The sequence below is a fragment of the Heptranchias perlo genome, chromosome 14, assembly GCF_035084215.1.
Source record: "Heptranchias perlo isolate sHepPer1 chromosome 14, sHepPer1.hap1, whole genome shotgun sequence".
In the NCBI taxonomy this organism is placed as follows: Eukaryota; Metazoa; Chordata; class Chondrichthyes; order Hexanchiformes; family Hexanchidae; genus Heptranchias; species Heptranchias perlo.
Genome location: NC_090338.1, coordinates 11,782,197 through 11,854,285, shown reverse-complemented (window position 1 = coordinate 11,854,285; position 72,089 = coordinate 11,782,197).

The following is a 72,089-nucleotide window of genomic DNA, read 5'->3' as shown; positions in this document are numbered from 1 at the left end:
TTATGGTAATGATTTGTAGCATCTCCTAAAGGCTGCCTTGATGTTTTGGATAAGCTGATCGTTGGCTATCATCTAGTAGAGCAGATATAAATGACACAAGTTATTGCAGTGCGTTAATTTAATAAAAACATAATTAATCAAACGGTCATGAGCAGCATTTCAATATTAAATGCAACACTGTTGCTTTTTTTTCATTTATTCATTCTCAGGATGTGGGCATCGCTGGCAAGACCGGCAATGATTGCCCATTCCTTGTTACCCTGGGAAGGTGGGCTTATTTGCTGGGTCTCTTTAGAGGGCAGTTAAGGGTCAAGCACATGGTAATGGAACTTAATGGAATTCGACCTTACCATGTGTGCCAAACATCAACAGCTAGTTTCAAACCTATTTACACTCATGGTCGACTCTCAGGAGATGAAATGCACCCTTCCTCTACGCTTCAAACTACCACCCTCCGCAGAATCTAATTGGACTTGAGGATTTAACATTTCCTCCATTTCGTCTTTGTTGGCCGACCTGTGCAGCAGGCTCCCCTAGTGGCTGAGAATGGTGATTGCGATTGCCCGCCCCAGCACCGACAACTTGCATTTAGTCCCAGTCTACTGTTTAGGTGCTAAATTTTTCATTTAAAGCGGAGGACAATGTCTGATTTCCACCCCCCCCCTCAGTAATTAACTGTTCATTAAGGAAACCAAGGAAACAATCAGCTTTGGACGCTGTCAATTTATGAAAACGTGATTTCATTAGCGGCCCATTATTTACAGAGAAGAACTGAATTTCTCACCTTTTCTTAAAAGAGGGAGTTCGCATCCTTAGGATTCCTTTGCTTAACAAGAGCACAAAAGCACTTGTTTTCAAACTGCAAGTCTCCAGATGTACTGTTAAACCTGTCTGGGTACAACTTGGATGTATGCAAATCCCAGCTTTAAAAAGACAAACTCGCATAGCTCCTTGTCAATAGTTTCAAATGTAAGGACTTGCACAACACCAGGTTATAGTCCAACAGTTTTATTTTAAATCACAAACTTTCGGAGCTTACCTCCTTCGTCAGGTGAGTGAAGGGTTCTAAAAACGCATAGCATATATAGTCAGAGAACAATGCCTGGTGATTACAGATAATCTTTCCAACTGCCCCCTATCACGTCTCAGCTGGGAGACGATCACAGCAATCAAAGGTGTCGTTGGTGTTCAGACAGGTTAGCCACGGAAAACATTACACCCCAGTATACTGAATACACAATGGGTCAGATTACAAAGACAGAGAGAGAAAGAGACCTGAAAGGCAGAGAGAGAGAGAGAATGTCCAGTTGTATTAAAAACAGATAACTTTTTTTGGCTGGTGGGGTTACATGTAGCTTGACATGAACCAAACCTCACCTGACGAAGGAGGTAAGCTCCGAAAGCTTGTGATTTAAAATAAAACTGTTGGACTATAACCTGGTGTTGTGCAAGTCCTTACATTTGTCCACCCCAGTCCATCACCGGCATCTCCACATCATCAATAGATTCAGTATCACCTCATTAACACACTGGGCCAGATTTTGCTCTGAGCGGTGAACGAACGGTGCCGGCCATTCATTGGACTTGCACTTGCCCACAGACTCGTCATGGGTTTTTTTGCACTGCTGGTTCCTCTCATTGGGACCTCAATCCAGTGCGGCTCCCTCTAGAGGGCATCTGGGACCTGTGTGAACGGGGCAAGCAGCCGGGTATCCCCATAACCAGTCAGATTGAAGCATCGTTAATAAGCCGCGCAGAGTCAGAATCAGGAAATGTAAGTTAGAATAGTGAATTCAATGTCAAATCAGCTACAGAAAGCAAAATAAAGAGAGGGTAAGAAATATTGAATCAAGAGACAAAGATAAAAGAGACTGAAAGACAAAGTAAAAAAATAAAATATTTAAAACATTTTTTTTTACTTTTTAAATGTCCAACAACAATTTAAATCTGAAAGAATGAGACACCACACTTGTAAAAGTAAATTTTCGGTGCCAGAGAGGTTGTTTGGCAGTAATTAAGACTTACCACGCTCTTAAAAGGTGCTTAGACTGGAATGAGATTAGTTTTTATCCATCAGGTCAATGCAGGAACTTCATGCCGTTTCATTCATTTGAACGGGGAGCCAGCTGGCGAGATGTGGTTTTCAAGGAGCTTTCAGAGGAGCAGGGCATCAGGTACAGCAACTTCTGGATTTCTGCGTTTAACTGCACATGTGCAATCGCCAAAAATTGCTGTCCGATTTGCACAGAAACAACGATGAGTCCTGTGAGCCCAGGAATATGGTGGAAGAAGACGGGTCGACCCCAGGGGTGCGGACCATCCCACCAGCTGTGTACCGATAGGGGATCACCACCCCAAGCACCAGTCCACACCGCCTCCACGCCCAATGGCTCTGCTGCAGCCACCCTCGATTACCAGCACCTGCTGTCCGAGAGAAAATGGGTGGTTGAGGTCTAAAGTTGCTGAACTCAATGCGAAGCCTGGAAGGCTGTAAAGTGCCTGGCAGAAAGATGAGGTGCTGTTCTTCGAGCTTGCGTTGACCTGCTGAGCGTTTCAAACATTTTCTGCTTTTATTTCAGATTTCCAGCATCTGCGGTATTTTGCTTCTGTCTCAGTTTCTCACTGCGCTGGTTTGGTTGCAGTGCACAAGTGCAGTGAGCTCAGCAGCATTTAAACAGCAAAATCAATTAGCAGGCACTATAGTAGTGTGAAATAAAAACAGAAAATGCTGGCAAACACTCTGCAGGTCAGGCAGCATTTGTGGAGAGAGAAACAGAGTTAGTGTTGCAGGTCGATGACCTTTCGTCAGAACTGGAAGATGTTAGAGATGAACAGCTTTTAAGCAAGTGCAGAGCCAGGGGCAAGAGGGTAGGAGAAGAATGAAGGGGAGAGGTCTGCCATAGGGTGGAGGGCAGGAGTGATTAAATTGACAAAAGTGATGATGATGCAAGGCAAAAGGAAGTGATAATGAGACAAGTATAGAAACAAAAGATGGGTCCAGAGGTGATGTAAATGGTTGCAGCAGAAAAGGAGAGGTAATGCGATCTGCTCAGGAAGAAATCAGTAATTCAGTGATTATCAATATGCTCTACGTTGATCACTTAATATCAGTTAAAATATCTGATAAAAACAGAAAATGCTGGTAACTAGTCTCCATGGTAAATACAGAGGCAAATTAACTATTCAATATTTCTGCCATTTCACTGTCATTACCTGTGAGTTTATCTTGTGCATCCCTTAGTGACCCTATCTCTATTCTGATTTTTCTTTTGTTATTTATGTGTCTGTAGAATACTTCACTATTTTTTTTATATTCCTCGATAATTTAATCTCGTAGTTCCTCTTTGCTTTCCTAATTGTTTTTTTGACTTCTTTCCTAACCTCTTTGTATTCCCTTTTGTTATCATCTCCTTTACTGTCTATGTATTTAGAGTATGCCTTTTTTTTTCAGATTCAATTTTACCCTTATCTCTTTATTCATCCACGATGTTTCATTATTGGTTAGTTTGTTCTTGAGAAATACACTTCTAAAAAAAATCTTTTAAAAATTGTGCATTTGGAAGACCTGCTACATCTGTTTTGAGATATTCTCCCAGAAGGCTGGGCTCATTTAACCTATTAAGAATTCCATCACTATTTTCATGATTTGAGAATTATATTCTGTGAAAGCACAATACTTAATACGACAAAACCCAATGTACGGCAAAGTAATGACCACAGGGAATGCCGTTATTTAGCACACACTCCAAAGAAAATGGAAAGTTGTAATGGATTATTTTATAGCTGCGATGCAAAGATGCAGTTGGAGTCTTAAAAGATTTGAAGCACGGCTCAGATCTAATCAAGAATCCTCCCTTGTGAATAGCCATCCTCTGATAGATTATTGTTGGCCCTGGGTTGAACATTAATTTCTTCTGAAACTTAGTCGCTTTTGAAGATAATGTAGATACTTCATTCTGGTGCCATAGTGGATTGATGAATCACATATTTTTAGAAAGAAAGACTTGTGTTTATATAGCGCCTTTCACGACCTCAGGACGTCCCGAAGCGCTTCACAGCCAATTAAGTACTTTTCAAGTGTAGGCACTGTTGTAATGTTGGAAACACGGCAGACAATGTGCACACAGCAAGGTCCCACAAACAGCAATGTGACAATGACCAGATAATCTGTTTTAGAGATGTTGGTTTAGGGATAATTATTGGTCGGGGTACTGGGGAGAACTCCTCTGCTCTCCTTCGAAATAGCAGCTTGAGATCCTTTATGTCCACCTGACAGGGTAAATGGGGCCTCGGTTTAATGCCTCATCTGAAAGACGGCTCCTCCGACAGTGCAGCACTCCCTCAGTACTGCATTGCAGTGTCAGCCTGGATCATATACTCATGTTTTTGGAGTGGGACTTGAACCCATGACCTTCTGACTCAGAGGTGAGCCATTAGCTGGAGGGACATGATCTGGGTTACCCCTCTTTTATGGTGGCATTAGTGAGATTGGCCGACCCTGAGGTATTTAGGACTGATGATGTCATCCTGATCTAATCATCGTTTACATGAGTGCACTTTAGCTAGGGTAGATGCATCTTCCACTCTCCCTCACTTCCAATGGATTTGAGGACAGTACGTAAAATTGGCATAAAACTGCTTTTTTCCCTCTAAGTCCCAAATTCTGACTCCCCCAGTTAGACCTATTGGGTCTGCACCCTACCAAACCATTGTAATTTTGGGCCCAATGTATTTGAAGCTAGTTTTATAAGGGCTCTTCACAATTGTCAGCTTGGCCCAGTGGTAGCACTCTACCTTCAATCTCATAGGTCTTGGGTTCAAACCCCACTCCAGAGACTTAAGCACATAATCCCGACTGACACTTCAGTTCAGTACAGAGGGGGTGCTGCACTGTCAAAGATGCTGAATTTCAGATGTGATGTTAAATTGCCGCCATGTTCACGTAAAAGGTCCTGAGACACTGTTCAGAGAACATCAGGGACATTCTCCTGGTATCCTGGCCAACATATATCGTTCAACAAAATCAGGTTAATGAGGCATTTATCTCATTGCTTGTATCGTGCTCTGGAATTCTCTACCTCTCTCTCCTCCTTTAAGACGCTCCTTAAAGCCTTCCGCTTTTATTCTAATATCTTCTTAAGTGGCTCGGTGTCAAAGTTTGTTTGATAACGCTCCTGTGAAGTGCCTTGGGATATTTTATTAATTTAAAGGTGTTATATAAATGCAAGTAGTTGTTGTCGCTATGCACAAATTTGCTGCTGTGTTTAACTACATTACAAAAGTGACTACATTTCAAAAGTAATTCATTGGCTGTGAAGTGCTTGAGGACGTGAAAGGCACTTAATAAATGCAAATTCTTCCTTTGTCATTTTTGAACAAAAGGCCAGAGTACATTCTGACATGCCCCCTCTCTAAAGCATTCTGTGAAAAATGACTATTGATCAATATTTCTCTATATGTAGCAAGTTGCACAGAAAATATACTTTCCCAAGTACCCTTTGACCTTGAAATTATGCTCCAAGGTGTTAGTGCACGAGTGCCTAACTAGTTCATATCAAATTTGCTTGCTGACTATTTCAACGCCTCCACTAAAGTAACAAAGGAATTTCATTTCAAGGGGTAATTTTATGAGGCTCCAGTCCTAGCTAAATGGACGCATGGCTCGCAGAATCAGCCTTAAACTTTTATAGCCCATTTCCGACCCATGCTCCCATCTAGCAAGGCTTCGCTCCAACGCCAGAGGCGAGCAAAATTATGCTTTAATTCTTCACATGCTAATATCTCACAGTGCAATTTAAAGGCCTTTCCATTGAGGGAATGATAAATTTTATGGAGCCCTCTTCCATTTTGTTTGGTCATTTGTAGTTGTTTTTGAGAACTCTAGATGAAAGGACATAATTGTCCACATTACGTACCAGAGGTAAAACCTACCTCTTTGACCAAGCTTTTGGTCACCTGTCCTAATGTCTCCTTCTTTGACTCGGTGTCAATTTTTTATTTCCGATTGTGCTCCTGTGAAACGTCTTGGGATGTTTTACTACGTTAAAGGCGCTATATAAATGCAAGTTGTTGTTGTAAAGATAAAGAAAAGGAGAGAGGATGAGATAAGTCAGAAAGTAAGGGTTTAGGTGACACCAAGCTCGGGTTTTAAAAGCCTGCAGATCTCAGGAGGAAGAGAAGACTGAGGGAGATAAGTTTTTCTGTAATCTTGAGGGTCCAAGATTAAGTCAGATTGGGAGATGAGTGTGGATTTAAATACAGTGAGGATGCAGGGAGGAGTTAAACTGTTTGGGATGGCATATTTGGAGCTTCGGAGGAAAACAGGAAAGTTCAGAGGAGCAATGTCAACATCAACAACTTGCATCTATATAGCGCCTTTAACATAGTAAAATGTCCCAAGGTACTTCATAGGAGCGATTATGAAACAAAATTTGACACCAAGCCACATAAGGAGATATTAGGACAGGTGACCAATAGCTTTGCTAAAGAGGTAGCTTTTAAGATGCGTCTTAAAGGAGGAGAGAGTGGTAGAGAACTGGAGAGGTTTAGGGAGGGAATTCCAGAGTTTAGGGCCTAGGTAGCTGAAGGCACGGCAGCCAATGGTGGAGCGATGACAATCGGGGATACGCAAGAGGCCAGAATTGGAGCAGCCCAGAGATCTCAGAGCATTGTAGGGCTGGAGGAGGTTACAGAGATAGGGAGGGGCGAGGCCATGGAGGGATTTGAAAACAAGGATGAGAATTTTAAAATCGAGGCTTTGCTGGACCAGGAGCCAATGTAGATCAGGGAACACAGGGGTGATGGGTGAATGAAACTTAGTGCAAGTTGGGATACGGACAGCAGAGTTTTGGATGAGCTCAGGTTTACGGAGAGTGGAAGGTGGGCGGGCCGGTCAGGAGCGCGTAGTAGAACTGACAAAACAGAGAATGTTTGGGGAAGAAAAGAAAGGGTTTGGACCCTAGAAGCGAAAGAAGGGTCATCTATCAAAGAGCAACAAGCTTCTTATATCTTAATTAAAACTGCGAGAGATGCCTAGGAAGCTTCCTCAGATAGGGGAGCAGGATTGATCTTTTGGTTAGACTTGGCTTGATCAGGACCTAAGATTTATTGAATGGAAAGGGAAGGGTTGGGACAAAAGAGGCAACAGAGCTTCCTTTCAATTTTAGCAATGGAGGTGATGCGGGCGCACCATTCAAGATTGGAGTTCATCAAAATATTGGTAAATATTATGATTGACTGCATAGCTTGTCTTTATTCCTTCACCCTACACCTGCCACTGACTATTATGTCCAATTTAGAGGAATGATTCATTAAATCACAGGGTTTTTTTGTTTTCGATAAATTTTCAAAAAGCATCTGCAGAATATCTGCTACCACACATTCTACCAGCAGCTAATTATTGTTCCTCCTGGCTACTGATAATATATATGAGTTTGATAGCATTTCATGCTATTATATTAACACATTCACAAATTTGAAAGTAAAGCTAAAAAACGTTTCTGCTTCATGCAGAATCCCTCTCTTTTCTTCCCAAACATTCTCTGTTTTGTCAGTTCTACTACGCACTCCTGACCTGACTTGAGCTCATCCAAAACTCTGCTGTATCCCAACTTGCACTAAGTTTCCTTCACCCATCACCCCTGTGTTCTCTGATCTACATTGGCTTCTGGTCCGGCAAAGCCTCGATTTTAAAATTCTCATCCTTGTTTTCGAATCCCTCCGTGGCCTCACCCCTCCCTATCTCTGTAACCTCCTCCAGCCCGACAACGCTCCGAGATCTCTGGGCTCCTCCAATTCTGGCCTCTTGTGCATTCCCGATTTTCTGCAATAAGAGCACAGATGTGGTACTTATACCAGTTTGAGGCCAACAGCGACATGGGACTGGCAGAACCAAGTTATACTGTCAGCTGCGCCTCACGCACTGGATAGGGAAATGGAGGCCTTCAAGTCCATTCATCGGTATCCGAACGTCAGTAGATATCATTGTTAATGGCATTTTAATTCACCATCCTACTCGCACACTGACCTCTCTGCCCTCGGCCTCTTGCACTGTCCCAACGGAGCTCAGCGCAAGCTCGAGGAACAGCTCCTCATCTTTCAATCAGGCACTTTATAGCCTTCCAGCCTCAGCAATGAGTTTAGCAACTTCAGATCATAACTACCGCTCCCATTTTCTCGGACAGGAGGTGCTGGTAATGATTCTGCTGTTATCATTTACATCTCCTCTGAACCGATCTCATGTTTCTTTTCTTGTCCCATTACCACCCCCCTTTGCTTTGCACCATTATCACTTTTGTTATATAATCACCCCTGCCCTCCACCCATCATAGACCTTCCCTTTTTGTTCTTTCCTCCCCCTTCCCCTTTCCCTGGCTCTGTATTTGCTTAAAAACTATTAAATCTCCAACTTCTTCCAGTTCTGATGAAAGGTCATCGACCAGAAACGTTAACCCTCTTTCTCTCTCCATTGATGCTGCCTGACCTTTTGAGCGTTTTTCAGCATTTTCTGTTTTTATTATTGTTAATGCAGAGTTGGCTCCCTTCTAACATCAAAAAGGTCAAACTTCCATTTTAAAAGGTTCCCTGGCATAGTTGACCATAAGACCATAGGAGATAAGAACAGGAGTAGGCCATTCGGCCCCTTGAGCCTGCTCCGCCATTTAATAAGATCATGGCTGATCTGATTTTTACCTCAACTCCACTTTCCCGCCTTTTCCCCATATCCTTTGACTCCCTTGCTGATCAAAAATTTGTCTAACTCAGCCTTGAATGTATTCAATGACTCAGCCTCCATAGCTTTTTGGAGTAAAGAATTCCAAAGTTTCACGACCCTCTGGGAGAAGAAATTCCTCCTCATTTCCATCTTAAACGGCGACCCCTTATTCTGAGACTATGCCCCCTAGTTTTAGATTCCCCCATGAAGGGTAACATCCTCTCAGCATCTATCCTATCGAGTCCCCTCAGAATCTTGTATGTTTCAATAAGATCTCCTCTCATTCTTCTAAACTCCAATGAGTATAGACCCAACCTGTTCAATCTTTCCTCATAAGACAACCCTTCCATACCCGGAAATCAACCTGGTGAACCTTCTCTGAACTGCCTCCAATGCAAGTATGTCCTTCCTTAAATAAGAGCACCAGAGCATCCATTGCAGTTATAACATAGAATTGCATATAATTTACAGCACAGAAACAGGCCATTCGGCCCAACAATGCCAGTATTTATGCTCCATGTGAGTTTCCTCCCACCCTACAATTGCAGTCAGTGTACAGCTTCTTTTCCTGCTCTCTGCCCACCTACCTCCTCATCATTTGTTATGTCAGGACCGATGTATAAATGCCGATTGTAGTAACTGTTCAATTTATCTCCTCACCTAAATCTGATTGGGTTGATTTTTGCACAGGAGTTATGCTGCACATTTTACAGCAATGCGAAGCACAATATAACCGTCCAATAAAATGCACAAAAAGTTGCCCGCTCTCATCGTTTACCATGCCTGGAACTCTTGTAAAAGAACTGATAAAAATGTTTATGTCTGTAAACTCTTTTCTCCCAAATAGCAAGAATAAAGCCAGGAATCAATGACCAGCTTTTAACTCACTTATGGCAGAAGTTTCAGCACAGGAGTCAGACAGCCGTCTCCCTCTCCCCGTGCTGCTACGGGCTCGATATTGGAGACTACTCCCAAATCCCTACGCAGCTTTTGTACTCTTTAATATTCTTCTACAGCTATTTAACTGATTCCTTCTTAAATGCTGTGATTGATACAGCTGCAGTAGCCAATTGTAGGAACAGTCCCTATCCGAATAACCCTTTACATGAGAAAACATTTCCTCAAAACCTTTTATAATCGTAGAATCTTACAGCACAGAAAGAGGCCATTCGGCCCTGCGGGCCTGTGCCAGCTCTTTGACGAGCTATCCAATTAGTCCTACTCCCCTACTCTTTCCCCATAGCCCTGAACATTTTTCCTTTTCATGTTTATATCCAATTCCCTTTTGAAAGTTATTATTGAATCTGCTTCCACCACCCTTTCAGGCAGCGCATTACAGATCGTAACAACTCGCTGTGTAAAAAGAATTCTCCTCATCTCCCCCCTAGTTCTTTTGCCATTTATCCTAAATCTGTGTCCTCTGGTTACCGACCCTCTGCCACTGGAAACAGTTTCTCCTTATTCATTCTATCGAGGTCCTTCAGAATTTCAAACACCTCTATCAAATCTCCCCGTAACCTTTTTTGTTCTAAAGAGTGAAATCCCAGCTTCTCTCGTCTTTCCTTATAACTGAAGTTCCTCATCCCTGGTGCCATTCTTCTGTTCTAGTGATAATCCTGAATTGATAGCCCCCATGTTGGAGCGAATCTCTGAGTCAGAAGGTGCAGTCCTGGCTGGTAGAGACCGGAGCCTCGGCTCTGAATTCTGGGCTGGCGTCCAGTGGGAAACTCCTGTCCGGTGGGGGTGGGTGGTCCTCGCCAACCGTGCCCCCCCCTGCCCCGCCCCTGCACCCTGCCCTCCCTCCTCATGGGTTGTGGGAGCCCTTAAAACCCACCCGCCGTATTGGACCAACCACCCTATCGGCCAGTACAACGATAGTTATGGCCTTCGAAGGAGCATTCATATCATGGCCCGTCAGGCTGTTTAACCAGCCTGCGATTCCTGCCACTGCTTCACACTATTCTCCAAGGGAAGAGTGTGAAGATATGAAGAACAACAAGCACCCCCTTGTTACCGATTCATCAACCAGTTGAAATAATCTTTTATTATTTACCTTCTTAAACTGGTCATAATTTTGATCGCTTCCATTAGATTCCTCCTAACCTTCTCCGCTCCAGTGAATACAACCCTAATTTTAGTAAACTAGATTAGGAAAGTAAAGAGATGGTTAACAATTTATTGTGATATAAGCTATTGACCGCAATGATGTGATTTATGATGAGAACTGTACTGCACTGCAGGAGGGAGCAGTAATGCTCGGGTAGTAAGTTCAGCATTAAATTCTGAAATCAATAATGAATTTCTAGGACCTGCAGTCATATTTAGGCCATATATAAAGCACAGCACATAATAGAGGTGATGGTTGGCTATCAGCAGATGCACAAGTGCAGCATGATTAAATAGCATAGAGTTATTACCTGTTAGAGTATCTGGCATAAATTTTGTTATGCATTGTAAGCTACTTTTATTCAGATTAAAATGGCAAAGATCTCAAACTGCTGCCGTTATTTGAGACTGCATGAAGACGAGGGGCCTGGAAATGCTCAGGGCTGTGATCTCGGCTGTTCCTCTGAGGTCGTGCCCACTGATGCCTCCCCCCCCGTCTCCAGAGTTGGCAGGCTCTCTTGGTGGGGGTGTGGGGGGCGCATTTTCATGGCGCCCGCAACATTATGGGGTAGAAATTTGTCTTGGCCGGTGGGGAATCGGCAGCCTGATTTGCAATACACCCTGTGATCTTTGAGAAAATCTGGCGCAGTGTAAAACTGGCTGCCGATTCGCTATCGCCTGTTGCCCGTTACCGCCCGAGATTAATTTCTATCCCTCTGCTCCATGCCGACGGAAACGCTGGGGGGTGGTGGTTCGAGGGCTCTTGGAGCCCTAAATGGGTTGGTACCAATCTCCAGCCTTACACTGAGCCACAGCACGGAGATTCTCTCCCCCCGGGTCCTTCCCCCTCCACGTAAATCGCCCTGTCAGGTGTAGCTGGGAGGCTCCACCACTTACAAGGCCGAGCGGGAATTTTTAAAAAAAGGAATTCTTCGGATGTGGGCATCACTGGCGAGGCCGGCATTTATTGCCCATCCCTAGTTGTCCCTTGAGAAGGTGATGGTGAGCCGCCATCTTGAACTGCTGCAATCCGTGTGGTGAAGGTGCTCCCACAGTGCTGTTAGGCAAGGATGTTCCAGGATTTTGACCCAGCGACGATGAAGGAACAGCCGATTTGGGTTGGTGTGTGACTGGTGTTCCCATGCATCTGCTGCCCTCTTCCTTCTAGGTGGTGGAGGTCGCAGGATTCCCAATGATTGGGATCTACTACGTCTAGGTCCTGGCTTTTTTTCTTAGCCATTCCAACAGACTCCCGCCAGAGTTACCGCAGTGGACAGCAGACTATCCGAGGGAATTTGAGTACAGGAGCAGGGATGTCTTACTGCAGTTTTACAGGGCCTTGGTGAGACCACATCTGGAGTATTGTGTGCAGTTTTGGTCTCCTTATCTGAGGAAGGATGTCCTTGCCTTGGAGGGAGTGCAACGAAGGTTTACCAGACTAATTCCTGGGATGGCAGGACTGACGTATGAGGAGAGATTGGGTCGACTAGGCCTATATTCACTAGAGTTTAGAAGAATGAGAGGTGATCTCACTGAAACATAAAATTCTAACAGGACTAGACAGACTAGATGCAGGGAGGATGTTCCCGATGGCTGGGGAGTCCAGAACCAGGGGGTCACAGTCTCAGGATACGGGGTATGCCATTTAGAACCGAGATGAGGAGAAATTTCTTCACTCAGAGGATGGTGAACCTGTGGAATTCTCTACCACAGAAGGCTGTGGAGGCCAAGTCATTAGATGTATTCAAGAAGGAGATAGATATATTTCTTAATGCTAAAGGGATCAATGGATATGGGGAAAAAGCGGGAACAGGGTATTGAGTTAGACTATCAGCCATGATCATTTTGAATGGCGGAGCAGGCCTGAAGGGCCAAATGGCTCCTATTTTCTATGTTTCTATGTTTCTATGGAATTTGGCCCCATCGTTTTTGCCTCCAACAGCAATATGAATACTGCTGCCAGGGGTGCAGACAGTCATCATTTATGATCGTGAGCGGCCTGATTGGTTGACTCATCCTGTGTAGGCCAGTAAACCAATGTTGAGGTTGCTGGCTTTTATGCACTTTCGCAGCTGTTGGCAGCCAGAATAGCATTGGATGACCAGACCGTTTGCAACTTTGGTGTCCAATCTGATCCTGAGATGAGATTCCAACCACATATCCATTCCATCACTAAGATCGCCTACTTCCACCTCAATAACATTACCCATCTCTGTTCCTGCCTCAGCTCATCTGCTGCTGAAACCCTCATCCATGCCTTTGTTACCTCTATTCCAATAATCTCCTGGACGGCCTCCCAATTTCCATCCTCCATAAACTTGAGCTCATCCAAAACTCTGCTGGCCGTATCCTAACTCACACCAAGTCCCATTCACCCCTGTGCTCCCATCACCCCTGTGCTCACTGACCTACATTGGTTCCCGGTCCGGAACACCTCGATTTTAAAGTTCCCACCCTCGTTTTCAAATCCCTACCTGGCTTCGCCCCTCCCTATTTATGTAACCTCCTCCAGCCCTACAACCCTTTGAGGTCTCTGCGCTCCTCCAATTCCTGCCTCTTGTGCATCCCCGATTCTAATTGCTCCACCATTGGCGGCCGTGCCTTCTGCTGCCGAGGCCCTAAGTTATGGAATTCCCTCCCTAAACCTCTTTGCCTCTCCATATCTCTCTCCTCCTTTAAGATGCTCCTTAAAACCCACCTCTTTGAACCAAGCTTTTGGTCACCTGTCCTAATATCTTCTTATGTGACTCGGTGTCAAATTTCTTTTGATAACGCCCCTGTGAAGCGCCTTGGGACATTTTACCATGTTAAAGGCGCTCTATAAATGCAAGTTGTAGTTGTTGGTGTTTCAGCTGTTGTGGAATCTATCCTAAGTCATCAAAGTGGTGGATTTGACACCATCAGGACCCTCGTACAATGTTTCACATCTTGAACCATACAGTTTATTTTTGCTCCAGTTCAATTGAGTGCGGATCTCACCCAGTCGATGAAAACCCCGAATTGTAAATGTATTGGCCTCCACACAACATAGGCAGCAGAGATTCACTTTTCCAAGTGTCTCCGGATCAGTCGTCATAATTACGATCTCCTTAATTAGCCTCGTAAAAGCGCCAACTCAGTTCAATGTGTCAATGAGCTTGAATCATGATGTAACATAGTTTCATCATTAGGGAGAAACTGTTTCCACTGACAGGAGGGTCGGTAACCAGAGGACACAGATTTAAGATTATAGGCAAAAGGACTAGAGAGGAGATGAGGAGACAAATTTCTTTTACGTGCGAGTTAGAATCATAGAATTATAGAAAGGTTATAGCACGAAAGGAGGCCATTCGGCCCATTGAGTCCGCGTCGGCTCTATGCAAGAGTAATCCAGCTAGTCCCACTCCCCGGCCCTTTCCCTGTAGCTGTGCAAATTTTTTACTTTCAAGTACTTATCCAATTCCCCTTTTGAAGGCCATGATTGAATCTGCCTCCACCACCTCCTCGGGCAGTGCATTCCAGATCCTAATCGCTCGCTGTGTAAAAAAGTTTTTCCTCATATCACCTTTGGTTCTTTTGCCAATCACCTAAAATCTATGTCCTTTGGTCTTTGACCCTTCCGCCAATGGGAACAGTTTCTCTCCATCTACTCTGTCTAAACCCTTCATGATTTTGAATACCTCTATCAAATCTCCTCGCAACTGTCTCTGTTCCAAGGAGAACAACCCCGGCTTCTTCAGTCTATCCACGTAACTAAAGTCCCTCATCCCTGGAATCATTCTAGTAAATCTCTTCTGCACCCTCTCTAAGGCTTTCACATCTTTCCTGATGTGTGGTGCCCAGAACTGAACACGATGCTCCAGTTGTGGCCAAACCAGGGTTTTATAAAGGTTCATCATGACTTCTCATCATGGCTCCCATTTGCATCGAGGGCAGAATCCATGGACAGTTGTAACGACCTGGACTGCACTGCCTGAAAGGGCGGTGGAAGCAGACGAAATAGTAACTTTCAAAAGGGAATTGGATAAATACTTGAAAAGCAAAAATTTGCCAGGGCTATGGGGAAAGAGCAGGAGGAGTTGGACTAATTGGATCACTGTTTCAAAGAGACGGCAGAGGCACGGTGGGCCGAATGGCCTCCTTCTGTGCTGTATGATTCAATGTGAAGTTGCTGGTCCATGGGACTGGCTTAATGCCAGATTCCCTGACAGGTCCACCTGTTGATTGCCTGTGCAAGGATAATGTCTCAGCGCCAGCACACAGCAACTATGCACAGACAGAATAGTAAGTCTCCCATTTTAGTGTCAACTTGCATGGAGGGCAAAATCCATGGACAGTGTATGCGGGGGAGAGTGATCTATGTAGGTCGATTTTGGTATCACCCTCCCAAGATCTGAATTTGGACAAAGGTGGAAGTATCTTCAGAAACCTACATTAAAGGCCATAGTGCAAGAAAGCACCAATAGGAAGAGGTAAGACAGGATAAATTAACAAGTAGCGATTAGGAGTTGTCTGTCTTGGGATGTCTGCTGCCTGTATTCTAAGTGACTACCCTTCAAAAGTAATCCATCGGATGTGAAGTGTTCCGCCGGTCTCCGCATCTGCTTCAACATGTCTGTTGCTGAAACCCTTTGTTACCTCTAGACTCGATTATTCCAATGCTCTCCTGGCCGGCCTCCCACCTTGCACCATCCATAAACTTCAGCTTATCCAAAACTCTGTTGCCCGTATCCTAACTTGCACCAAGTCCCATTCACCCATCACCCCTGGGCTCACTGACCTATATTGGCTCCCTGTGCGGCAACTCCTCATTTTAAAATTCTCATCCTTGAGTTCAATTCCCTCCATGGCCTCGCCCCTCCCTATCTCTGTAATCTCCTCCAGCCCTACAACGCTCCGAGATCTCTGCGACCCTCCAATTCTGGCCTCCTGTGCATCCTCGATTTCCTTCGATCCACCATTGGCGGCCGTGCCTTCAGCTGCCTAGACCCTAAGCTGTGGAATTCCCTCCCTAAACCTCTCCGCCTCACTACCTCTCTCTCCTTCATCAAGATGCTCCTTAAAACCTGTCTCTTTGACCAAGCTTTTGGTCACCTGTCATAATATCTCTTTACGTGACTCAGTGTCAAATATTGTTTGATTACGCTCCTGTAAAGTGCTTTGGGATGTTTTACTAGGCGCTATATAAATGTAAGTTGGTGTTGTTGTTCTTGTAAACAGACCCCACAGTCTTACGATCAGGATGGTACTTTTACTGCCCCCATCTAGTATTACTATAACGTAACTCAAGAGTAGTATCAATGATAACCTCTTGTAATGTGAATCAGATACTGTAATCTCGCACATGCCCTCATGTCTCCTTTTATAAGAAAGAAATAACTTGCATTTATATAGTGTCTTTCTTGACCTCAGGACGTCCCAAAGTGCTTTACAGCTAACGAAGTACTTCTGAAATGGAGTCACTGTTGTAATGTAGTTACCTTCCATAAGGGGGTCTGATGAGCACTTTCATGAAACAACCCCAATTGTAGGCTGATTTATTTTACAAGTAATGTGCGAACAAACAGAGTGACGTTCACAGTGATATTTAAAGTATTTCATGACACTCCTTGCAACAGAGAAAATAGCAAAGAGCGCCACTATGTGCCTGTTAGTGGGCTAAAAGTACTTTACTGACCAGTTATTTCTCTGAAACTGGTCACAATGAAGCTTAAGGAGAGAATTTTCTCTCTCTAGATTTGACTTCTTTACCAGCTCTCACCGACCAACTCCCATTCTGACAGTGTTTGGCAATGAGTTTCCTCGGGGCTCCTTCAGGGGAAACCCCATTTATGCATGAAATTATGGCGGCAGAGTGGGAGAAGATCCGGGGAAATGCACCCCTTCTGTTTCTTTTCCTTCTCTTAGCCAGACAGGAAGGCCGAGGCTTGACCTCTGACCCTCCCCCCCCCAGCTCTCCTTGTCTGAAGATTGGCCAGTTTGTGTGAAGAAGTGCTTTCTGGCATCACCCCCGAACGGCCTAGCTCCAATTTTAAGGTTCTGGACACCTCTACCAGAGGAAATAGTTTCTCTCTATCTACCCTATCAAATCCTTTCATCATCTTATACACCTCAATTAGATCACCCCTTAATCTCCTATATTCGAGTGTAAGGAATCTTACAACACCAGGTTATAGTTCAACAGTTTTATTTGAAAATCACAAGCTTTCGGAGGCTTTCTCCTTCGTCAGGTGAAGTGTGGGATTCCATGAAGGTTACCGCATATATAGTCAGAGAACAATGCCTGGTGATTAAAGATAATCTTTCCAACTGCCCGTTGTCAAGGCAATCAAAGTGTTCAGACAGAGAGACATTACATACAGGACTACTGAATATACAAACGGTCAGAACAAAAGACCGTTTGTTCTGATCGTTTGTATATTCGGTAGTCCTGTATGTAATGTCTCACCTGATGAAGGAGAAAGCCTCCAAAAGCTTGTGATTTTCAAATAAAACTGTTGGACTATAACCTGGTGTTGTAAGATTCCTTACATTTGTCCACCCAAGTCCATCAACGGCATCTCCACATCATCCTATATTCGAGGGAATACAAGCCTAGTCTTTGCAACCTGTCCTCATAATTGAACTGCTAATCAAATTAGCGACTGCCCTCCTTGGAGCGGGTTCCTGTATGAATGCAGCCCCTCTGCCAGCTTGCCATGTATGAATGCTTACTGAATGTCTCGGAGTGCGTTAACTCACCACGTATTGGCTCGAACTGATAAGAATAATAGTTTAGACACCAAGTTCACCTTCTTTCAAGGGAGCTCATTAACATACCTATTCCCCCTTTATCCCAGTGGCTCCAGCACTTTCATCGCCGATCAACATTTTTTTTTAAAGGAGCTGAACCTTCGAGAATGAAACCACAGAATTCTGAATCTGAATTCAGATCATATTATAGCTTAAAGCACAAATCCCTTTCAGACCGAACAGTTGAAAACCTTAAAACATGACAGGTTTCCTTAGATTGCTGAAAAGTTCTAAAAAATACAAACGCTGTTGCTATTGTGTGTACGTTATCTGCTTTTACAGCATTAAGGAGTGATAGCAGTGCTGATGTTTACCCAATTGAATTTAAACTACAGGGGCTCATTTCAATTTTTTAAAAGGTCACTGGCAATCAGGGGCTGTGATTCATGCATTTTCTTTTATTTGTTACATAGAAACATAGAAAATAGGAGCAAGAGTAGGCCATTCGGCCCTTCGGGCCTGCTCCGCCATTCAAAATGATCATGGCTGATCGTCTAACTCAGTACCCTGTTCCCGTTTTTTCCCCCATATCCCTTGATCCCTTCAGCATTAAGAAATATATCTATCTCCTTCTTGAATACATCTAATGACTTGGCCTCCACTGCCTTCTGTGGTAGAGAATTCCACAGGTTCACCACCCTCTGAGTGAAGAAATTTCTCCTCATCTCGGTTCTAAATGGCATACCCCGTATCCTGAGACTGTGACCCCTGGTTCTAGACTCCCCAGCCATCGGGAACATCCTCCCTGCATCTAGTCTGTCTAGTGCTGTTAGAATTTTATATGTTTCGATGAGATCACCTCTCATTCTTCTAAACTCTAGTGAATATAGGCCTGGTCGACCCAATCTCTCCTCATACATCAGTCCTGCCATCCCAGGAATCAGTTCTTGGATTGCGGGCAACACTGGCAAGGCCGTATTTATTGCCCACCTCTAGTTACCCTGAGGGCATTAAGAGTCAACTGTGCAGTGTGGGACTGGAGTCATGAGTAGACCAGAGCAGGTAGGGAGGGCAGGCCCTTTTCCTGAAGGGCGTTAGTGAGCCAGTTGGGTTTTTAACAATAAAACATCAGCTTTCTGCTACCAGCCAACAAATTATTAGATGGCATTGAACTCAATTTCCTAACTTGCATACGAAAAGACTGCCAGGAAAAGACTAGCAGGCCCATCAGGCCTGTACCAAACAGTCCTGACGCAACTTAGCATCTGACTCCCAGTGTACCCTCCCACTTGTAGTCATGTAATCTCCTGAGAGAAGGAAAGAAAGAGAGAATTGCATTTATATAATCGCCTTTCACAACCTCAAGACTTCCCAAAGTTAATGCAATGGTTAGCTCCAGGCAAGAGAAAATCCTTTGCTGACAAGCATGCCTCAGAAAGAAAAAGTAGCAACATCGAAGTACTTTTGAAGTGTAGTCACCGTTGGCTGCTGCGTTTCCCTACATTACGACAGTGACTACACTTCAAAAAGTACTTCATTGGCTGTGAAGCGCTTTGGGACGTCCTGAGGTCGTGAAAGGCGCGTTACATAATGCAAGCTCTTCCTCTTTCTTTAAAAGCCGCATTCAGCCATTAAATATGCTGCCTCGGGACTCCCGATCCCGCCGCTGGTGCGATTGGCCGGCCAGCCCGTTAGCCGTGTTATATTGAGGCCTGGCCGTTAACATCGATGAGGTTGTTTGGAATCACCGCCCTCCTCGCTGCCCCCCGCCCCCCCATCCCACGCACTGATCCCGTTCTCCGTTAAAATCGACCCGCTTTTAGTCAGTTTCAGAAAGAGGGATTTCATCTTTCTACAAAGTTGTCCCTCCTAAGCCTGTAAGTATCTTATTTAGACATCTCGTTGGATAATTCAGTGTGGCATTTTGTTCATTATTATGCAACAGATAACGCAATGGGACTGTGAAAGAAGCTAGCATTATATATTCAGCTTGATTGAGTTAAAGTTAATGCAATGGTTAGCTCCAGGCAAGAGAAAATCCTTTGCTGACAAGCACGCCTCAGAAAGAAAAAGTAGCAACATCGTAATGACTTTTGGAAGTTTCCTTGCACAAGGTAGGAGGAGAAGGCCATTAGGAAAGCAAATTGCGCTGTACCGCATAATTCGCAGCCCAACACACGAGACAATCTCTTTCAATTTACTATTGTTGGCTGGATTCAGAGCTGATAAATCTCGCAAAAAAAAAAATCAACTTTTTTTTAATTCACTGCCTCTTTACAAGCAAGAAAGAGCTTGCAGCATCGAGTAATTGTTGAATACACAGCTCCAATGGTCTGAACATTGACTTCGAAGAAGATGAAACAATTCAATAATGGAATGTGACGGTTAACATATAGGTGCTTACCCCTTTGCTTCCTGTCTGCAACCAGTGACATCATACCAGGGAAAATATAAAAGAATGAAGATGTCCTTCAACTGGTAAATGTCGCCCTTAATTAACATTGGTGGGCACACTTCAAACAGGAAAGGAGTTTGGTTTAAAAGGAAATGACAGGGCTATCTGAGCTGAATTTCACTTGGCTCTAGACTCTCAGATAGTTTTCCAACCTCTTTAAAAAAAAATACCATTCCTTATCTTGACTTACCTCCCCTTGTTCGGTAACATCTGGATGGCCACAGTTGGTGCTTTTAGCTTCAAAAGCACTGAATTAAAGAACTGCAAACATTCTTGAAAAAAAACATTCCTATGAAACGCAAACCCATAGTGCAGGATACCACCAAGTCTTGGAAAGGGTGGGAGAGAAGGCAAATTAGATTAGAAAGCAGTGGTTTTGGTGACACCAAGGATGGCCTTTAAGAGCTTGTAGATTGCAGCAGGAAGGGGAGGCAGAAGGAGATAAGGACTTCTTCTATTTTGAGGTCCTAAGTAAGAAAGAAAAAGATTTGTACTCACATAAAAAGAAAGAAAATCTTGCATTTATAAAGCATCGTTCATAATCTCAGGACGTCCCAAAGCTGATTACAGCCAATGAAGTACTTTCTGAAGTGTAGTCACTGTTGTAATGTAGGAAACGCGGCAGCCAATTTGGACACAGCAAGCTCCCACAAACAGCAACGTGATAATGACCAGATAATCTGTTTTAATGGTTTTGGTTGAGGGATAAATGTTGGCCAGGACACCGGGGATAACTTCCCTGCTCTTCTTCAAAATAGTGCCACGTGAACTTTTGCGTCCACCTGAGGGGGCAAACAGGGCATTGGTTAAATGTCTCATCCGAAAGGCGACACCTCCGACAGTGCAGCACTTCTTCAGTACTGCACTGGAGTGTCAGCCTGGATTTTGTGGTCAAGTTTTTGGAGTGGGACTTAAACCCACAATGTTCTAACTCAGAAGCGAGAGTGCTACCAACTGAGCCAAGGCTGACACATAGAACGACATCAAATCTCTCAGAAATGTTTCGCATATACTGATTTATTTTGAAATGCATTTTTATCGTAGAATCATGGAGTCATGGAATGATACAGAATGCAAAGCAGCCATTCAGCCCATCCTGCCTGTGCCGGCTCTTTGAAAGTCCCACTCCCCTGCTCTTTCCCCATAGCCCTGTAAATTTTTCCCCTTCAAATATTTATCCAATTCCCTTTTGAAAGTTGTCATTGAATCTGCTTCCACCACCCTTGCAGGCAATGCATTCCAGATCATAACAACTCGCTACGTAAAAATTGATTTCCTCATGTCGCCTCTGGTTCTTTTGCCAATTACGTTAAATCTACGTCCTCCGGTTACCGGCCCTGCTATCACTGGAAACAACTTTTCCTTATTTACCCTATCAAAACCCTTCATGATTTTGAATACCTCTATCAAGTCTACCCTTAACCTTGTCTGCTCTAAGCTGAACAACCCCAGCATCTCTAGTCTCTCCACATAACTGAAGTCTTTCATCCCTGGTACCATTCTAGTAAATCTCCTCTGCACCCTCCCTAAGGCCTTGACATCCTTCCTAAAGTGTGCTGCCCAGATATAGCCACAGTACTCCAGCTGGGGCCTAACCAGTGTTTTATAAAGGTTTAGCACAACTTCCTTGCTTTTGTACTCTTACGTCTCTATTTATAAAGCCATGGATCCCATATGCCTTTTTAACAGTCTTCTCAACTTGTCCTGCCACCTTCAAAGATTTGTGTGCATACACTCCCAGGTCTCTCTGTTCCTGCACTCCCTTTAAAATTGTACCATTTAGTTTATATTGCCTCTCCTCATTCTTCCTACCAAAATGCATCACTTCACACTTCTCTGCGTTAAATTTCATCTGCCATGTGCCTGCCCATTTCACCAGTCTGCCTATGTCCTCCTGAAGTCTGTTGCTATCCTCCTTACTGCTAACTACATTCTGAGTTTTGTGCCCTCTTCAAACTTTGAAATTATTCCCTATTTACCCAAGTCCAGGTCAGTAATATATAACAAAAAGAGCAGTGGTCCCCACGCCGACCCTTGGGGGACACCATTGCGCACTTCCCTCCAGTCTAAAAAACAATCGTTCACCGCTATTCTCTGCTTTCTGTCCCTTAGCCAATTTTCAAATCCATGCAACCACTGTCCCTTTACTCCCATGGGCTTCATTTTTGTTAACAAGTCCATTATGTGGTACTTTATCAAATGCCTTTTGAAAGTCCATATTCACAACATCAACCACACTACCCTCATCAACCCTCTCCATACTTCATCAAGTAACTCAATCAAGTTAGTCAATCACAATTTTCCTTTAATGTAGGTACTGCTCCATTCATTTGGTGCATGAGGTCCCACATCAACAATGAGGTGAATGATCAATTCATTTGCTTTTGGTGGTGTTGGCTGATGGATGAAAGTTGGCCAAGATACCAGCATAGAGTAGGAGACGTAACAATCAGTTTTGATTTCAACACAGTGTGAAGGGAGTGCAGGTGAGGAATGTGAAGGACTGTATATTTTAAGTTTACATAGAATGAAAGAAGGCTGTTGGGAGGAGTCGTACTAATAGGCATAAGGGTAAATTCACCAGTCCTGTGCTCCCAGTGGGAAGTCATGCTCGAAATTCAGAGATAGGGCTCCACGACTGTAATGCTGACTCTTTGATTTGCATTCCCTATGCACATGGCTCCTCAGTGGGAACAGAGGATCGGTGAATTTACCCTATAGAGACAAAAAAAGATGTCAATGGTGAAAGAGAGTTCTTGGAGGCTGGAGGTGAGAGAGGGATTGACTTTCAGATGGTAAGGCTTGACTTGTACCCTGTCCAGAAGCACATGATAGCAGTTAGAAAGTCTTCCTCTGACACGGAGCGCCATTAAAATCCTGAAATCTCAACTAGATTTGAGGGTGGATAAATTTTCAACATGTCTTTCTTTCCCCATTGCAACCTTTCTTGTCCCTGTAGGGTAAATTCACTGAGGAGCCTTATGCATGGGGTGTGCAAATAAAAGAGTCAGCATTACGGTGTTTGAGCCCTATCTCTGAATTTCAATCATGCCTACCCATTGGGAGCGCAGGTTGGGTGAATTTACCCTTATGTCTTTAATATTAGAATACTACTCCTCCCAATGTTCATCTTTTATTCCTTGTAAATAATTGCAACATAGAATATCCATGTGGGACTAACTAGCGGAAAGTAGAAATGCCTCCCCCATGCCAATTAGGAATTATATTTGTCTGTTTCCAGTCTGTTGGAACATCCCTACTATTTATTGACTCTCTCAGGATGACATGTGGGATCTTGCTGTGAACTGTAGGTGTGGCTGTTGGAGATGTAATGAAGTGTTACATCAACATAAAATTTTCAAGCTTGCTTTTCCCTTGGGGGTTTCTCACTCGCTCAGCTGCCGTTTTTCAGAGGTTTACGATGCACTTTCGTCAAAGTTACGGAGGATGAGCAGGAAAATCTCCACAGACATTCACCCCCTCCCCGATCCCGCTCTCTTTTCAACTTTAGTGGTGTCCTGGATAGCAGATCTTAAGTATTCATCAAGGCTCCTCAATAAATAAAGATACACATGAGTGAAAACAGAGCAAGGAAAGTGAACAGAGCAAGGAAATTGTTAAGCTACTTTAGTCGTAGGTCAACATAATTATAAACGTAAGGAATCTTACAACACCAGGTTATAGTCCAACAGATTTATTTTAAAATCACAAGCTTTCGGAGATTATCCCCTGACGAAGGGGATAATCTCCGAAAGCTTGTGATTTTAAAATAAATTTGTTGGACTATAACCTGGTGTTGTAAGATTCCTGACATTTGTCCACCCCAGTCCATCACCGGCATCTCCACATCATGAACATAATTATAATTTACTGTTACATTAACGCTCCTTACAAGTTTTCCCAAAATGAGTAAAATTATTCCTGACAAGGCAATGTTACCATACAGAACAAAAAATGTTGGACCGAAATTATTTATAACCTCCATTGGGTTGCATATTGGTTTTAATATCCTCACATAACTTTCAATATCCAAGTAGAATAATATTTAACAAGACTCATCTGCTTGCTTCAAAAGCAGATTAGAATGCATTATTGATACAGGAGAGGACTAAATACATGGCACTGATTCAACTGTTAATACTGAATTACCAACTGTTTACACATTCAGAATGATTATGTTTAAACTATGAACAGGCCCTAAATGGAACTTTCACATCTCCTCCATTGTTAAAGGCGCCTCCTTCATGAAAAGCACTTTGTTTCCCTTCAACAACTCAGCACTCTAGAAACCCCGGGGAACATTTTTAATTTACCATCCGACCGTGAAACTGACGTTGCGGTTAGACTACTCATTCTCGAGACCAAGTGAAATCAGTCAGTTTCCACAATGGGCAAGCGCTCCACGACACAGGTTTAAGATTACAATTATTTTATTATCTATCGTTTACAATTATTTTATTATCCGTTTTTTTAATACAATGGTACATCTCTCTCTTTCCCTCTCTCTTTCTATCAATGGGACCTCTACAATCAGGTACAGGAGTCTGCCACGTGTTATGCTGGAACTGTATAAGACACTAGTTGGGCCACAGCTCCAGTTCTGCATACAGTTCTGGTCACCACATTACAGGACGGACGCGATTGCACTAGAGAGGGCGCAGAGGAGATTAACGAGGATGTTGCCAGGACTGGAGAATTTTAGCTATGAGGAAAGATTGGATAGGTTGGGGGTTGTTTTCTTTGGAACAGAGGAGGCTGAGGGGGTGATTTAGTTGAGGTGTACAAAATTATCAAGGACCTAGATAGAGTGGATAGGAAGGACTTATTTCCCTTAGCAGAGAGATCAATAACCAGGGGGCATAGATTTAAAGTGATTGGTAGAAGGATTAGAGGGGAGCTGAGCAGAATTTTTTTCCCCCAGAGGGCGGTAAGGGTCTGGAACTCACTGCCTGAAAGGGTGGTAGAGGCAGAAACCCTCATCACATTTAAAAAATACTTGGATATGCACTTGAAGTGCTGGAAAGTGAGATTAGGCTGGGTGGTTCATTTTCGGCCGGCACAGACACAATGGGCTGAATGGCCTACTTCTGTGCTGTAAATTTTCTATGATTCTATGATTGAGGCCAAGTCAACAACAAAACAACAACAGCAACAACTCACATTTATATAGTGATTTTAACGTAGTAAAACATCCCAAGGCACTTCACAGGAACAATTATCAAACACAATTTCACACCAAGCCACATATGGAGATATTCGGACAGCTGAGGTAGATTTTAAGGAGCGTCTTAAAGGAAGAGAGAGAGGTAGAGAGGTTTAGGGAGAGAATTCCAGAGCTTAGATCCTAGGTAGCTGAAGGAACAGCCATCAATGGTGGAGCAATTAAAATCAAGGCCGCGAAGGAGGCAAGAATTGGAGGAACTTAGAGATCTCGGAGGGTTGTAGGGCTGGAGGAGGTCACAGAGATAGGGAGGGGTGAGGCCACGGAGGGATTTGAAAAAAAGGATGTGAATTTTAAAATCAAGGCATTACTGGACCAGGAGCCAATGTAGGGGTCAGCGAGCACAGGGGTGAAGGGAGAACGGGACTTGGTGCGAGTTAGGAAACGGGCAGCAGAGTTTTGGATGAGCTCAAGTTTATGGAAGATTCCAGGCCAGCCAGGAGAGCATTGGAATAGCCAAGTCTAGAGGTAATAAAAGTATGGAGGATGGTTTCAGCAGCAGATGAGCAGGGGCGGAGATGGGTGATATTACGGAGGTGGAAATAGGCGGTCCTATTGATGCAGTGGATATGTGGTCGGAAGTTCATCTCAGGGTCAAATAGGACACCAAGGTTGCAAACGGTCTGGTTCAGCCTCAGACAGATGCCAGGGAGAGGGATGGAGTCGGTGGCTAGGGAACGGAGTTTGCGGCGGAGACCGAAGACAATGGCTTAGGTCTTCCTGATATTTAGTTGGAGGAAATTTTTGCTCATCCAGTACTGGATGTCGGACAAGCAGTGTGACAAATCAGAGATTGTGTCGGGGTCGAGGGAGGTGGTGGTGAGGTAGAGCTGGATGTCGTCAATGTACATGTGGAACCTGACGTGTTTTCAGATGTTGCCGCTGAGGGGCAGCATGTAAATGAGAAATAGGAGGGGGCCAAGGATAGATTCTTGGGGGACTGCAGAGGTAACGGTGCGGGAGTGGGAAGAGAAGTCATTATAGATGATTCTCTGGCTACGACTGGATAGATAAGAGTGGAACCCGGCGAGTGCAGTTCCACCCAGCTGGACGACAGAGGAGAGGCGCTGGAGGAGGATGGTGTGGTCAACCGTGTCAAAGGCTGCAGACAGGTCGAGAAGGATGAGGAGGGATTGTTTACCTCGGTCACAGTCACACAGGATGTCATTTGTGACTTTGATAAGGGCCGTTTCAGTACTGTGGCAGGGGCGGAAACCCGATTAGAGGGATTCAAACATGGAGCTGCAGGAAAAATGGGCACAGATTTGGAGGGTGACAACACGTTCGAGGGCTTTGGAGAGGAAAGGGAGATTGGAGATGGGGCAGAGTGGTCAAGGGTGGATTTTTTGAGGAGGGGGGAGATGATGGCAGATTTGAAAGGGGGGGGCAGTACCTGAGGAGAGGGAACAGTTAACACTATCAGCTAACACAGAGGCCAAGAAGGGAAGTTGGGTGGTCAGCAGTTTGGTGGGAATAGGGAGGTGGGTCTCATGGTTAAGATGAGGTCAGAGAGGGCATATGGGGAGATAGGAGAGAAACTAGAGAAATATGTGAGTTCAGGGCTAGGGCAGGGGGATCCGTAGGGGAAGTTTGGCTTGGTGGGCTAGGGGAAGGGAGGGAAGTGGCAAAGGCAGCTGAACGGATGGTCTCAATCTTAGTGACAAAGAAGTCCATGAGCTCTTCGCAGAGGTAAGAGTGGAGGAGGCCGGGGAGAGGGGTTTAAGAAGACAGTATGTAGTGGAGAAGAGAAGCAGAGGGTTATCTTTGCATTATGTGGTCTAGCCAAATCTGTTGATGAATGGCTAAATCAGTTGTCTGCCATAAACGTTCAAGTCTGCATTCCTTGGACTTAAGGGAGTGAAGATGAAGGCTGTACCAGGGCGAATGACCGGGGTGAGAGAGCGGTAATGGTTTTAAAGTGGACAAGGGCATCAAAGGTAGAGGTGAGGGTGTGATTGAGCTGATCAGTAGCTGCAGAAATGTCATGGTGAATGGAGGGCCAAAGGATAGACAGTTGGGAATTTTAAGTGACTTGGGGGAGAGTTTTTCCAGGAGCGAACACAGAAGGAAGTGGGTTTTGGGAGGGGAAAGGGGGGTGTGGGTGAAGAGGGATACAAGGAAGTGATCAGAGATGGTGTCATCCGTGATTGACATGATGTGATTAGAGAGGCCACGTGAGAATTAAATAGAATGTACAGCAGAGAAACAGGCCATTCGGCCCAACTGGTTCGTGCCAGTGTTTATGCTCCCCACGAGCCTTCTCCCACTCCTCTTCATCTCACCCTATCATCATATTCTCCTATTCCTTTCTCCCTCATGTGTTTATCTAGATTCCCCTTAAATGAATCTGTGCTCTTTGCCTCAGCTACTCTTTGTGGAAGCAAGTTCCAGATTCTAGCCGCTCTCTGGGTAAAGAAGTTTCTCCTGAACCCCCTATTGGATTTATTAATGACCATGTTACATTTATGGCCCCTAGTTTTGGTCTCCCCCACAAGTGGAAACATCTTCTCTATGTCTACCCTATCAAACCCTTTCATAATCTTTATGATCTCTATCAGGTCACCTCTCAATCTTCTCTTTTATAGAGAAAACAGCCCCAGTCTGAACAATCTTTCCTGATAGGTATAACCTCTCCGGCCTGGTATCATCCTTGTAAATCTTTTTTGTACCTTCTCCAGTGTCTGTATATCATTTTTATAATATGGAGGTCAGAACTGACATCAAATAATCTGCTCTATATTTCCTCCTATGCTTCCTGCATAGATAAAAGTAGAAAATGTAAATGTCCTGCACAAAAATAATGAAAATTGTGATACTGTTGAAAACTTAATAGAGAGGAAGATTATATTCAGCAGGTATCAAATAAAAGGACTGTTCCATCATTCTGGAGTGCGGGATTTTATAAGAATTATCAAAAGCCCCAAATTTAAGAAAGGATGAAACAAACTTGCATCTATCCTTCCTTACCAAACATCTCTGTAAAATTACTTACTGTCACCAAAGAACTCCCTCTTAAAATCATGTTGAATTTCAGGATTTCACTCACAGATGACCCCCCAAATTGACAGGGGAGCCATTTGGTGTAGTGTACTTACACTTCCAAGAGACTTTTGATAACATAACACATGGGACACTCTTTTGGAAGCTAAAGTGAGTGGGTATCAAGAGTAGAATATGGACATGAATTAATGATTAGCTAAAAGGGAGAAAGCAGAGGGTAGTTATATTGAATGGGCTGCCCAGGGGACTGAGCTGAAGCCCTAGACTGTTGCTCATCTATTTAAATGAGCTGGAATGAAAGTCTCAGGGCAAGGGTAGTTAAAAATAAAGAAAATATTTGCATTTATATAGCACCTAGCAAAGAGGCACTGAACAACAACAACAATTTGCATTTATATAGACCCTTTAATGTAGTAAAACGTCCCAAGGCACTTCACAGCAGTGATTATCAAACAAAAGTTGACAGCAAGACACATAAGGAGATATTAGGGCAGGCGGCCAAAAGCTTGGTCAAAGAGGTAAGTTTTAAGGAGCATCTTAAAGGAGGAGAGAGATGTAGAGAGGCGGAGAGGTTTAGGGAGGGAATTCCAGAGCCCAGAGCCGAGGCAACTGTAGGCACTGCCGCCAATGGTGGAGCAAAGAAAATCGGGGATACGCAAGAGGCCAGAATTGGAGGAGCGCAGAGATCTTGAAGGGTTGTAAGGCTCAAGGGGGTTACCGAATAGGGAGAGGCGAGGACACGGAGGGATTTGAAAACAAGGATGAGAATTTGAAAGTGTTGTTGGGAAGGATGGTTTAGGCGAGAATGCTGGACTCATTTGTGAAAGAGCTAGATCCTGTAATGGGAAGGTGATGGGGTTGGTGTTTTGAGAAGGATGAGATAAAATGAGCTTAAGGGCCTTCTTCATCCAAACCTATTTCAAGGCATTAACTGGTAAATGAACTGATGTACCTAACTACATTAAGTTCCACAGACACTAACTCCAATTTGCTTGACTTGCTGTATAACCATTGCTCACAGATAAGCATCTTTTCCTGGGTTTCTGCCGCCCAAGTGGCTCCATTGAATCACATCATTCAGGCAAATGGTTACTTAACCTGTCCATTTCTGTTAATTTAAAGCCTACACCGCAGAGACAGTTTAAACTTTTCCAAGCCAATATTCTAGACATTGAAACCTTACCTTATTTTCAACGTAATGATTTTTTTTGAAGCGCTAGAAATTTCCAATAATAATTTGGACAGTTCTGCAAAAACATATTGGAAGCACTATAAATATAATACATTATCCTGCTTTCATACTGAAAACAGCAGGAGAAAAACATAACAACAGTAACTTTTTTTCATTGTATTACTCCAGAGAATTCCATTGTTGCGGTGTCACAGATTGTAGTTCTAAATACATTTTTAACACCAGATGCAATTCAGTTACAATAAAACCCATTGCTTCTCATCAGGGCCATTGGCTTATTTATGCCGACTGAATAGGTTACATTCCATTCTTATTCTGTGAGACCACGGGATTTTCTTTTTAACCAGTGTTTTGGGGAATATATTCTGCAATTGTGTCCATTTTTAAGTGTCAGATGTCAGGCTCAGTGGGTAGCACTCTCAGTGCCGCATCAGGAGATTGTGGGTTCAAGTCCCACTCTAGAGACTTGAGTACAAAATCCAGGCTGATACTCTAGTGTAGTACTGAGGGACTGTTGGAGGTGCTGTCTTTTGGATGAGACATTAAACTGAGGCCCTGTCTGCCCTCTCAGATGAACGTGAAAGATCCCATGGCACTGGCCAATGTTTATCCCTCGACCAACACCTAAAAACATATTATCTGGTCATTATGACATTGCTGTTGGTGGGACCTTGCGATGTGCAAGTTGGCTGCTCTGTTTCTTACATTACATTGTGATCATACTTTGAAAAGAAATGCTTCATTGGCTGTAAAATGCTTTGGGACGTCCAGAGGTTATGAAAAATGCTATATAAATGAAAGTCTTTCTTTTATGTGAAAACTGCTAATGAGTGACCTTGTTTCTCATTCATTTCTGGTGTATAAGAACATTCCCAGTTCAGATGTCTGTCCATTATTCTTTGTGAAAGTACGCACTGCACTTATTTCAACAATCCCGAGTTTCCATCCCGATCACAGCTACCATATAATCAGATGAGCTTTGCCTGTTCTTGGCAGAGCCACTAGAGGGAGCACTGTATGGAAGCCAGAAACCCTTCTTGGGGAAGAGAAGACCGAGAGAGCCATTTCCGTTCCAAAGAGCAGCACTTCCTATTAGTGCTTTCTGCGACCAGTGGGCACCGCAGGGACTGGAGTGCATCCTGGATTGATGTAATAAAATTATTATTTGAAATTTATTTCGGGTTTATTGGTTTACTGCACATGAACACACCCTAACCCCCCTTTCTTATAAAAGGGGGGCCTAAACACTAAAACAATGATAAAAATAAAGAAAAAAAACTTCCTGTTGGTCAATTATTGAGTGGAATTCAGCATAGCCATGAGTTGCTGCCAAATCCTTAAAACTTTTCTGTGATTGAATCATAGTCATTGTTAATGACTAACAACAGCTCTAGAAATAGGGCCGTATCCATATACAGCTCAGTGTATATGGACAACAACAAAGACAACAACAACAACAAGTTGCATTTAACTAGCGCCTTTAACATAATATGTCCCAAAGCGCTTCACAAGAGCGATTATCAAGCAACATTTGACACATAAGAAGATATTAAGACAGGTGACCAAAAGCTTGGTCAAAGAGGTAGGTTTTAAGGAGTATCTTAAAGGAGGAGAGAGAAGTAGAGAGGCGGAGAGGTTTAGGGAGGGAATTCCGGAGCTTAGGGCCTTGGCGGCTGAAAGCGTAGCAGCCAATTTTGGAGCAAAAGAAATCGGGGATGCGCAAGAGGCCAGAATTGGAGGAGCGCAGAGATCTCGGAGGATTGTAGGGCTGGAGGAGGTTACAGATATAGGGATTAAAAGCAGTCCTCCAAATGCCCAGAGACAGCAGTAATGAAAAATGTGCACATGGATGATGCTCAAAAAAAGGCAATTGAAAATCATTACCAGGTCTAATATAGTCTGTTCTGCCAATTCATTTTTAGTGATTTTTTTTTTTTGTCTGGCCGATAATGCTTAACAACTATAACTAATTCACACAAGTTCGGACTTACCATTAATAATGCCTAGAGTAAATGTAATGTCTCCCTAAATAAGTTTGTGCTGCGTATGATCAGTGATAGTACACTCACACAAAGGTCAATTTCCCCTTTAAATTTTTAATGTTTCATTTATACAAAAAAACAATGGGTTAAGATAATGGCAAAAGCCACAAAACTAACCTCAAGTGATTTATAGGCACAATCTCATGCCCAACATTTGCATTACTAGCTTTTACCTTTTCCTTGCTTTCTATTATTTATTGTGCATCTATTACATTTTTTATGTAGTCAGGCTGAAAATGATTCTGAATTATTGGTCTATGACACAGAGCTGCGAGGGGGGAAAGGGTGAGATAAGTTTGCACAGATTACCAAGAACAAATGGGGTGAAATTCATCTTGTAAGAAAGAAACAGAACTTGCATTTGTGTAGCATCTGATCACAAAGCACTTTACAACCAGTCAATCACTCTTGTTATGAGAACAGAAAGATGGCAGAATGCTTCTTTTCTCTCGAATTAGAAATTGATCAACAAAATAGCTGTCAAGGGTGCAGGGCTATGGGGGAAAGAGCAGGGGAGTGGGACTAATTGGGTAGCTCGTTCAAAGAGTTGGCACAGACACGATGGGCTGAATGGCCTCGTTCTGTGCTGTATCATTCTGTGAATGCAATTTCATTGGTGGGCCATATTTTGTGATTTTTTTTTATTCGTTCACGGGATGTGGGCGTCACTGGCGAGGCCGGCATTTATTGCCCGTCCCTAATTGCCCTCGAGAAGGTGGTGGTGAGCCGCCTTCTTGAACCGCTGCAGTCCGTGTGGTGACGGTTCTCCCACAGTGCTGTTAGGAAGGGAGTTCCAGGATTTTGACCCAGCGACAATGAAGGAACGGCGATATATTTCCAAGTCGGGATAGTGTGTGACTTGGAGGGGAACGTGCAGGTGGTGTTGTTCCCATGCGCCTGCTGCCCTTGTCCTTCTAGGTGGTAGAGGTCGCGGGTTTGGGAGGTGCTGTCGAAGAAGCCTTGGCGAGTTGCTGCAGTGCATCCTGTGGATGGTGCACACTGCAGCCACAGTGCGCCAGTGGTGAAGGGAGTGAATGTTTAGGTTGGTGGATGGGGTAGCAATCAAGCGGGCTGCTTTATCTTGGATGGTGTCGAGCTTCTTGAGGGGGCAAAATATACGCAAGTTGTTGGTCTTCTTTTAATAGATGTGGAAGCCTATAGCCCATTACCTGAATGCTACGCTTTGTTCATGACAGTGCTGGTTGGCATATTGTTGGTATCAATCACAGGAACGTATGAACAGGAGTAGGTCATTCAGTCTCTCGAGTCCGCTTTGCCATTCAATTAGATCATGGCGAATCTGTACCTCAACTCCATTTACCTGCCTTAGCTCCAAATCCCTTGATATCCTTACCGTACAAAAATCTATCACACTCAGTCTTGAAAGCTCCAATTTTCCCCCAGCATCCACAGCCTTTTGGGGGAGAGAACCTGATTTCCACTACCCTGTGTGTGAAAAAATGCCTTCCTGATTTCCCTCCTGAATGACCTGGCTCTAATTTTAAGATTATGCCCCATTGTTCTGGATACCCTCACCAGAGGAATTCATTTCTCTGCATCTACCCTATTGAATCCCTTTATCATTTTAAACAACTCGATCAGATCACTCCTCAGTCTTCCATACAAACATACAAAGCCATGCAATCTCCAGGGAGAGGTAAACAAACAGAGAAGTAAACCCAGGGCCAATAAGGGAAAGTAATACTCTGGAAAGTTCCTCTCCTCCCCTCGGGCGATTGAAACCAGTCCAGGAGATCACACGGACCAAGTATTATCTACAAAGGCACTTACCTTCTGTGCTCACAGGTGATGCATTCACACAAAAAAAAAACAGGAACTTTCTGTCGAAAGATGAATTCCAGCCTCAATCTCACATGTCAGACACCAACATTGAGGTTATCCCTCGTATTGAGAACGACTGAGACCTCAGAAGATTCTTAGGTCCTGCTGACCCCTATAAGTCTTCTCACATGGTCACAGTGTAAGATTTTCTCGTTGGGGGTCACTTGATTCCTGAAGCTGTTATGTGATTTTGTGGCGGTCTCGTTTTCTGCTCAACTTGCTTATTTTCCAAGTCAGACACCGGCAAGTGTGGCAGTGTTCCATTACCGACTATCCAGTGCCGCATCCTCCTGATCACCAAAGGGAACAGCATGTACCTTGAGGTTGCTTTTCGAGGTATCATTCTAACACTTCTTTTGCCTGTTCATTTGCCATTTTTTTTAGTGCTTGCTTTGGAAGCCAACCTTCCATTATGGAAACATAGAACGTTTTAGCTCAGGAGCTGGCCATTTGGCCCTTCTTGCCTGTGCTGTATTTGGGCCCCTTATCTGAGTGATGTGGCCGACACAGTGAAGCTGTCCATTTGTTGAGCATCACTTTAGTGCTGGTTGTACTTGACAGGCTCTTGACAGGACTTCTGTACTGGGGATTTTGTATCGCTTCCTGTGTGGTATCAATCGCAGACAGCTCATGCGGAATGTGTCAACTTCCTTCACCTGGACTAAGACTAGTCAGCCTGAATTTTTTTTTTCATGAGGGTGAAGACTTAGCCAAATGCCAAGAGCTTGGAAACATAAGCTGTAGACAAACTGGCCAGGGATCAGAGACTCCTTTCGAGCACCAGATGCTTCCAGGTATCAGAAAGGCTTCCTTATTTATTGGTTTTGATACCAGAAAACTAAGTAATGAGACAAGTATTTAGATATTAAGAGTCACGAATGATTGTTTTTCTGAGAAAAAAAGGATTTCACCTGAAATAACAATGAATTGGAAGGCCTGAATCTGTAGCGTGTCCATGCCTTGTAGCCATACAAAAGAGTTAGAAGGACAATTGCATTATAGACCTTCAGTCTGGACCTCATGATATTACTATGTTGTCTCACTGGGTGCTTCTGTAGATGTACATAAGAAGACCTTGTCTTCTTGATCTGTTTTTTGTACTTTCTAATCAATGAGCACCTTGTGAGAGACCACGCTTCCCAGATAGTTGACCTGGGTCATAGTGGTCAGCCTCATGTCTATGACGAAGACTGAGGATGGAGTATAGGACTTTCTTGGATGTCTGCTGATAATTGTCTTCCTCAGTCAGTGCCCCTAGTGTGCAATCATCTCAACAAGAGCCCACATCGAGCAGACCATTGGAGTCCTCACGCAACAATTCCCTTCTCGTTGCATGACTGCCCACTATCGGGCAGCGACTCGGCCCCCCCACCACCCCCCCCCCCTCACTGATCTGTGGGAGATCTATTACTGGTGCCACAGACTCCTGCAACCATTGCCCAGCTGCAGCATCCATTGAGGTGACCCACATGTTCCATGGTTGACTGCAGAGTTGTAGATGCCACCCGCCAGAACTCCACACAAGTTGGCAGAGGACTCCTCCGCACTCTCCAACATGTTGCAGAAGTTTACAGGCAGTTTAATATATTCAGCAATCGCTGGTTCACAGCGAACAAGTCCACATCTGTGTCCTCCAGCGGAGCTAGGGTGAGAGCTTGCCCTCGGGTGAGCCACTTCCTGGGTCATCCTTTCCACCTGCTCCTAGTGCTGTTCACTTGTGCTCAGTGAGTGACCCCATGCAGACCCATCTAACTGACTATTTATACCAAGCGGGCTGCCGATCTCTGTACTGGTGCTCCGAAGGGTGAGAGTGAGTGACAGTGCATCATTTTTCAGAGTTCTCCCCTTCAGCCTTTGCACCTGCAGGGTCTGAGCCCTCTGTAGGACCTAGAGAAAGGGCAGAGGGACAAGGTTTAGTGTATAATTTTTTTGATATATATTAATGACTTGGGCTTGGGTGTACAGGGCACATTTTCAAAATTTGCAGATGAGACAAAACTTGGAAGTGTAGTAAACAGTAAGGAGGATAGTGATAGACTTCAAGAGGACATAGACAGGCTGGTGGAATGGCACATGGCAGATGGAATTTAACGCAGAGAAGGGTGAGGTGATACATTTTGGCAGGAAGAACAAGGAGAGGCAATATAAACTAAAGGGTACAATTCTAAAGGGGGTGCAGGAACAGAGACACCTGGGGGTATATGAGCACAACTCTTTGAAGGTGGCAAGACAGATTGAGAAAGCGGTTTAAAAAAGCATCTGGGATCCTGGGCTTTATAAATAGAGGCATAAAGTACAAAAGCAAGAAAGTCATGTTGAACCTTTATAAAACACAGGTTCGGCCACAACTAGAGTGTTGTGAACAATTCTGGGCACCGCACTTCAGGAAGGATGTGAAGACCTTAGAGAAGGTGCAGAAAAGGTTTACCATAATGGTTCCAGGGATGAGGGACTTCAGTTACGTGGATAGACTAGAGAAGCTGGTGTTGTTCTCCTTAGAGCAGAGGAGGTTAAGAGGAAATTTGATAGAGGTGTTCAAACTCATGAAGGGTTTAGATTAAGTAATAAAGAGAAAATGTTCCCATTGGCGGAAGGGCCGAGAACCAGGATTTAAGGTGATTGGCAAAAGAACCAAAGGCGACATGAGGAAAACTTTTTTACACAGTGAGTAGTTATAATCTGGAATGCACTGCCTGAAAGGGTGATGGGAGCAGATTCAATTGTGGCTTTCAAAAATGAATCGGATAAATACTTGAAGGGAAAAAATTTGCAGGGCTACGGGGAAAAAGCGGGGGAATGGGACAAACTGGATCGCTCTAACAAAGAGCTGGCGCGGGCTCAATGGGCCAAATGGCCTCCTTCTGTGCTGTGACCATTCTATGATTCTATGATAACGCCAAGGGTAAGCAGCAGTAGATGAGTGGCCATGCTGTGTGCGATCGGTATCACTCGAGGGAAAGAGGATCTCCTTGCTCTATGAGCGCCTCCATGGCTGTAATGTAGAATCAGAGGGCCTTGGCCTGCATTCTGTGGCCTGCTGCCTCCATAGCACGCTCTCCTCCTCCCCTTTAAAGGACGCAGCTGCCTTTAACCGGCAGTAAGCCCACCTGATCGCCCACCCTCCCAAAGCGATTATTGGCGACAGCTCGTCTTTTGCTTGCAAACGAGGCCGGGACATGAAAATTGACCCGGCGTTCCACCTGTGAAGTGGATGCCCCAACTATTGCCCGCCTGCTCGAACTATGATATATATGAAGATATCGGCCAATATATTTTTTAATCTAACTGTTTGTGCATATGCCTCGCAATGGGCATGAAGCCCAGGAACCAATTAATATAATTATTTGCACTTTTAATTTTAGCTTTCTACTGCCGCAACATGTGTACTGGTGTCAGGAGAATTGATGACAATTACAACAGCGGACGAAAAAGGCTTGGGCCCTGTTCAAGTGCCATGTGTTAAACACCTTCCCTGATTGTTTGTGACGTCTGAAGGAAGTAAATTGTCCTCATAGCATCAGAAGCAACGACAGGACAGAGGAAATGAAATGGAATCTTGCCAAATGCAGCAGTGAACAAATAGATTACACATGTTGAAACAAACTATACAAAGATGCAACAATGCTACCAATGAAACATCTGCTAGCTTGACAGGAATGGGTGACTCCTGCCATCCCGAAATCCCAGGATTCTTTCACTGCAAATCTTGGCCATGATCCCATGATCTGGATGCTGGGGTTACAAACCTTGATCAACAGCCTTTGTTGTCAGCTATACAAGGCTTTGTGCAGTTGAAGGCCCCCTTTGTGATGTCCGATCGTTTATCAGTGGTTGGTTTAAAATGCCCGTACATTTAGCCTATGCTGAGGATGTTGCAATCTGTGGCCCTCGGAGGAGCAGTTCCCAAGGTAGACAGCGCTTTCAACACCCCGAAGATTGCATGCCAAGGTTAATTTCTGTAGTGTGATATTAAGAAAGAACTTGCATTTAGCAGCTCTCACATCTTCAGAATGTCCCATAGTCCTTCACAACCAATGAATGACATTAGAAGTGTAATCACTGTTGTTATGGAGGCAAACGCAGAATTCAATGGGAATCGAAATCGGGGGGAGACGTAAAGCAGGCTGCCGACTCGCTATCACCCGTTTTAGGAAAGATTGTACAGGCTGGGGCTCTTTCCTCTAGAAAGGAGAAGGCTGAGGGGTGACCTAATAGAGACTTTAAAATTATAATGGGGTTTGATAGGGTAGACGTAGAGAAGATGCTTCCAGTTGTGGGGCGAGACTAAAACTAGGGGTCATAAATATAAGATAGTCACTAATAAATTCAATACGGAATTCAGAAACTTCTTTACCCAGAGAGTGGTTAGAATGTGGAACTCGCTACCACAAGGAGTAGTTGAGGCGAATAGCATAGATGCATTTAAGGGGAAGCTGGATAAACACATGAGGGAGAAAGGAATAGGAGGATATGCTGATAGATTTGGATGAAGAGGGGTGGAAGGAGCATAAACACCGGCAAGGACTAACTGGGCCCAATGGCTCTGTTTCTCAGCAGTACGTTCTATGCAAGTAAGACCTACCCACAATGAGACACTGGAGGGGTTAAGAATCGAGGAACCCCAAGGCTATCTTTTTAGGAGGCAGCGCTGTTTGCAAACCCGAATAAAACCATTTCTTGATTGCAGAGCTGATTAAACAATGAAGACATGTATCCTTTCCCTGGGCCTGGCAGAGAATGCTTAGGAAAGTGACAGTTAAGATTTATTGCTCTTAGAATGCTTTATCGACAGGGTACCCCAGAGACTTGCATTGATTGTGCATCTAGTGGAGGCTGTTGATGTACTCAAGCAGCTGTTCATCACTGCATGCTAACCTTTTATTTTTTATAGTATTGCACCCTGACCTCTAACTATAAGCATCAGGATCAGCTCGCCAAAAGAGCAGATAAAACATTAAGAATAGTTCAAAAATGGCGATTTATTAGAATGGTACCAGGGATACGAGACTTCAGTTATGTGGAGAGACTGGAGAAGCTGGGATTATTCTCCTTAGAGCAGAGACGTTTAAAGGAAGATTTAATAGAGGCATTCAAAATTATATGGGGTTTCCTCAGTGACCAGAGGACACAGATTTAAGATCATTGGCAAAAGAACCGGAGGGGAGATGAGAATTTTTTTATACGCAGCGAGTTGTTATGATCTGGAATGCACTGCCTGAAAGGGCGGTGGAAGCAGATTCAATAATAACTTTCAAAAGGGAATTGGATAAATATTTGAAAAGGGAAAAATTGCAGGGCTATGGGGAAAGAGCAGAGGAGTGGGACTAATTGGCTAGCTCTTTCAAAGAGCTGGCACAGGCACGACGGGGTGATTGGCCTCCTTCTGTGCTGTAAGAGTCTATGATTCAATATAACCTGCTGAAAATAATAGCGACATTATCGGAATTTGAATTTGGTAACAAAATGGGTTGGGTTCTATCCTACAGTGTGGGTGTGCTCGAGCCTGAGAAGCCACACCACATTTGTACACTACAATGATCCACCTACTTTTTGCTTACCACCAGTTATTGGACACACTTTCATTTCCCCAGCTCGAGTTCACTTAAAATAGTGATTTCATCTCGCTAATGGATTAATGGGCTCTTGCATTGCATGGTATGAGTTATGAGGAATGACTGGAGAAACTTGAGCTTTCCAACTTTGAAAGGAGACATCTGAGAGATGATCTTATAGAGGTGTTTTCAGATGGCAGCAGATATGAAAAAGGTAAATCTGGAAATGACTTCAATCTAAATTGCAAGTGGATGCAGTTCACCCCAGTAAAATGGAAATTTAAGACTGATAATGAGGGAACTGTTCTTCACAGAGTGATCAATGCATGGAATGGACTTAGAGTAATGGAGTTGAAAACCTTGGAATCATTTGAGAAATAATTTGGATGAAGGATTGGGAAGACTGCAGGGTCGCTCTGGTTGAATGAATTAAGTTGGGCCTGGCGGCCATCCTCATCCGTAATTATTTTACGATCTTGCGCGGAATTGAGCCATTCGGCCAGGAAGGTTCCAGATTACCTGCGCCCAGTTAGCCGATTTCAGTAGATGGATGGGGTACCACAGTGGGCCTCATCACCCCTTGAGCTGCAGAAGACGGGGTGTTGGGGGGAGGGGGGTGCTGGAAATCAGCCAAGGTTCACACTCCTGATTGCAATACAGCGACTAGAAAGTTTCCACCTGTGGGCATAGGATCAGAAAAATGATTGCGGCTAGATTCCTGCATGAAAAATGGTAATGGAATTGTCGGGGGTTTTGTGGTCAGAGGCTGCACTGCTGCTGCACAGCTTCAAGTGATGAGAGAGCATGTTGAGAATTTGGACGCAGAGGATAGCACGCACGTTTTGCTGCCTGAATATTTTTAATTCAACAATAGCAACAAACGGAAAATTAAGGCCCTGAATCAGATGCACTGTCCATTCCCCCTTACATTCCCGATACGACCTCCCATTCCGCGAAGAAAAGTCGTAAAATTACCCTTTAACATCCTATTAAGCTCCTCGGGACGTTTTACCACATTAAAGGCGCGATATAAATGCAAGTTGTTGTTGTTACTGTGTGTCACCACCTGCAGGAGAAGAAGGCAGAAAATGGGAGAAGTAATACCTCGTAATCTATACTACATGGGTATGGATAGGAAAATCATATTTATTCATGTTTAGCACGTTAGCTATGCAGCCACTCAGACACCTGAACCAGCAGATAGGAATTTACAGACACAGCACACAAACAGAATGTACGCACAAGACATCTGTGGCTGCTTTCAACGAGATAGAGGATTAAGCCCGGGCTACCTGAATTAACTGAATTTCTCTTCAAAGCGAAAAAAGATAAATGGGTTCCAAAACACAGGCTCTGCTGGTCGCTCAAGATAGTGACCGTGCAAATCCTTTTACAATTTACTTTGCTAATTAACCGAGGTCACAGCACTTCTTTTATTTTACTTTGAACAATCTCCCGAAATTAAGGACGAGGCCCACAATTGATCACATCTCGAGATGAATAACTTACGAGAGGTGTCCCAGGTGTTCAGGACTGAGCACTGGTGAAGGGCAGTTATCAAACATTTGTTGAGTTCTATCAGAATTGATTTATTCTGAACACGGTATGATAAATTAGCATTTTTTATTGATTTTTGACATAGTGACTTAACTTAGTCACAAGTGCATGACATTGATTATCTGAATGCTGGAAGGGTGTTAATAGATTATTTTTGCAATGAAGCACTGGTTTAATAACTACCTTGTCGACACAGTGTTGGAACACGGTGTTATATTCTCTGCTTGCAACACTTTGCAATGTCTGCGTGCTCTTCAATGGAAGAGTGTTTAGCATATTGCCAGGCAAGTTATATTTAGAAATAATTTGTCTCAACTTAGTGTCAATCTTAACTGCAGTTACTAATATATTAGCCTAGCCATAATATATAGCACTTGCTTAATTAACATATTGCATAACAATTACTTTGCGAGAAACACAATCACCTACTTAGAATCATAGAATCATACAGCACAAAAGGAGGCCATTCGGCCCATCTTGCCTGTGCCGGCTCTTTGAAAGAGCTATCCAATTAGTCCCACTCCCCTGCTCTTTCCCCATAGCCCTGCAAATTTTTCCCCTTCAATATTTATCCAATTCCCTTTTGTAAGTTACTGTTGAATTTGCGTCCATCACCATTTCAGGCAGTGCACTCCAGATCATAATAACTTGCTGCGTAAAAAAAATTCTCCTCAACTCACCTCTTGTTCTTTTGCCAATTTCCTTAAATCTGTATCATCTGGTTACCGACCCTTCTGCCCCAGGAAACAGTTTCTCCTTATTTACTCCATCAAAACCCTTCATAATTTTGAACACCTCTATTAAATCTCCCCTTAAAATTCTCTGCCCTAAGGAGAACAATCCCAGCTTCTTTAGTCTTATTTACATATTGGGGTAATGGTTCTGGTCTTGATGTGGAGCTTTTTATAGACGGCAGCATGGAGTGCAAAGCTTTACCTTCTACTCATTCAAGCCATCTAAGGAGGTTGTGTCCCAGACTGGAGCCTTGTAAAGTTGCGTCTATCGTGCAAACTATTTGCTTCTCTTCATCTTCCTTTCCTCCCGCAATCTGCAGGGTGACCTGGGTTTAAGTGTGGAAAACGCTCAGGGATGCAACCTATGCTATTTGGCCATAGCAGGCATGGCACAAATCTAAATGTTGAGCCGTTGCACCCCCAGGGAGCTAAGACGCAAGACAAGTCCCTCCATAGCCTCACCCCTCCCTATCACTGTAACCTCCTCCAGTCCTACAACCCTCCGAGATCTCTGCGTTCCTCCAATTCTGGCCTCTTGCGCTTCCCCATATTATTCGCTCCATCCTTGCCAGCGGTGTCTTCAGCTGCCTAGGCCCTAAGCTCTGGAATTCCCTCCCTAAACCTCTCCGTCTCTCCACCTCTCTATTGTCGTTTAAGTCATTCTTTAAAATGCTGCCAGAGTCTTTGTAAAGGTAGATATAGTTAAGATACTGGATGGGCTAAAAATTGAGAAAGAAGAGGTACTTGAAAGGCTAGCTGTATTTAAAATGGATAAATCACCTGGTCCGGATGGGATGCACCCTAGGCTGCTGAGGGAAGTAAGGGTGGAAATTGCGGAGGTACTGACCATAATCTTCCAAACATCCTTAGATACGGGAGTGGTGCCAGAGGACTGGAGAATTGCAAATGTTACACCCTTGTTCAAAAAAGGGTGTAAAGATAAACCCAGCAACTACAGGCCAGTCAGTTTAACCTCAGTGGTGGGGTAACTTTTGGAAACGGTAATCCGGGACAGAATTAACAGTCACTTGGACGAGTGTGAATTGATTAGGGAAAGCCAGCACGGATTTGTTAAAGGCAAATCAAGTTCAACCAACTTGATAGAGTTTTTTGATGAGGTAACAGAAAGGGTAGATGAGGGCAATACAGTTGATGTGGTGTATATGAATTTTCAAAAAGCATTTGATCAAACATGGTACATGGTAGGCTTGCTTTAAGATTGTGGTCCATGGAATAAAAGGGGGCAGTAGCAACATGGATACAGAATTGGCTAAATGACAGGAAACAGAAAGTAGTGGTGAACGGTTGTTTTTCAGACTGGAGGGAGGTGTACAGTGGTGTTCCCCAGGGGTCGGTACCGGGACCAACTGCATTTCTTGATATATATTAATGACTTGGACTTGGGTGCACAGGGCACAATTTCAAAATTTGCAGATGACACAAAACTTGGAAGTGTAGTAAACAGTGAGGAGGATAGTGATAGACTTCAAGAGGGTATAGACTCTCTGGTGGCAAGGGCGGACACGTGACAGATGAAGTTTAACGCGGAAAAATACGAAGTGATGCATTTCAGTAGGAAAAATAATGAGAGGCAATATAAACTAGAGGGCACAATTCTACAAGGGGTGGTGGAACAGAGAGATCTGGGGGTGTATGTGCATAAATCATTGAAGGTGGCAGGGCAGGTTGAGAAAGCGGTTAAAACAGTATACAGGGTCCTGGGCTTTATAAATAGAGGCATAGAGTACAAAACAAGGAAGTCATGATGAACCTTTATAAAACACTGATTTGGCCACAACTGGAGTATTGTGTCCAGTTCTGCACCGCACTTTAGGAAAGATGTGAAGGCCTTAGAGAGGCTGCAGAAGAGATTTACTAGAATGATTCCAGGGATGAGGCACTTAAATTACGTGGATAGACTGGAGAAGCTGGGGTTGTTCTCCTTGGAACAGAGAAAATTGAGAGGAGATTTGATAGAGGTATTCAAAATCATGAAGGGTCTAGCAGAGTAGATAGAGAGAAACTGTTCCCATTGGCAGAAGGATCAAGAACCAGAGGGCATAGATTTAAGGTGATTGGCAAAAGAACCAAAGATGACATGAGGAAAAACTTTTTTACACAGCTAGTGGCTAGGATCTGGAATGCACTGTCCGAGAGAGTGGTGGAGGCAGATTTAATCATGGCCGTCAAAAGGGAACTGGATAAGTACTTAAAACAAATAAATGTGCAGGGCTATGTTGATCGGGCAGGGCAGTGGGACTAGCTGGATTGCTCATGCGTAGAGCCGGCACGGACTCGATGGGCCGAATGGCCTCCTTCCGTGCTGTAATCTTTTATGCTTCTATGAAAACTTACCTCTTTGACTAAGCTTTTGGTCACCTGTCCTTATATCCTTTTCATGGCTCGTTGTCAATTTTTGACTGGTGGCGCTCCTGTGAAGCGCCTTGGGATGTTTTACTAAGTTAAAGTTGCTATATAAACACAAGTTGTTGTTGTTTGGGGATCCCCTGTCCTCCACACTCATTGAATTCAATGGAAAAGAAAATCGGACGAGATGTAAAATGAGCAGCCCAATTGGTATCACCGGCTTGTCGCCCAGCGATAAAATTATAATTACTCCCAAGAGTTGAAGGTGCTGTTCAGAGTGAGTACATCCACCACAAACAGCAGATGTGCATTAGACTTAGGGGTGATTTGGTTGAGGTTTATAAAGTGGTGAAGGGATTGTGTTTGCCTACACATATTGTTTCAACTTAATTGATTGGGAGGTCCAGAGGTCACTCTCACAAGTTATGTAAGGGTAGACCTAGGAGGTTTTACTTTTCCCAGAAAACAGATGACCTGTTGAACAGGCTGCCGGCTCATTTGGTGAACAATGATTTGCTGAATTCCTTCAAGTGAGAGCTGTTCCTGTTTCTGGCTCGGGCGGAGATCACCTGATATAAGAGGAAGGTACTGTATAATGTTAATCAGGGTCAGGGTGGTCTCTTGGACTAGTTTCGATCGTCTTGTTGGCGGGGGGAGATTGGAGAGGGATTTTCCAATTCTTTTCCCCTCTAATTGACCTGTTTTTTTTCCCTCTCCTCCCTCAGGAAGTCACATGGCTCTTGGTGGGGAGGGGAGTGAATATATTGTGATGCATAAGGAATCACAAGTGTATGGGAGAGGCTGGATGGACCAATAGGTCTTTATCCTGTCCTTTATTTTTAATGCGTTCGTTCTAACTTGGCAGGTGGCGTGGGGGGATATATTGTGCCTTGCTGCTGTGTGGGAGTTTCTAATTGGGGTCATCAGCCATGGTAGCTCTGGTCTGCCATCCTGTTGTTCTCTGAGAACCTTCAAATAATGCGAGCACTATGGACTTCTGCATAATTGGAGAATAATCAGCTCTCCCTGGATTATTGTGCAGTATCAAATTTCTGTGGTCGGATACCACTTCAGTATTTATGGAGTGCCATCCCTTCCCCTTCGTCAAGCCATTAGGGTTGATGTGTTGGATAAACATTGAGTTATCCTCAGAACATTAAAGAAATATCCATAGATCTACATAATATGGCTATAAAGTAATGCAAATCCCCTCAAGGCATGTAGGACAACAGGGTCTACAGGATGCACTGCAGCAACTCACCAAGGCTTCTTCAACCAGCACCTCCCAAACCCGCGTCTTCCACCACCTAGAAGAACAAGGACAGCAGGTGCATGGGAACACTATCAACTCCTAGTTCCTCTCCTCTCCAAGTAACACACCATCCCGACTTGGACATATATCGGCCATTCCTTCATCGTCGCTGGGTCAAAATCCTGGAACTCCCTACCTAACAGCACTGTGGGAGAACCTTCACCACACGGATTGTCGCAGTTCAAGAAGAAGGCTCACCACCACCTTCTCAAGGGCAACTAGCGATGGGCAATAAATGCTGGCTTTGTCAATGACGCCCACACCCCAATAATGAATCCAACAAAAGGGTGAGGTCGTACAAGGAAGATAGGGTTGAGGGAAGGCATTGAGTCTATCCTAATTGTACCATCAATAAACAACATAGTCCATCGCGGCATCCAGCTGTTTCTTCAATAATTCCATAGCTTGTGACTCCAATACTTTACTCAGAAGTCCATTTCAAATGTTGATTACTCTTTAACCCGATATTGCAAAGTTGGAAAGATGGCACTCGCCCACCTGTGCCAGCTTTGCAGTGGGTGAGCGTCATGCTGAATTCTGCAATGGGAGCCTGTCATGGTTCGGAATTTTTGAGTATATTTTTTAGGGATGGATTTGGGAATGACTTTTGTATCAAGGGTTGTGATTTAAAACAAAGTGAAATTGCATAGAATCATAGAATCATAGAATCATAGAAGTTACAACATGGAAACAGGCCCTTCGGCCCAACATGTCCATGTCGCCCAGTTTATACCACTAAGCTAGTCCCAATTGCCTGCTCTTGGCCCATATCCCTCTATACCCATCTTACCCATGTAACTGTCCAAATGCTTTTTAAAAGACAAAATTGTACCCGCCTCTACTACTGCCTCTGGCAGCTCGTTCCAGACACTCACCACCCTTTGAGTGAAAAAATTGCCCCTCTGGACCCTTTTTTATCTCTCCCCTCTCACCTTAAATCTATGCCCCCTCGTTATAGACTCCCCTACTTTTGGGAAAATATTTTGACTATCTACCTTATCTATGCCCCTCATTATTTCATAGACTTCGAAAAGATCACCCCGAAACCTCCTACTCTCCAGGGAAAAAAGTCCCATTCTGTCTAACCTCTCCCTACAAGTCAAACCATCAAGTCCCGGTAGCATCCTAGTAAATCTTTTCTGCACTCTTTCTAGTTTAATAATATCCTTTCTATAATAGGGTGCAGAACTGTGCACAGTACTCCAAGTGTGGCCTCACCAATGCCCTGTACAACTTCAACAAGACATCCCAACTCCTGCATTCAATGTTCTGACCAATGAAACCAAGCATGCTGAATGCCTTCTTCACCACCCTATCCACCTGTGACTCCACTTTCAAGGAGCTATGAACCTGTACTCCTAGATCTCTTTGTTCTATAACTCTCCCCAACGCCCTACCATTAACGGAGTAGGTCCTGGCCCGATTCGATGTACCAAAATGCATCACCTCACATTTATCTAAATTAAACTCGATCTGCCATTCATCGGCCCACTGGCCCAATTTATCAAGATCCCGTTGCAATCCTAGATAACCTTCTTCACTGTCCACAATGCCACCAATCTTGGTGTCATCTGCAAACTTACTAACCATGCCTCCTAAATTCTCATCCAAATCATTAATATAAATAACAAATAACAGCGGACCCAGTACCGATCCCTGAGGCACACCGCTGGACACAGGCATCCAGTTTGAAAAACAACCCTCTACAACCACCCTCTGTCTTCTGTCGTCAAGCCAATTTTGTATCCAATTGGCTACCTCACCTTGGATCCCATGAGATTTAACCTTATGTAACAACCGACCATGTGGTACCTTGTCAAAGGCTTTGCTGAAGTCCATGTAGACCACGTCAACTGCACAGCCCTCATCTATCTTCTTGGTTACCCCTTCAAAAAACTCAATCAAATTCGTGAGACATGATTTTCCTCTCACAAAAACATGCTGACTGTTCCTAATTAGTCCCTGCCTCTCCAAATGCCTGTAGATCCTGTCCCTCAGAATACCCTCTAACAACTTACCCACTACAGATGTCACGCTCACCGGTCTGTAGTTCCCAGGCTTTTCCCTGCCGCCCTTCTTAAACAAAGTCACAACATTTGCTACCCTCCAATCTTCAGGCACCTCACCTGTAGCGGTGGATGATTCAAATATCTCTGCTAGGGGACCCGCAATTTCCTCCCTAACCTCCCATAACGTCCTGGGATACATTTCATCAGGTCCCGGAGATTTATCTACCTTGATGCGCGTTAAGACTTCCAGCACCTCCCTCTCTGTAATATGTACACTCCTCAAGACATCACTATTTATTTCCCCAAGTTCCCTAACATCCATGCCTTTCTCAACCGTAAATACCGATGTGAAATATTCATTCAGGATCTCACCCATCTCTTGTGGTTCCGCACATCGATGACCTTGTTGATCCTTAAGAGGCCCTACTCTCTCCCTAGTTACTCTTTTGCCCTTTATGTATTTGTAGAAGCTCTTTGGATTCTCCTTTGTCTTATCTGCCAAAGCAATCTCATGTCCCCTTTTTGCGCTCCTGATTTCTCTCATAACTCTACTCCGGCAATCTCTATACTCTTCAAGGGATCCACTTGATCCCAGCTGCCTATGCATGTCATATGCCTCCTTCTTCTTTTTGACTAGGGCCTCAATCTCCCGAGTCATCCAAGGTTCCCTACTTCTACCAGCCTTGCCCTTCACTTTATAAGGAATGTGCTTATCCTGAACCCTGGTTAACACACTTTTGAAAGCCTCCCACTTACCAGACGTCCCTTTGCCTGCCAACAGACTCTCCCAATCAACTTCTGAAAGTTCCTGTCTAATACCATCAAAATTGGCCTTTCCCCAATTTAGAATTTTAACTTTTGGGCCAGACCTATCCTTCTCCATAGCTATATTAAAACTAATGGAATTATGATCACTGGTCCCAAAGTGATCCCTCACTAACACTTCTGTCACCTGCCCTTCCTTATTTCCCAAGAGGAGGTCAAGTTTTGCCCCCTCTCTAGTCGGGCCATCCACATACTGAATGAGAAATTCCTCCTGAATACACTCAACAAATTTCTCTCCATCCAAGCCCCTAATGCTATGGCTGTCCCAGTCAATGTTGGGAAAGTTAAAGTCCCCTACTATTACCACCCTATTTTTCTTGCAGCTGTCTGTAATCTCCTTACATATTTGCTCCTCAATTTCCCGTTGACTATTCGGGGGTCTGTAGTACAATCCTATCAAAGTGATCTCTCCCTTCTTATTTTTCAGTTCTACCCATATTGACTCAGTGGGCGAACCCTCGGATATATCCCCTCTCACTACTGCCGTGATGTTCTCCCTAATCAAGAACGCAACTCCCCCTCCTCTCTTACCTCCTGCTCTATCTTTCCTATAGCATCTGTACCCTGGAACATTGAGCTGCCAGTCCTGCCCCTCCCTTAGCCATGTTTCAGTAATAGCTATAACATCCCAGTCCCATGTACCCATCCATGCCCTGAGTTCATCTGCCTTGGCCATCAGACTTCTTGCATTGAAATAAATGCAGTTTAATCTAGACTTCCCTTGGTCTTTGCCCTGCTTTCTCAGACCATCTGTCCGGTCATGTTCTGTACACTCTCCCTTACTGCCTTTTGTTTCTGTCACCACTTTATTTCCCACTGACTTCCTGCATCGGTTCCCATCCCCCTGCCATATTAGTTTAAACCCTCCCCAACAGCACTAGCAAACACTCCCCCTAGGACATTGGTTCCAGTCCTGCCCAGATGCAGTCCGTCCAATTTGTACTGGTCCCACCTCCCCCAGAACCGGTTCCAATGGCCCAGGAATTTGAATCCCTCCCTCTTGCACCATCTCTCAAGCCACGTATTCATCCTAGCTATCCTGTCATTCCTACTCTGACTAGCCCGTGGCACTGGTAGCAATCCTGAGATTACTACCTTTGATAGGTTTTATTTTTCCTCAAAAAAGCACTGGCTGTTGTCTCTGATACTGAGGGGGAGCCTAGACTGACCTCAGTGGAAATAAAAATCAGAAGAGGTGTAAAGCTGAGAGGCGATTCCACTGTCACTCCAGCACTATTGCACAAAGTCAAGATCTACCCCAACGACTTTCTTCCCCTCTCCCCCCCGCCCAGTTTGGTGTCATCTGCAAATTTGACCAGTTTACATTGAAATTTTGAATTCAAGTTAACAATGTAAATTAGATACATTCGGGATCTCAGTGTCGACCCTTGGAGCGCACCATCCAGCACTTTCCCTCCAGCCTGATACCTGGCAACTAACCTAGCGACTATCTCTAACCCTAACTCTAACCCTTCAGCCAATTTTTGATCCAATTCCAGATTTGACCTTGAATGGCACCATTTTGAACTTAAAGAAATAACTTGCATTTATTCGGCGCCTTCGTGACCTTAGAAAGTTCAAAAGCGTTTCACAGCCAACAAAATTCTATTGAAGTGTAGTCACTGTTGTAATGTAGGAAATACAGTAAACAATTTGCGCACAGCAAGGTCCCACAAACAGCAATGGGATAATTACCAGATTTAACGATGTTGCTTGAGGGATAAATATTGGCCAGGCCACCAGGGAGAGCTCCCCTGCTTTTCTTCAAAATAGTGCTATAGGATCTTTTACGTTCACCTGAGAGGGCAGACGGGACCTCGGTTTAACGTCTCATCTGAAAGAAGGCACCTCCGACATTGCAACATTCCCTCAGCAATACACGGGAGTATCAGCCCAGATTTGGTGCTCAAGCCTCACGAGTGGGTCTTGAACCCTCCACCTTCTGATTCAGAGTGCTGAGCCAAGGCTGACACCTTCAGCTTTGAAGTTTAAGCATCAGCTTTCCATGTAGAACATTCCCAACGACATTTTGGAAGTCCAGGTACAGTGCGTCGTGAGGCTTTCAATGAGCCGCGGCAATTCCCTACAAGGTGGCAGGGATGTTAAATCAGGGGGAAATTCAACTCAAGCCAATATTGTGTTGGTCACATGGCGGCACTGGCAGATTGGAATGATGCACGGCACTGGGGGAAATTAAAAAGGGAGAAAAATGTTCCCTATTAATGGAGAAACAGAAAAGAAAACTCCAGTATAATGTCATATTGGTCATATTAAGAAAAGACATACTTGCTCTCGAGGCAGTACAAAGAAGGTTCACTCAGTTAATCCCGGGGATGAGGGGGTGGACATATGAGGAGAGGTTGAGTAGATTGGGACTCTACTCATTGGAGTTCAGAAGAATGAGAGGCGATCTTATTGAAACATATAAGATTGTGAAGGGGCTTGATCGGGTGGATGCGGTAAGGATGTTCCCAGGGATGGGTGAAACTAGAACTAGGGGGCATAATCTTAGAATAAGGGGCTGCTCTTTCAAAACTGAGATGAGGAGAAACTTCTTCACTCAGAGGGTAGTAGGTCTGTGGAATTTGCTGCCCCAGGAAGCTGTGGAAGCTACATCATTAAATAAATTTAAAACAGAAATAGACAGTTTCCTAGAAGTAAAGGGAATTAGGGGTTATGGGGAGCAGGCAGGAAATTAGACCTGAATTTACATTTGAGGTTAGGATCAGATCAGCCATGATCTTATTGAATGGCGGAGCAGGCTCGAGGGGCTGATTGGCCTACTCCTGCTCCTATTTCTTATGGTCTTATGTTCTTATGGTAATGCAGTGAGAACTGTGCTTTTTGAGTCAGCGTGATTAGGAATTTAATCAGTAGTATATCACAGGGTCAATTCTACAGGCTTAAGGTATGCAAAGCTTCTCAATGTCAGATTTCTTAAAGTTTCTGAAGAGTCAGCCTTGGCTCAGTGGGTAGCACTCTTGCCTCTGAATCAGAAGGTTATGGGTTCAAGCTCCACTCGAGACTTGAGCATATAACCCAGGTTGACACTCTCGTGCAGTACTGAGGGAGCGCTGCACTGTCGGAAGATGCCGTCTTTCAGATGAGATGTTAAACCAAAGGCCCGTCTGCTTTCTCAGGTGGATGTAAACGGTCCCATGGCACTATTTCGAAGCAGAGCAGCAGAGTTCTCCCTGGTGTCCTGGCCAAAATTTGTCCCTCGACTAACACCTAAAAAACAGATTATCTGCTCGTTATTTCATTGTTGTTTGCAGGACCTTGCTGTGCACAAATTGGCTGCCACATTTCCCACATTACAACAGCGACTACTCTTCAAAAATTACTTAATTGGCTATAAAGCGCTTTGGGACACCCAGAGGCCATGAAAATCGCTATATAAATGCAAGTTCTTTCCTTCTAACATGGAGCCAATGCGCAACAAAGAGAGAAGTTAGAAGATTTTTTCTTTGCAAAGAGGTATATTAAAGCATAGAATACTTTATCACAAAATGGCCTTTGAGGCAAAGATTATGGCCTGGAGTTTTCTCAGAGCTGCTCCCAGTCTGCCACGGTAACTTTGCCAGAAATGAGTCAGAAACCCTGTTCACGCGCGTGTAGATGGGATCTCCCCCGCAATTCCAGCAAAGTTACAGCGTCAGAATGGGGGCAGCTCTGAGCAAATTTCGGGCCTGTGACTTCATTTAAAAGAGAATTGAATAAGTATTGAAAAGAATGAATATAAAAGAATAGGTAAATACGATTAGAGTAGACAGCTCAAAGTTGAAGAACTAGTACTGGCACAGGTGCGATGGGCCAAATGGTTTCCTTTAGTGCGATTCTTATGTGGTGGCTTGACTGGCATTTATGAACATCACAGAGACACTGTGGGCTTCTATGAAAAAATGTGTAGCGCAATGAGTAGCAACCACACTGTAAAAAAAGGAAAGTTGGTCGATAGAAAGAACTTGCATTTATATAGCGCCTTTCACAACCTCAGGACGTCCCAAAGCTCTTTACAGCCAATGAAGCACCTTTAGAGTGTAGTCGTTGTTGTAATGTAGGAAACACAGGAGCCAATTTGTGCAAAGCAAGGTCCCACAAACAGCAACGAGGTAATAGCATGATAATCTGTTTTAGTGGCGTTGGTTGAGGGATAAATATTGGCCAGGAGAACTCCCCCACTCTTCTTCAAAATAATGCCGTTGGATCTCACCTACACTGTGTTTACAGCTGTTCTTCCCAGGACTACTCATTGGAGTTCAGAAGAATGAGAGGCGATCTTATTGAAACATATAAGATTGTGAAGGGGCTTGATCGGGTGGATGCGGTGAGGATGTTCCCAAGGATGGGTGAAACTAGAACTAGGGGGCATCATCTTAGAATAAGGGGCTGCTCTTTCAAAACTGAGATGAGGAGAAACTTCTTCACTCAGAGGGTAGTAGGTCTGTGGAATTTGCTGCCCCAGGAAGCTATGGCAGCTGCATCATTAAATAAATTTAAAACAGAAATAGACAGTTTCCTAGACGTAAAGGGAATTAGGGGTTACGGGGAGCGGGCAGGAAATTGGACATGAATTTAGATTTGAGGTTAGGATCAGATCAGCCATGATCTTATTGAATGGCGGAGCAGGCTCGAGGGGCCGATTGGCCTACCCCTGCTCCTATTTCTTATGTTCTTATGACTACCTTTATTTGACTTGCAGAGTACGATTTTATTTAAATTACATCTAGAACAACAGTCGAGTACATATGTGGCAAGAATGCATGTTTTATCATCGCTGCAGAGCACCTTGCTGAACAATTGATTTATCAGCTGTAAACCCATGTAGCCATTCCAGTGTATAGTTAAAATGTCCGCGTAATCTACTGCAGACTTTCAGCTTCCACTCTTATTTCTTCCACCTTTTTCTATTGTTGACAAACTAAAAGCAGTGATATATAAATCATTTATATGCCGCATAGCGGTGCTTCTTATCTGGATGATAGTGGAGTGTCTCAATTTGGTTAGCATGCTCAGAATGGCTCTTCCGCAGACGCACAATTTATTACATGGAACAGTGCTCAGGAATATGCTACTATCTTGACAAGAAACGTGGCCACGTAGCACATAAACTCATACCTGGCTGAGAAATGTTTGTTTCTCACAGAGAACCTGTCTCAGTAATGCTCGGCAAAGAGTGATACACTATGATTATTGGGAACAAAATGTGATTCTGGAGACGGTGTTTCGCAGGGATAGCATTAAGATTGATTTTCTCCTCATGTCTTTTGCTCTTTTTTTCTCCTCTGGCAGCTTGTCTTAATATTCATTCTTGGGATGTGGGCGTTGCTGGCAAGGCTGGCATTTATTGCCCCGTCCCTAGTTGCTCTTGAGAAAGGCCATAGAGTAATCAGCATCTGGAATGAACTTCTCGGTAAAATATTGGAGTCACATGCTATGGAATCATTGAGAAAGCGGCAGGGTGCTGCGTTTGGAGCAACTGTACATTGTTTTTGGATGGAACAATGAGGATAGGCTCAATGGCTTCCCTCAACCCTATGTTCCTTATACGACCTCACCCTTCTTAAAAAAAAGTCATTCTTGGGCTATGGGCATCGCCAGCAGGACCAGTATTTCTTGCCCATCCCTGGTTGCCCTTGAGTGGTGATGAGCCACCTTCATCTTGAACTGCTGTGGTCTGTGTGGTGAAGGCTCTCCCACAGTGCTGTTAGGTAGGGAGTTCCAGGATTTTGACCCAGCGACGATGAAGGAATGGGGATATGTCTTCAACCATCCGTGGCTAACTAAGGAAGTTAAAGATAGTATCCAATTGAAAGAAAAAGCATACAATTCCGCAAAGATTAGTGGCAGGTCAGAAGATTGGACAGAATATAAAAAACAGCAAGGAATGACTAAAAGAATAATAAGGAGGGAGAAACTAGAGTACGAGAGAAAGCTAGCTAGAAATATAAAAACAGATAGTAAGAGTTTCTACAGGTATTTAAAAAGGAAAAGAGTAAGTAAAGTGAGCGTTGGTCCTCTAGAGAGTGAGTCTGGGGAATTAATAATGGAGAATAAGGAAATGGTGGATGAATTGAACAGATATTTTGTATCCGTCTTCACTGTAGAGGATATAAATAACATGCCAGAAATAATTTTGAATCAAGAGGTGAAAGGGATGGAGGAACTTAAAAGATTTTCAATCACAAGGGAAAGGGTTTTGAAAAAAATATTAGAATTAAAAGCTGACAAGACCCCAGGTCCTAATGGACTTCATCCTAGGGTCTTAAAAGAAGTGGCTGCAGAGATAGTAGATGCATTGGTATTAATTTTCCAAAATTCCCTAGATTCTGGAAGGGTCCCATCAGATTGGAAAATAGTGAATGTAACTCCCCTATTCAAGAAAGGAGGGAGACAGAAAACAGGAAACTACAGGCCAGTTAGCTTAACATCTATTATAGGGAAAATGCTAGAATCTATTATTAAGGAGGTTATAGCAGGGCACTTAGAAAATCTCAATGCAATCAGGCAGAGTCAATACGGCCTTGTGAAAGGGAAGTCGTGTTTGACTAACTTATTAGAGTCCTTTGAGGAAGTAACAAGCAACATGGATGAAGGGGATCCTGTGGATGTGGTGTACTTGGATTTCCAGAAGGCTTTTGACAAGGTGCCACATCAAAAGCTACTACACAAAATAAGAGCTCATGGTGTAGGGGGTAACATATTAGCATGGATAAAGGATTGGTTAGCTAACATGAAACAGAGAGAAGGCATAAATGGGTCATTTTCAGGTTGGCAAGATGTAACGAGTGGAGTGCCAAAGAGATCAGTGCTTGGGCCTCAACTATTTACAACCTATATCATTGACTTGGATGAAGGGACCGAATGTACAGTTGCTAAATTTGCTGATGACACAAAGGTAGGTAGGAAAGTAAGTTGTGAAGAGGACGGAAGGAGTCTGCAAAGGAATATAGATAGGTTAAGTGAGTGGGCAAAAATATGGTAGATGGAGTATAATGTGGGAAAATGTGAACTTGTCCACTTTGGAAGGAGGAATAGAAAAGCAGTATATTATTTAAATGGAGAGAGATTGCGGAACTTTGAGGTACAGAAGGATTTGGGTGTCCTAGTACATGAATCACAAAAGTTAGTATACATGTACAGCAAGTGATTAGGAAGGCAAATGGAATGTTGTCATTCATTGCAAGGGGAATGGAATATAAAAGTAGAGATGTTTTGCTACAGTTGTACAGGGCATTGGTGAGACCACATCTAGAATACTGTGTGCAGTTTTGGTCTCCTTATTTAAGAAAGGACATAATTGCTTTGGAGGCAGTTCAGAGAAGGTTCACTCGACTGATTCCTGGGATGAGGGGGTTATCTTATGAGGAAAGGTTGGACAAGTTGGACCTGTATACATTGGAGTTTAGAAGAATGAGAGGTGATCTTATGGAAACATATAAGATCCTGAGGGGACGAGAAGGGGTAGATGCTGAGAGTATGTTTCCCCTTGTGGGAAAGACAAGAACTAGGGGCCACAGTTTAAAAATAAGGGGTCTCCCATTTAAGATGGAGGTAAGGAGAAAGTTTTTCTCTCAGAGGGTTGTGAGTCTGTGGAATTCCCTTCCCCAGAGAGTGGTGGAGGCAGGGTCATTGAATATTTTTAAGGCTGAGTTAGATAGATTCCTGATTAACAAGGGAGTCAAAGGTTATAGTAGGTAGACGGGAAAGCAGGGTTGAGGTCACAATCAGATCAGCCATGATCTTATCAAATGGCAGAGCAGGCTCGAGGGGCCAAATGGCCTACTCCTGCTCTTAATTCGTATGTTCGTATGTATGTACTCGGCATGGTGCGAGATTTGGAGGGGAACCTGGAGGTGATGGTGTTCCCATACACCTCCTGCCCTTGGCCCTCTAGGTAGTGGAGGTCATGGGTTTGGGATCAGAATATTTCCCTCTGCTAAACAGAAGTTGAGAAGGAGAATAAAACAAAGTCCACACTTTGAAATAATATTGGGAAAGCTTGGGTGTCAAAGAGGGTTAAGTGACCCATTAAGGTAACAGCTTTGATGGACCTAAGCTGTTAGCAAAATTGAATGTACCCCTTCCTGTATTGGAGAAAAATAGACAACAGAAGCATGGATAGGCAGATTGGGAACTGCCCCAGATTTACTCCGTTGATATAGTGGCAGACAGAAGTTCCACCCATGCCCCCCCACCCCCTCGGACCAGAACTTTAAAGGCCAGGTCAAATTAGGCAGAATCCTAACAGATTCCTGCCCATGTTCTGCCCCCTCTGAGTGGAAATGGACCGTTCCGTCCTCCCTAGCCCCAGGAATTTTGGGGCCAATATCATTTTTATCTTTATAAATTTTGATAGCAATATTAAAACAGAAGCTATTGTTGTTATAGAAAGGATGGTGGCAAATTCCCTCAGTTGTTTTATCGAGATAATCTGCATCACTGATTGAAATGACACTGAAATGACAGCGAGTTCATATCATCCTCCCCCTCCCCCCCCCATCCCCCAACCCCCCCCACCACCCACCATGGTCCATTTTCTTCTTGCATCTTTGAAGCACCTTGGGACATTTTTCTACATTGTAAAAGCAATATGAAGGCAAGCTGTTGTTGCATTAGGAAAGAAACCGATCTTTCTCTTCAGAGAATGGAACTGCAGAGACTCGAGCAGAAAATCTAGGACGACACTCCCCAGTGCAGTACTGAGGGAATGCTGCATTGTCGGAGGTGCCGTCTTTCGAATGAGATGTTAAACCGCCTCAACTGGACATAAAAGATCCCACGGCACTATTTGGAAGAAAAGTTGGGGAGTCCTGGTCGACATTTTTCATTCTTACTTTCTTTTTTTTTCGAATTCACTGCACACGCTAATGGTGCAGAATAATCACAGCCCGCCCATGTTTATAAGCGAGTAGATATATGCCAAGATAGAGCAGGAATTAGTGAGTAGCAGTTAGGTGCATTGAGGGGAGCAGTTATTCTGTAAACCACACAGACACAACAGCAGTGGAAGCGAATGTTGACGAGAAAATTTGATACTCAGTAAAGCAAATCATTATGATGATGCTTTCATCTGTATCATCATCGCAGAGTGGGAGGTATGTAGCACATTTGAACTTCCCTGAAGGAAGCTGCAGGGATTGATGCTACGATGATATGTATGCTAATGCAGTCAATTAGTTAAATGTGAATGCAGAACCTCTTTTTCGCCTGTTAGGTGTGTAGGCGTTAGGTGGTGATGAAAATTGTGGCTGACTACTGGAGCATTAGTGCAATCAATGCACACATCAGCCTGTAAATTCATGGTGCACAAGTTCTTGACAATAGCAATGTTGTCTCTGTGTCAACACCACTTACATTGTGCTACTGAAATGTCCTAAATGTGCCTGGTAAAAGGATGTGTGTGTATATACATATTACTGTTGCACACACACAAGTACACTGATGATAGTGTTTAGAGCAGAGAAGGAAGGGCTGATGGCAGTAATAACATTTGTTTACGAAACAATGATGTTTTTATTGCATTAACAGAGTATCAAGTATGTCAGCTTAGGGCAGTAAAAAGTCATGGGTATTTGTGTCCACGACGACGACGACAACAACAACAACAACTTACATTTATATAGCGCCTTTAACGTGGTAACACATCCCAAGGCGTTTCACAGGAGTGTTATCAAAATAAATTTGACACTGACCAACATAAGGAGACATTAGGTGAGGTGACCGAAAGCTCGGCCAAAGATTTAGGTTTCAAGGAGCATCTTAAAGGAGGAGAGAGAGGTAGAGAGATGGAGAGGCATGGGGCTTAGGCAGCTGGAGGCACGACCGCCAGTGGTGGAGCGATTAAAATCTGGCATGTGCAAAAGGCAGGAATTGGAGAAGCGCAGAGATCTCGGAGGATTGTGGGACTGGACGAGGTTACAGAGATAGGGTGGGGCGAGGACTTGGAAGGATTTGAAAGCAGGGATGAGAATTTTAAAATCGAGACGTTGTAGGATCAGGAGCCAATGTACGTCGGTGAGCGCAAGTGTAATGGGTGAACTGGAATTGGTGTAAGTTAGGATATAGGCAGCGGAGTATTGGATGAGCTCAAGTTTATGGAGGGTGGGAGATGGGAGGCTGGTCAGGAGGACATTGGAATAGTCAAGTCAAGAGGTAACAAAGGCATGGATGAGGATTTCAGCAACTGATGAGCTGAGGCAGGGGCAGAGATCAGTGATGTTATGGAGATTCTTCGTGATGGAGCAGATATGAGGATATTATTTTTGCATCATAGATAGGAGCGAGTTTGTTGTACTGCCCGGGTCATATGGTAAAATTGAATTAACTTATTTGCCCAACTTATCATAACCTAATATTGAACCTGTTACTCCTTCAAATGTCAATGTCATTGCTATGTTGTGGAGATGAGATTTGTACTTACCTCTTGTGGTCCCCACTGCCATCCTTACCTGGTTTTAACTTCCGATCAGATATCCGCTCCATCACCAAGACCGACTACTGCCACCTCCATAACCTTGCCCGACTCTGCCCCTGCCTCAACTCACCCGCTGCTGAAACCCTCATCCGTGCCTTTTTTACCTCCAGACTCGACTATTCCAATGCTCTCCTGGCCGGCATCCGTTCTTCCACCTTCCATAAACTTGAGCTCATCCAAATCTTTGCTGCTCATATCCTAACTTGCACCAGTCCCGTTCACCCATCACCCAATGTGCTCGCTGACCTACATTGGCTCCTGGCCCGTGAACGCCTCGATTTTAAAATTCTCATCCCTTTTTTCAAATCTCTCCATGGCCTCGCCCCTCCCTTTCTCTGTCACCTCCTTCAGCCCTAACACTCTCCAAGATTTTCTGTGCTCCTCCAATTCTGGCCTCTTGTGCATCCCCGATTTTCATCGCTCCATCATCGGCGGCCGTGCCTTCAGCTGCCTAGGCCCTTAGCTCAGGAATTCCCTCGTTAAACCTCTCTGCCTCTCTACCTCTCTATCCTCCTTCAATTTGCTCCTTAAAAGCTACCTCTTTGACCAAGCTTTTGGTCACCTGTCCTAATATCTCCTTATGTGGCTCGGTGTCATATTTTGTATGAAAACTCTCCTGTGAAGCACCTTGGGATGTTTTACTTCATTAAAGGAGTTATATAAAAACAAGTTGTTGTTTTTGTTGTCTGGCAAATATGTTACTCCAGTACACCAATATGGTTGACTCTTAATTGCCCTCTCAAGTAGCCTAGCAAGCCACTCGGTTGTACCAAACTGCACCAGTGGCTCAAGCAGAAGGCCCACCATCACCTTCTTGGGGCAACAAGGAATGGGCAATAAATGCCAACCTTGCCTGCAATGCCCACATCCTGAGAATGAAATTTTTTTTAAAATTAGCTATTTTTTTTATTCGTTCATGGGATGTGGGCGTCGCTGGCGGGGCCGACATTTATTGCCCATCCCTAATTGCCCTTGAGAAGGTGGTGGTGAGCCGCCTTCTTGACCCTCTGCAATCTGTATGGTGAAGGTTCTCCCACAGTGAAGTTAGGAAGGGAGTTCCAGGATTTTGACCCAGTGACAATGAAGGAACGGCAATATATTTCCAAGTCGGGATGGTGTGTGTCTTGGAGGGTAACGTGTAGTGGTGTTGTTCCCATGTGCCTGCTGTCCTTGTCCTTCTAGGTGGTAGAGGTCACGGGTTTGGGAGGTGCTGCCGAAGAAGCCTTGGCGAGTTGCTGCAGTGCATCCTGTGGATGGTATACACTGCAGCCACAGTGCACCGGTGGTGAAGGGAGTGAATGTTTAGGGTGGTGGATGGGGTGCCAATCAAGCGGGCTGCTTTGTCCTGGATGGTGTCGAGCTTCTTGAGTGTTGTTGGAGCTGCACTCATCCAGGCAAGTGGAGAGTATTCCATCACACTCCTGACTTGTGCCTTGTAGATGGTGGAAAGGCTTTGGGGAGTCAGGAGGTGAGTCACTCACCACAGAATACCCAGCCTCTGATCTGCTCTTGTAGCCATAGTAATTGGGTGATACCAAGGTTGGATTTTTTTTTTAAAACCTGCAGATCGTAAAAGGTGGGGAAGACTCAGCAGGAGGTAAGGGGTTCCACAGTTGCGAGATCTTGTGAAAGAATGGATTAAAATAGGAGACTTTGTGATGCCTCTTGATTTAAGTGCAGCAAAGATGCATGTACGGCAGTGTATGTGGAACTTAAGAGGAACAAGGTGTGAAGTTGAAAGCAATGACCATAATATTATCAATAATACAGGGAAAGGAATGAAAGGCTGCCATAGAAGACGAGAGGTTGGAGGCTAGCAGTGAAAAAATGAATCAGCATGTAGCATAGTTTGTTTATCATTATTATTGATCACCTGAAAAGTTTTTCTTGCATTTTATCCAGGAGTATGAAAGAAGTGCTGGAACAGATATGGGACCAGAATTCAAGGCTTGAACGAACTTGGTTATTGTAGAGTTATTTCTGCTAGGGTCCCTGTAATTAACCCTGACTACCTTGGCACGGTCTTTTTCCCTCACAGTGCTGTGGATGGCTGACGATACTGCTTTATGCATTCTACACCTTTCCCAGGAGTTCAGCCTTGAACACTCCACCAGCATATCTAATGGAAGAATAGAGTCCTTGTAACAACAGTCAAGTAATGTCAATGATTATACTTGTCTTGGTAAATGCCCTCAAATTGACTTTTAAGTTGTTTAGCAGTGATTCTCGACTGTAGAAGCCATGCTGTAGGGTTATTTGGCTGAGGGAAACGCACTAACCAATCGTTTTTTCGAAAGGCTACCGCTGGCAGCCTCATCAGTTCCTTCAGATCAGTCCTTTCTGCTTGAATGCCACCAATGTCACATCCGATTGGCATCACATGCAAGTTTCTGTTTAACCAAGCAATCCGGCATAAAGATAGAGGCATCTCACCACATTACAATATAATATTCAACTGAAACTTTTGCAATTGGTTTGCGTGGTTCAACCGCATGTAAAGATGATTGTAAATGGTATGACTTTTGGTGAGGGTACTAAGCAAAGTTCAGACTCTATGAGGTTCGGAGTACTCGCAAAGTTTTCTTGATGTTTTTATCGCCTGTGGTGGTACTAAGTCACGCAGACCAAAGTGGTCCCAGGTTCTATCCCTGGTTTTTTTATCAGCTAGCTAATCTCAGCTGGCGGTAGTCAGGAGGACTGCAATTAATCTTAGCTACCCTGTGTCAATTTTTTTTGTTTGATTACACTGCTGTGAAGAGCCTTGGGATGTTTTACTGTGTTAAGGGGGCTGTATAAATGCAAGTTGTTGTTGGGCTAGGAAAGGGGAAAGAAATTAGGTTCCTTTTCCTCATTAGTGTCCAATGACATATATTGCATGAAGGCAGGATTAGGCTTGGCTCCAGTTTCCTCCATGGTGGATACTTACTCTCTAGGCTTGCAGGAAGAGAGTGGTCTCTTGGGGAAATGGGTTCCTGGCATTTCAATCATATCCCCATAATACTCTGCCTCTTGAGAAGAGATAGAAATCATTCATAGACAGGGAAACAAACAGTGAATGTAAAAACCAGGACCCTCTGGCTTCTCATCAGCCACAATCAACATGCTAGACAAACTATTAGGAACATAGGAACAGAAGGAGGCCATTCAGCCCCTTGAGCCTGTTCTGCCATTCAATGAGATCATGGATGATCTGTATTTTAACTCCATTTACCTGCCTTGGTTCCATATCCCTCAATACCCTTGCCTAAGAAAAATATGTCTATCTACACAAACTATTGGATCAAAGGGAGACAGGAAAACGTAGACAATATTGAACACTATAATTGTGTAATTGCTTCTCAACATGCAAAATTTTCACTTTTCACAATAGCGGACTGGCTGCCCATTGTACACCCTGTCAAATTTCCCTAGTCATTGACTTCCGGCATGATGTATAATGGGTGGTAGATCTACTACTTCCAATTTTCCACCACCATTGAAACTGGAAATGCACCCCACTCTTTTACAGTCAGAGTTTGGGGAGTTACTTATGTGATAGTGTCATTTAAAATGTTATCCATTACTCTACTTGTGAGTCTAGCATGGATGTACTTAAGAGGAAGCTAAATAAGTACATGAGGGAGAAAGGAATAGAAAGATATGCTGATGGGGTGAGATGAAGTAGGGTGGGAGGAGGCTCGTGTGGAGTATAAACACCGGCATAGACCAATTGGGTTGAATGGCCTGTTTCTGTGCTGTAATTTCTACGTATTCCACTCGATTCCATGCTTTTCCAACCGTTGATTTAACTTTGCACGAGCAAATTTCTTCCTGACAGCTCGATTAGCCAACAGATGGTAGCTTTACTACACAAAGAAAAGAACAAATCAATTTTAATTGACTATCCAGGAGATAAACAAACCAGAAACCAGAAAAACGTGGGGTAAGAATCCCTCTGACATTTGTTTGTGTTTTGGGAATTATAAAAGCCAAGGATGATGCATTCTGTGCTTACATGGTGCTGCAACATGAAAATGTTTGTGAAGACTTCCTCCGTTACGTGTTCCTAACAAAATTATAAAATGTTCTTTTTAGAAAATTGCAAGGAGTTAGGGCTAGCAACATTTAAGTGACATGTTTCATTTTAGAGTGAAGTACATAGAAATTGCTGCACTGGAACAGGCCATTTGGCTCAACGAGTCTAAACAGGTGTTTATGCTGCACACAAGCCTCCTGCCACCTTACTTCATCTAACCCTATCACGATATCCTTCTATTCCTTTCTCTCTCATGTACTTATCTAGCTTTCCTTTAAATGCAACTATGTTATTCGCCTCAACTACTCCTTGTAGTAACGAGTTATACATTCTCACCAGTCTCTGAGTAAAGAAGTTTCTCCTGAATTCCTTATTGGATTTATTAGTGACTGATTTATATTTATGGCCTTTAGATTTGGTCTCCCATATGTGGGAACATGTCTACGTCTACCCATCAAAACCCTTCATAATTTTAAAGACATTTTTCAGGTCATCTCTCAGTCTTCTCTTTTCTGGAGGTAAGAACCCCAGCCTGTTCAACCTTTGAAAGATAGTTTGAAATAACAGTAGGAATTGTTGTGCCAATGTTCCTCGAGAACATATTTAAGCACGCAGGACACATATGCCCACTATTTTGTTGAATAAAGGATAGTTTAGATTAAAGAACAGAGTCAACCACCAATTGCAATCTTCTGGCCTGTCCTTGGTTTGACAAGCCTCACAATGCCCATTATGATGATCAAGATTATATTTATTTTGCAGAATTAAATGTTGAAGAGGTTAAATTGGCTTTGATCAGGGTGCACCTCACTGTAATGGAAATGTCAGACTGAGAAGAAAGCCAAATATTGGAAAATATCAAATTTTATTTGTGGCACTGTTGTACAGATCCACTTACTTAATTATAAATGTAAGTGTTTTGGGACCTGCGCCAAGCAGGACGGAAACAAGCTGGAGGGAAATGCCATAAGAGTTTGTGGGGATTAAGTTCTGCAGACAGATCCATGGAGTTTAGTTGTAAACTTCTAGAATGTCAGGGCCAATATTCTCAGAATTTGCTGGAGAAACCACAATGTTGCTATCTCACTAATAGCGTGCTGATATATCATTTATAGCAGTTGATCTTTAAGTAAAGTGAAAGAACTTTGCATTGAAAATGTTTTGGAAAGTAGGTGTTGCTTGCATTTTGCCTATACTTGTTCTTTTTAATAAAGGCGCTGGCATCAGACTCATGTACACGTCTCTTTTCCTTCTATTGAATAAGAAAGGAGGTGTTTCGCATTGACCGGACCTGCGACACGCATGCTGTTTGCAACGTCATCTGTTATATTTACTGGATTCGTCACAGTTGCATGTCGTCTGCTACAGCTCAGTGGTTACTTTGCAGCAATCAACTTCATCGGAAGTTCAACACTGTGTAACAGATTCAGGCGTGACGCCAAATGGTAATCAATGTCTCATTTATTAATAGTTAGACCAAACATGTAAAAGTATCAAATATTGGACGAAAGTAATAATACGGAGTTTAAGACAATATTACCCCATTATTAGAAGACAATAATATTACAGAGATTAAAACGATATTACCCTGTTTGATCTCTCGGCAGAGTTCATAATTAAGTTGGCTGCATTGTCGTTTCTAGCTTTCTGACAGCTTGGAAGACTTCTGACATTTCGGTCAATCTCTGGGCAGAGGTTGTGGTCCTCTGACAGCTGGGTGAACTTCACTGGTTCCATTCATAAAGCCCCCCATAGATTTACAAGGTTATTTTCCAGAAAAAATACGATCTTTGTAAGGTTGTTTTTATAGAAGTCAATGTGACCAGAAGGTCATCTAGCTATTTGCCTTTGTCTGTTCTTGACACACTATCTTCTAAATCAGTGTTTTGCTTTTCCTGGGTCATTGTTATTGTTCTTCCATTAATCACATAGCTGCCTTGACAAGGTTCAGTCATTAGTCAATTAGTCAGTTTTTTACAATTTAGCAAAACAAAGCAAATTCCACAAATTAAGCTGACACAGACAACATAGTGTTAAGAAAAATATGTTAATTTGTCCCTATTGTCAATATTCTTACAATTGTCTCACCACAGGCGCTGACTGGCATAGTTATTTTCATTTGCAATCCTCTTACTTTCTACTAAACAACGGCAATCTTCATTTTTCGTTGCAAAGATGTTATTTTGAGAGACATCATGGTTCATCTTTAAGTGTTTCAAAAACAACTCCTATGTTGTGCTAATCCAGCAATTTCAGCAGCCATTTTGAAAACAACAAAATGTCTCGATTTTAAATTATGGTAGGTGTCTTTCCCAGCAGAGCGAGTATTTTTATGCTCCTTTTATGCACATTCTCTCATTTTCCATGTTTGTATTGTCACCTCACGGTCTCCACAGAATACGAATTACAACACCATGGGGGGGGGAAAAAAAAATTGGATAGGCCCTATTATTGGGCGCGGGTAGCATGAATTGCTATTACCCCATGCCCAGTGGCCCCTGCAAAGGCAGGACGAGACTTTTGTGAGGCCTGAGGACTTACCTTCAAGCAGCGTTCCAAATCAGCGTTGATATGAGGATTCGATGCAATTTTCAAATTCTACCAGCAGGGGGAGCCCCAATACCTTAAAGGCAGGCTGTCTCTTAAAAAATTCTTAAAGGTGGCTAGTACCTGTTATTTGCTGAAAATAACAGTCTGCTGTCTGCACGGCGTCTGAACGGAGATCAGACATCTCACATACAAAACACAGATGCAGCTCCTGTCCCTATGTTTACAAACTGATGAGTTATGTTAAAACATTGAATAAAGGTTGTGCACTACTAAATCTAACATCCTCCAACCTGCATGCCAGAACTCACCAATCAGCCGAGCTGAGTTTGTACCAGACCTGCGAGAGTGTGTGCACCAAGGTTCTCTACTGATGCACTAGAGGTGGACAGAAGGAGGTTCATCCTATATCTACATGAGGGGGGTGGGGGGGGGGTGCAAGAGGTCCTTCAGACATATACCCAAAAGGCAGTGGGGGACGAAGTTAATGCCAGGCGCACAGCATCATGAGCATGGATGCAGTGCAGGAAGAAGTTCAATGCTTTGACACGAGTGGTCAAGGTGAGTGAGGTCAACTGTCAAGTGGGATCTCCTACCAACTACACCACTAGCCACATCCACTGCTCCACGCACTACAGCCCCCATCACCCACATACCAACAAACTCTTTCCATCAGTACTCAACTCTTCCAATCAGATGCTTCCTCTAACCCTTACACATTACCACTGTTGCAAGCCACCCAACCACAACTCACAGGCCATACTGGCAGCTATTCAACCATGGCAGGCACATCACCCAGACACACGCCCCACTTTCTTGCAGGAGAAGGTGGCGCATATCAGAAGGCAGCAAGTGGCAGTGGCATTTAGCCCCTTGAGCCTGTTCCGCCATTCAATGAGATCATGGTGGACCTGTGACCTAACTCCATATACCTGCTTTAGCCCCATATCCCTTAATACCCTTGGTTCACAGAAATCTATCAATCTCAGATTTAGAATTCACAATTGAGCTAGCATCAACTGCCATTTGCAGAAGAGCGTTCCAAACTTCTACCACCCTTTGTGTGCAGAAGCATTTCCTAACTTCGCTCCTGCACCTCCTGGTTGTAAATGTTAGGCTATGTCCCGGAGTCCTAATATTCAAGTATAGGAGACCTCCAAAAACAGTTACAAATGTCTCGGTAGCCAGATCCAATAATCCTGCCACTAACCTGTAAATCCTGCATTGTCCCTTTAAATGGTGCTGGTGAGGCACTCTAACACATGTTCAGATGGTTGGGGTTAAGACTGTGCGTAGAGTTGAGCGTTAAGTCCCAAAATGGTGTCTATCACTTTAAAGCAGTGTTGCACACTGATTGTATCCATTTTCTCCCTACTTTACATGATCCCAGTGTTTGGTATTTGCATATGCACTAACTCCAATACCAAGATGGCTTCCGGCGCGCATGTCACGCTGGAAACGTGCATGCACAGCCATGACGCCACCTTGGATGTGGTGAGGCCGCGTAGCGCCAAAACAACGGAGGCTACACAGCCCAATTTCAGCCCCATGAATCTACCTGTGAAATGTAATTTAAAAAAGCCTGGTAGCACACATGTTCAAACAAATAAAATCATGAAAGTGGAGCAAAGAAGATCTTGTTAAGAGCTTGTCAATCACTTGTTAGAGTCAGGGAATTGTTTGCTGAACCTTTAAAGCAAAAGAATGACTTACATTTATATAGCACCTTTCAGGACCTCAGGATGTCCCAAAGTAATTTTGAAGCGTAGTCACTGTTGCAATGTAGGAAACGCTGGGGTTGTTCTCCTTAGAGCAGAGAAGGTTAAGGGAGATTTGATACAGGCATTCAAAATCATGAACGTATTTGATAGAGTAAATAAGGAGAAACTTTTTCCAGTGGCAGAAGGGTCGGTAACCTAAGGACACAGATATAGGTGATCGGAGAAAGAGCCAGAGGCGACATGAGGAGAACAACCCCAGCTTCTCCAGTCTCTCCACATAACTGAAGTTCCTCATCCCTGGCACCATTGTAGTAAATCTCCTCTGCACCTTCTCTAAGGCCTTCACATCCGTCCTAAAGTGTGGTGTCCAGAATTGAACACAATACTCCAGCTGAGGCCTAACCAGTGTTTTATAAAGATTTAGCACAACTTGCTTGCTTTTGTACTCTATGCCTCTATTAATAAATTCCTGGCTCCCATATCCTTTTTAAATAGCCTTCTCAACTTGTCCTGGCACCTTCAAAGATTATTGTATGTGCACTCTCCGTTCCCGCACCAGTTTAAAATTGTACCATTTAGTTTATATTGCCTCTCTTCATTCATCCTACCAAAATGCATCACTTCACGCTTCTCTGTGTTAAATTTCATCTGCCCATTTCACCAGTCTGTCTATGTCCTCCTGAAGCCTGTTACTATCTTCCACATTGTTTACTACATTTCCGAGTTTCGTATCATCTGCAAACTTTGAAATTATACCCTGTATATCCAAGTCCAGTTCGTTAATATATGATATTATGATCACTGTTCATGGACCTTCTTGGTTCATATAATCAAGTCTGTCCCCTGGGGCCAATTAGCTGAATTGCCAAGTCATAGACAAGCATCTTAGGCTGCCAACAGAAATAATTTTCATTTAATGTTGATAGGTAGCCACTCTGGGTTATGAGTGGCTTCTTGTTTACCCATGGTTTCAAGGGTAGGCCCTTACAGAAAAATGCAAGAAATATAGTGTAGTGATAATGGGGGACTTCCATTATCCCAATATAGACTGGGATAGTAACAGTGTAAATGGAAAAGAGGGGGTGGAATTCCTGTAGTGTTTACAAGAGAACTTTCTTGATCAGTGTGTTTCCAGCCGAACGAGAAAAGAAGCAGTGCTGGATCTAGTTCTGGGGAACGAAGTGGGGCAAGTGGAGCATGTTTCAGTGGGGGAGCATTTGGGAAACAGTGATCATAATATCATCAGGTTTAGAATAGTTATGGAAAAGGACAAGGAACAATCTAGCGTAAAAATACTTAACTGGAGGAGGGCAAATTTCAGTGAGTTAAAAAGGGATCTTGCCCAGGTGGATTGAAATCAAAAATTGGTCGGCAAAACAGTAATTGAACAATGGGAGGCCTTAAAGGAGGAGATGGTTCGGGTACAGAGTAGACACATTCCAACAAGGGGGAAAGGACGAGCACCAAAGCTAGAGCTACCTGGATGACTAAAGAGATAGAAATTCAAATGCAACAGAAAATGAAGCTTATGACAAATGTAAGGTTTTTTTAATTCATTCATGGGATGTGGGCGTTGCTGGCAAGGCCGGCATTTATTGCTCACCCCTAATTGCTCTTGAGAAGGTGGTGGTGAGCTGCCTCCTTGAACCGCTGCAGTCTGTATGGTGAAGGTTCTCCCATAGTGCTATTAGGAAGCGAGTTCCAGGATTTTGACCCACCAACGATGAAGGGATGACGATATATTTCCAAGTCAGGATGATGTGTGATTTGGAGGGGAACGTGCAGGTGATGGTGTTCCCATGCGCCTGCTGCCCTTGTACTTCTGGGTGGTAGAGGTTGTGGGTTTGGGAGGTGCTGTTGAAGAAACCTTGGCGAGTTGCTGCAGTGCATCCTGTGGATGGTACACACTGCAGCCATGGTGCACCGGTGGTGGAGGGAATGAATGTTTAAGATGGTGGATGGGGTGCCAATCAAGCGGGCTGCTTTGTCCTGGATGGTATCGAGCTTCTTGAGTGTTGTTGGAGCTGCACTCATCCAGGCAAGTGGAGAGTATTCCATCACACTCTTAACTTGTGCCTTGTCGATGGTGGAAAGGCTTTGGGGAGTCAAGAGGTGAGTCACTCGTCGCAGAATACCCAGCCTCTGACCTGCTCTTGTAGCCACAGTATTTATGTGGCTGGTCCAGTTAAGTTTCTGGTCAATGGCGACCCCCAGGTTGTTGAGGTTGGGGGAATTTGTCGATGGTAATGCCATTGAATATCAAGGGGAGGTGGTCAGACTCTCTCGTGTTAAAGATGGTCATTGCCTGGCACTTGTGTGGCACGAATGTTACTTGCCATTTCGCAGCCAAAGTCAGGATGTTTTCCAGGTCTTGCTGCATGCAGGCATGGACTGCTTCATTATCTGAGGGGTTGCGAATGGAATTGACCACTGTGCAATCATCAGCAAACGTCCCCACTTTTGACCTTATGATGAAGGGGAGGTCATTGATGAAGCAGCTGAAGATGTTTGGGCCTAGGACACTGCTCTGAGGAACTCCTGCAGCAATGTCCTGGTGCTGAGATGATTGGCCTCCAACAACCACTATCATCTTCCTTTGTGCTAGATACGACTACAGCCAGTGGAGAGTTTTCCCCCTGATTCCCATTGACTTCAATTTTAATAGGGCTCCTTGGTGCCACACTCGGTTAAACGCTGCCTCAATGTCAAGAGCAGTCACTCTCACTTCTCCTCTGGAATTCAGCTCTTTTGTCCATGTTTAGACCATGTTCATAATACAGTAGAGAACCACGCTGAATACAGAAAATACAGAGGAGATCTAAAAAAGGAAATAAGAGGGGCAATGAGAGATTATTAGAATGGATTAGCGGCGAACATAAAATGGAACCCAAAAGTCTTTTATAAACATATAAAAGAGCAGTCAAAGGAAGGGTGGGGCTGATTAGAGACAAAAAAGGAGGTCTTCTTGTAAAGGCAGAGGGCATGGCTGAGGTGCTAAATGAATACTTCGCATCGGTCTTCTCTAGAGAAGAGGATGCTGCCAATGTAGCAGCAAAGGAGGAGGTAGTGATACTGGATAGGATAAAAATAGATAAAGAAGAAGCACTTAAAAGGTTGGCAGTACTCAAAGTAGAGAAGACATCTGGTCCAGATGGATGGAAATTGTGGAGGCTCTGGCCACAATCTTCCAATCCTCATTAGATATGGGGGCAGTTCCAGAGGACAGGAGGATTGCAAATGTTACACCCCTGTTCAAAAAAAGGGAGAGGGAGAAATCCAACAATTACAGGCCAGTCAGCCTAACGTTGATGGTGGGGAAATTTATAGAGACAATATCCCAGGACAAAATTAATTTGCACTTGGAAAAGTATGGGCTAATAAATGAAAGTCAACACGGATTTGTTAAAGGAAAATCGTGTTTGACTAACTTGATTGAGTTCTTTGATGAGGTAACGGAGAGGGTTGATGAGGATAGTGTGGTTGATATTGTTTATATGGACTTTCAAAAGGCATTTGATAAAGTATCACAAAATGGGTTTGTTAGCAAAATTGAAAGATTAAAGGGACAGTGGCAGTGTGGACACAAATTGGCTAAGGGACAGAAAGAGAGTAGTGGTGAATGGTTGTTTTTCAGACTGGAGGGAAGTATACAGTGATGTTCCCCAGGGGTTGGTATTAGAACCACTGCTTTTTTTGATATATATTCATGACCTGGATTTGGATATAGAGGGTATAATTTCAAAGTTTGCAGATGACACAAAACTCAGAAATGTAGTAAACAATGTGGAGGATAGTAACAGACCTCAGGAGGACAAAGGCAGACTGGTGAAATGGGCAGACACATGGCAGATGAAATTTAACACAGAGAAGTGTGAAGTGATGCATTTTGATAGGAAGGATGAGGAGAGGCAATATAAACTAAATGGTACAATTTTAAAGGGCGTGCAGGAACAGAGAGACCTGGGGTTAGATACACAAATCTTTGGAGGTGGCAGGACAAGTTGAGAAGGCTGTTAAAAAGTCATATGGGATCCTGGGCTTTATTAATCGAATAGTGTACAAAAGAGAGGAAGTTATGCTGAACCTTTATAAAACACTGGATAATTCTCAGCTGGAGTATTGAGTTCAATTCTGGGCACCACACTTTCGAAAAGATGTCAAGGCCTTAGAGTGGATGCAGAAGAGATTTACTAGAATGGTACCAGGGATGAAGGACTTCAGTTATGCGGAGACACTGGAGAAGATGGGATTATTCTCCTTGGAGCAGAGAAGGCTAAGAGGATATTTGATAGAGGTGTTCAAAATCATGAACGGTTTTGATAGATTGAATAAGGAGAAACTGTTTCCAGTGGCAGAAGGGTTGAGAACCTAAAGACACAGATTTAAGGTGATTGGTAAAAGAACCAGAGGCGACATGAGGGAACATTTTTTTACGCAGAGAGTTGTTATGATCTGGAATGCACTGCCTGAAAAGGAGATGGAAGCAGATTCAATAATAACTTTCAAATTGGAATTGGAAAAATACATGAAGGGGAAAAAATTGGAGGGCTATGGGGAAAGAGCAGGGGAGAGTGGGACTAATTGGATAGCTCTTTCAAAGGGTCGGCACAGGCTGATTGTCCGAATGGCCTCCATCTGTGCTGTATCATACTGTGAAATTCAAGAAAGTACTTCATTGGCTGCAAAGCACTTAGGGATATCCTGAGGTAGTGAAAGTTGCTACACAAATGCAAACCTTTCTTTTTTTTCTTTCTTTCTTTCTTTAATAACCCTGGCGTATCATGTAAAGTAAAGCAGGTTGCTGATTTGAAGTTTTCCTTGTCTTGATAGAATGCTTTTTAGGCTGCCTTCTGGAAAAAGAGGAGAATGCGTGTGGTGGTTGGTATGATATTTCAGCAGCCAGCATGTGGAGGAAGTGTTATCTGTTAAGATCCCTGGCTCATGCTATTGTTTAACTCGCTAATGAGTAGTAAAAGGTGCACACTCCGGGTTGTAGGGAATGCAAGGTCTTCTTACGGGAGTGTCTGCTGTGGCTCAGTTGGTAATGTTCTCACCTCTAAGTCATAGAAGGTCATAGATTCTAAGTCTAACTCTGGACATTTGATGCATGAAATCCAGGCTTATGTGCCCGGTGCAGTATTGAGGGAGTGCTGCATTGTCAGAGGTGCTGTCTTTTGGATGAGACTTTAAACTGAGGCCCTTACTACCATCTCAGGTGGACATGAAAGATCCCATGGTACCATTTAAAAAAGAGCAGGGGAGTTCTTCCTGATGCCCTGGCCAATATTTATACCTCAGTCAACAGCAGTAAAACAGATTATCTAGTCATTTATCTAATTGCTGTTTGTGGAACTTTGCTATGCACAACTTGGCTGCCACGCTTTGGGATGTCCTGAGGTTGTGAAAGGCGCTGTATAAATGCAAGTCTATCTTTCTAGTGACGCTGAAACAAATAGCATATCTACTGCCAAGATTGTAAATTGTACCAATTTGGCTGAGCTGAACCTATGGTACGAGGTCAGTTCACTTGAGCAGAGACATGGCCAGCTCCTGATGAGAGAATTTTTTTTTTTTTATTCGTTCATGGGATGTGGGCGTCGCTGGCGAGGCCGGCATTTATTGCCCATCCCTAATTGCCCTTGAGAAGGTGGTGGTGAGCCGCCTTCTTGAACCGCTGCAGTCCGTGTGGTG